Source organism: Cupressus sempervirens, chromosome 8, assembly GCF_028749045.1.
Source record: "Cupressus sempervirens isolate cs-2001-9-10 chromosome 8, ASM2874904v1, whole genome shotgun sequence".
NCBI classification, from domain to species: Eukaryota; Viridiplantae; Streptophyta; class Pinopsida; order Cupressales; family Cupressaceae; genus Cupressus; species Cupressus sempervirens.
The window spans coordinates 636,284,781-636,356,869 of NC_143125.1; the positions used below are offsets into that span (position 1 = coordinate 636,284,781).

The following is a 72,089-nucleotide window of genomic DNA, read 5'->3' on the forward strand; positions in this document are numbered from 1 at the left end:
TTTCCTGGTAACATCAATAGAATCATCATTGCTAAATAACTTATGTCATGTGGCCATGGGTGTACTAACTAGTCTTGAATCTTCCATTCCAAAAAGAATCAGTAATGTATTTTGATTGAGTAATGAAAATACCTTGCTTCATTGGATATACTTGTAAACCAAAAAAGAATTTGATCTCATCAAGCATAGAAATTTGAAATTGCTTCTTCATCTCATTTACAAATTATTTTAATAATGCTTCCTTTCCTCAAAATATAATATCATCAATAAAGATTTTAAATTTCACCATCTCATTGTTACTATCAATCTTCAAATATAAATTTCTATGGTCATTAGTTCTTGCAAATTCAATCTGTATCAAATAGTTATGTAGTCTCTCATAGCATGCTCTAGGGCTTGTTTTAAACCATATAAACCCTTGTACATCTTACATACCATGTTCTTGCTAGGGTCAACAAATCCCCTTGTCTACTTAATGCAAGCTTCTTCTTCTAGTATTCCACTTAGAAATGCTAATTTGATATTCATTTGGCATACCTTAAGTCCTTTATAAATATAATATGCAAGTATTGTTATAACTCCTAATCTTTCAACTAGAGAAAATGGTTCCCCATAGTCAATGCATTCTTCTTATGTATATCCTTTTCATACCTATCTTTCCTTGTTCTTACATACCCACTTTGTTTTGGAATAACATTTTTTTTTTCTCAATTTCTTCATTCATTGCCTAAATAATATTTAAACTCAAACTCATTGTTAGAGAATCTTTCATTTATGTAGGCTCAAACTCACAAAGTAAATAGATCTCACTTCAAATTCTTTCCTTGTCATAACTCCATATTCTTTATCTTTGATTATTTTCTGAGGTGCATGATGTCTTCTAACATATTTTTCCAATATAGGTTCTTTCCTTCTCTATTCTTTGATAGGTTCATCTTAAAAAATTATTTCAAAGTCATTATGGCTCTCTACTTTAGGTTCTAGTTAATGTTCTAAATTATTCACATTGTCTTCCTAATGTTTGGAACTTTCTGCATGTTACTCAACATCATTTTGTTGCTGGTTCACAACCATAGTCTGCTACTCAGCAATTTAATTTTGTAACTCAACATTCCCATCTTGTTGTTGATTTGTATATTTTTTCTCTTTCTCAGGTAGTGCACATGGAGAAATTTCATTGTCATATATGAATATACTATAATCTTCAAGTTATCTCTTGCATTGAACTTAATTCTTTTATGGTTATGAACATCAATTTTTACATTTGTACTTTCCAAATCCTTGTTAGTGTTGGAGTTAAAAAACTTGTACCATTTTCTCTTAGTGGAATAATCTAGGAATATGCATTTGTCATTTTTAGCATCAAGTTTTCCTTTTCTACTATCCCTAAGTATAGCTTGGAATGTAGAGTTTCTTTATAGCAACTCAAGTTGGATGTTTAGCAACAACTTTAGTTTTTATTATTTAAATAGGATAATTGTGTGTTTGTGAGGTTGCATAAAGAATAAGTGACTTTCTATGATTTTAAAGCCAAAGAAAGAAAGGAGAGTTTATTTCCTTGCTTGCTAAGTAAAGTAGTTAGGCTATATATATGTAAAGTTTCTATAGCATACTCTATTATATTTTAGAAGAGAAAGTTTGTTATTAGGCTCAATAGAAGATCCAATAGTTGTAGATTTTTCCCCAAGCTAGGGTTTCCCATGTATATCTATGTCATCATCTAAATGGTTTTGGTTTTTATTATTTCTCTTTTACAATTTAGTTCCAGTTAATTAACCCAAAGTATTAGTTGTTATAAATGAGACATAGTTTCTTTTTTTGAGTTTATTGTGCAATTGATCTATATCTAAGTTACAAGAAATTAACACAATATAGATGTTGGTTGCAATTGATTATATACTAAATTAAAAAATATTTATGTTTTTTTGAACTTTATAAATCAATATTTGTTCAAGAATTCATCTTAGAATCTTTTATTATTAAATTTAAATTTCACAAACAAAAAAGGGAAAATATTAAATACACCCAAGCTAAATTCTAATCAAACTTCTAATAAATATGTCAAATTAGTGCACCTAATGAAATAAAAACTTCCATAAGTGGTTTTGATTTTAAATCATTGGAATTGAATAAAAAACTAGTGATCTTCCTATCACAAAATAAACAAATGCACAAATGCTCCAAATTGCCTTAAAATTTTGAGAGGTGGGACATCCATTACACAAAAACATCAAAAGAAAGGTAAAATTGTGTAATTCCACTATAATAAAAATAGTAAAATTATAATATCGAATAGATGTAAATATCAACCATAAAACTACATATATATATATATATATATATATATATATATATATAATCATATATTTAATGTGATATTAAAATGTCAAGAAAGTTTACCCAAAGTCAAGAAAGGTTAGCCCAATGGACATTCCTAGTATCATTAATAAGTATATAAGATTAATTTTTGGACTTCACCATCTAACGTTCTTCTAGTACAAATCTTACCGTTGCCTCAAGTTCTAGAGAATTTGTTCCTAGTTTAGTTAGACCATCATATCTTCATAGTGATGAGATAATCCTTACAAAACATGCTTGGGATTATCATCATAAGTGTATCATTTAGATTTACTTTATTATGAAACATATTTATGTTTATTTATTGATTATGTTATGTACACTCAATATGGATAATATTAGAGCTTTCTTTGAATTTGAAATGAATAAGTCGAGTTAATAATTAAATAGTATTGTTTATAGATAAAGTGTGTGAAAAGTTTTTTATTGCATCCTAGTTTGAATAGAAATTAGAGAGCATATTGAATTAATCAAAGATATTTATTTTTATCTTATATCTATTGGTCCTCTACAAATACATTATAACACGGTGATACAATTATGTGTTACTATTTCAAAAAACTAAAATAGAACATTGTTTATTTCTCATGGTTAAAATAATCAATTAAATTTACTTAAATTTAAGAAACTAAGATGTTAGTATAGGGAGAGGTTTTAAAATAAAGAAAATAACATTTTTCTTATGAAAGCTTCACTAATAACTTGTATAAAAGGGATCAAAGAAAAATTAGATTTGGGTAATGTAATTTATTTTTTCTTTTGGACTAATTTGATGGAAAATTTCTTAACTATTATTAAAAAATTAAATATAAGCTTAGTACAATATTTATTGACATCTATATTCATAAATAAGAAGTCATTTCTAGAGCTAGTGGTATCTCCCTTAAAGACAAGAAATGATGAAACAAAACAAGAGTTTTAGATAAACCTATCTAAGAAGATTCTTTTGCCATGGTGAAGAGTCAATTTTTATTCATGGTGGTCTTGAAAGAGATGTCCTTCCCCTTTTGTGGTATGAGGTATGTTTTTGTGTCATGTGTTATTTCATTAGAAGGTTGGTTTCAAATTTTGTATTGCTACAATTTACATATATTAAATAACTTTAGGAATAGGGAGATCATCTCTTTCCACTACCTTTTGTTGCATTTTATGGAGGATAGTATTCTAAAAATTAGGAAGAAAAGTAAGGAGGTAAAGTCATATTCTATATTTCACAAATTTATTCATAGTTTTCCTATATAACTTTAATAGGGCTATCTTTCCCCCTAAATCCTTTAATGTTCCTATCCTATCTCCAAACCTTTCAAATTCTATTTCTACTCCTTAGATCTCTTCAAAGGCTTCATTAGCTGCTAATACAAAATACCTCAATCATGATCCCTCCTACATTCTTCAATAGATTTAAATGGAAAATTAGGTTAATATTATTGATTCTAATATGAATGTTAAAATTCTTAGGATAGGGTAACTTACACCTAGGATGGATTTGAAGAAGGGAAACCCTAAGGAGAAGTAGGAGTGCACCATTAGTTTGGAGTCTACATGAAGTGGAGAGAGTCAGTATGCAACTAAGAGGAAGAAGACAAAGGTGCATCATGGAAAGTATATAGATGATGAAAAGGATGAGAAGGTCCTTATATGGGGGTGATTATAGCCCTATGGATGGCCACTTAAGCCACATGTTCTCCCATATTTCTAACAATCTCAAAGATAAAACCCATACCATGGATGCTACAAATACTTAGGATAATCACAAGGACTTTGATACCATTACTTCACATGTCAGTCAATATGATAACTTGGCAAGAGAAATACTAAAGGATATGGGAGTAACCCTAAGGTGTCTCTTGGGAGTGGTGTTTAGGTGTGTTCTAAGGATAGGGTTGCGTTATGGGAGACTATTAGAAAAACTCATGAAAAGAAAGAAAAATCTAGATGAGAGGTTTAACAAGGTGGCCAGTTTTACTTTCAAAGTGATGCACTGGGTAACCACCACTCTTCATCTCCTTCATGCTGAAAAGGAGGTGTTTTGTTACCTTTGTCGATGTCACAGACACCAAAAACATCCTTCCCTCAATTCTTGATAGATGATTGGCTTTGTGCTCCAAGGAAGACCTAACAAAGAGAAGAAAGAGAGGTAGCTCTCTATATGTTAATTTATTTTTTGATGTATTGTATTTCCTATCCTCTAACTAGATGGACTTTTAGTATTATCATAGCTCAATTATGTAAGTTTATGGTTTTGAATTATATTAGGTTTATATAATTTTATATTTTTCAATATGTTAGTTAGCCTACAGGTTATAGTAGATGGAGAAATTGAAATACATTAATGTATGGGTTTTTGATATTAACAAAAGGGGTGGGATGATAATGTGTTGCAAATGACTTCTTACTATATTTTAGCATCTTGTTCTAAATTGGCCACCATTTTTGGCTGCTACTTAATATCAAAAACATCTTTATTCATAAAATGGTTAAATGAAAACTTAAGCAATATATAAGAAATTATAGAGATATATTAAACAATTATTATAGATCAATCATCAAACAAATCTAGATAATAAAGGGTAACAAGTAAACATATTTTTTACTAATGTATAATATAGAAGAAAATTGAACAAATAATCTGACCAACATTTTTATTATTATATAGATAAATAAATATTTTTAGATCATCATAAATAATTAAAAAAGAATGAGGAAAAACAAAAAAGAACTATAATTATTACTAATAATTTATTGATTAGTAAAAAGAGAAAGATGACAACTACTCAATTAGATTATCAACCACATTCTTCCACTGATGATAAAATCTCATTATTCTTGAAAAACCATTAAAATCTTATATGTTTCATTTATTCCAACCAATTGATGAGTTATGACATTTAGGGCCTGTTTGGTTGCAGGAATAGGAATACAAGAATAAGAATAGCTATTCTAGAATACTTATTCTAGAATAGAAAATGGGGGTACATATTCCTATTCTTTGTTTGGTTCAACTAGAATTTGATGGAAAATTTGTAGACATTATTACCACTCTATTGTTTTGAGACACTGGCAATATTATCATTAAGAATTTATATATAAATATGTATCTATATATATGCACACACACACACACATACATATATATGTATATATACATATACATATATATGTATATGTCTGTGTGTGTGTGTGTGTGTGTATATATATATATATGTATATTTATTATATATGTATATATATATATATACATATATACATATATATGTATATACATACATATATGTATATGTATATATATACATATATACATATATATGCATATATATACATATACATACATATCTATATATATATGTATATACATATATGTATGTATATTCATATTTATATATGTATATGTATATATGTATATACATATATGTATGTATATACATATATATATATGTGTATATATGTATGTATATACATATATACATACATATATGTATGTATATATACATATATATATATATACATATATATAAATATATATATACACACATATATATGTATATATATACATATAAATATACATATATTATATATCTATATATATACATATATGTATATATATATATATGTATATATATATATATATATATATATATATATATATATATATATATATATATATATATATGTAGTTAGTCATCATTTAAATATATTAGTAATACATTTTAATGTTTGATTTAAATGGGCTAACTTTTTATTATCATTGAAATGTTGCTTTAGTGGTTCTAGGAGCATAAAAAGGGGAGAAAGCATTTCTAAATGGGATTCAAGGCACAGGGTAGTATCTTAGTTCATTATTTGATTGTCAGGTATGACCTTGAGCTATCTTGATAAGGACTTAGCAACTTCACAATAGAGTACACCATTCAACTATCATTGGCTACTTGGTCAAACATATAAAAACAATATTTATTTAAAATTCTTGTTTAGAACTATTACCTTTCTGTTGTTTTGAGAAACTAGCAATCTTATCATTAAGAATACACACACACACACACACACACACACACACACACACACACACACACACACATGTATATATATAAGCATATATATACACGTGTGTGTGTGTGTGTGTGTGTGTGTGTGTGTGTGTGGACATAGACACATAGACACATGTGCATATATAAAGAGAATATGATGTTAGAAATAAATCATAATTCTCTAAACTAAAAATATATATAGATTTACATATATTTATAAGAGCAATTTTAGATATAAGAGATAGCATGTTCAAATCATATATTAAAAATTAAAATTATTGATATTTATATATATAGACATATAATATATTAAGAAAAAGAACTTATGGTAAATTTGAAACATATAATATAGTTGTAAGAGGTGGCTGTCTCCACTTGGCACCCTATTTTCAAATTCAGGAGTTTTTAAAACCAGTGATTATTTTTTTGAAACTGTCATCTTGAACCGAGTTGAGAGCTCAAGGCTACAGGTTGCAACGCTTGAGGTGATATATATTAAATTATTCATCTTGCATCAAAGTAGAACAATATACCTTCATGCAATCTATCTCATTCCTTCATCCTCACAATTCTACCTTGTTGAATTCTTCCCCTCAAAATCAATTCAAACATCATTCCATTCAAAGCCACATGACATAGATAGAGCCAAAAAATTTCCTTGACATTTACGTTCTATCAGGTTATGTTACTTTTACATTCCAAGTCTCTTTCACATGTTTTTCTATGAGATTTTGTTGAGAGTGAAATATAAACTAAACTTTGTAAGTATTTATAGTCATCCACTACTAAGGTTTGAGGTGTAGAGACCTTCTATATTATATTTATTTTCTTTCTTTTCAAAAACTGAAGTATCTCTCAAAGAGAGTTCTATAAAAATGCTTGATTATCAAAATATGATATAGAATTGTAGATGTTAGTTTTGATTGTATATCAGCTGTTGGAAGTCATTCCAAGATCACCATGTCATAAAATCTATGTTTGAAGTAATAGTTTCCTAGCACTCACCCTGGTTTAGTGAATACAATGAAAGAGGGTGGAGAGGAGAGGATTTGTGGAAGGGAAAAGTAACAAAAATTTAGAAATTTCATGTATGAACATTTAAATCTTTAAGAGGGTTACTAAAACATCCAAGTCAGCTCATGATTTTCCAATTAGTACTCTGTTTTAATGACAAGTAATGGTGATCACATATTAAAACTCATCTAAATCCTTGGCCAATTTTGATTAGAGGCACAGTTGCCTAATTGGATCACAAGATGTCGACAGTGCCAATTAATCTAGAATGCCTACCTATTACTATGCAACATTGCAATGCGTAGATGATTCGACTATAGTGCCCCAAGCCTAACCAATGATAGGGAGGGCCATTCTTATTAAATCATTATGTGGGGATTTATAAGAATCAAGGTTGGGAGGTTAAGCCTATGTTAATGCTCCTCCTCTTTACGAGATGTCAAGGCTTGAAAATAAACTTCAATTATTTCAGTTGTTTTTAGTATGTACTCTTTTTTTGTACTTGTAATTACATTTATAATTTGTAATATTAGCCATAGAAGATATTTGAAATGGTTATAAGTCCTTTTTGAGTTATCATATAATTCAGTTTAGTTAGTTATTTCAGTTTAGAAAGTTAATAAAGTTATCATTGTATGAAATGGTTTTTTTTAATGGTTGTTTAAGATGGATTTTTTTCATAACTACTTCATGCCTTTCCATTTAGTGTTCAATTATTGTTCTTAGAATAATTACTTAATTTCAGCTGAGGAAGTATCAAAGCGATGGGTTCAACACCGGGCCTCAAGCACATCACTTAACAATGTAGTAAACCTGAGAATCTTTAGATTTAAATATAGCAATATTTATAGATGGAAGACTCCTTGCAAGAAGGAATGGCATCCAATATTTTCCTACTTGACTAAGAATATGCTACAATATTATTGTACTCTTATTGTTCCATGCCTTGGAAAAATGAAACCTCAAAACAAGCATTGTAATGAATAAGGATAGGGTCATAAGAATCTCACCAAGAAGGCAACTTATAAAGACAAAATCATCCAAGCATGGAATGCCCACCATGATAACCCCCTTGCACTCTTCCATAGAACTTTGATGGTGTGAGATATGCACAAAAGTAAAACTAAGCAGGAACCCTAGAATAAGACATTGAAATGATCAAACTTGTAATTTTATCAGAAAATGGAATTTGGTAAATAAAACTTGTTGCAAATGTACCTAAGAAATTTTAAATATAGTACTCAAATTCCTAGTTTACTTGTTCTTTTCCTTATTTCTCTTCTTAAAGAAAAAACATAAATCAGAAAATTGACTCAAAAACTTGTATTTACTTTCAGGCCACATTAAATAGGAACTATGAACAACAATGAGAATGTCACACACCCTGAAATGGATAATGAGAACAATCACCCCTTCCCACAAATCTACTACCTTAGGTTTTACATGACATGCAAAAGAAGCTATAAAATGAGGAAAAAAGAATGAATGCTTTGGTAGCCCAAAATAAGTAACATCAAGAAAAAATGCAATCCTCACCCCCTCCTAGAAAAGAAATTAGAAATTCTGAACATAGAGAGAGAAACATTCAAGCCCCACTCACACGAATTGAGAACCAAAAGAAACTTGAAATAGTTAATGACTTATTCATGGATATTAAGAATATCAAACCTCCCAAATTGTCTAGCTCTAAATCTAGAGAGGATACAAAAGAATGGACATCAAAAGTGTAATAATATTTTGAGATTAGCAATTTCTCAGAAACCTCAAAGGTAGCTTGGGGAATGTATCATTTCTCAAGTTAAGTCACTACTTTGTTGGGTAACACCAAGGTAGAACTAAATATTAAGACAACTAAAATTACCTGGGCTAAGTTTATGATCATCTTCAAGAACTAATGGTTACCCCAAACCTTCTACAACCAAAAGCCATTGGACTTCCAAAACCTTAAGTAGGGGGATATGTGTATACAAAAATACTAGAAAAAATTCACTCATTTTCTGAAATATATACCTTTGTATTAGCAAGACCATAATCTAAAAGCTAGAAATTTTATCATGAGAATAAATAATAGGATTGAATGACAAGTTGATTTTCTTACTTCGTGAACCATGGGAGAAGCCCTAGAAAATGTTGTTCTTCAAGAACATAAAATAAAAAGAGATGACTCTATTTAGGATAATCAAAGGAAAACAAATTGGAAATTAGAGGGAAGAGACTCTAGATCCTAAAAGAAACAATTTAGGAACTACAAACCCCACAAACCAGAGCTGAGAGCAAGTGGTAACAAAGGATTCAAAGGTAGCTCCAATACAAATGGGAATAGTAAAGGAAATGAAACAAAAAGACCACCAATAGGACACTACAATTATGGTGGGGATCGCTATGCTAACAAATGCCTTGGAAAGAAAAACACCAACTGACCACCTTGACTTGCACTAGGACCACAACAACATGTCTATTAGTAGAGGATTCAAGTAGCACTAGACAACTAGTAGAAAGAATGATAGCTAGACCCAATTTAAAGTCTGGGTAAGATCTATGAAAACCATATCTCTATATTAATTGATATTGGAGCCTTAAAATGTTTTATATCCCCAAAGTTATTAAGTAGATTCCCAAAGAGTTCTAGTTACATGGAAAAACCATGCATAGTTGAGTATGTTCAAACTAGTCAAGGGCTAAGGTAGAGCAATAGTTGTTTGAGGTTTAGGTTGACTTAAAAAATTTCTCTATAGAATTAAATGTATATGTAGCACCTCTTGACTTCTATGACATCATTGTAGGTGTCAATTGGCTTAGTTTGTACAAGGCCAAGGTCAACTATCTTACTAAAATATTAGAATATTTTAATTATCAAGGTAATCATGTAAGTATGAAAAGAGTTGTACACGAAATCAAACCATGCCAAATATCCACCATGCCACCATAAATATGTGGAAGGAAAGGATGTGGTACCTTTCCAATTAAGATTGAAGATTTGGAAAAAAATAGAAGTGATTTTGAAGATGGAGAAATAAAGGAAAACTCAAGAAAATCATTTGAGGACAACTATCCATAGCTTAAGAAATTTCAATATGTGTTTTGAGAAGAACTTCATAGACTACCCGAATCAAAAATTTTTGATTTTATAATAGACTTAGTACCTAGGGTAGAACCTATATCCTGAGATCCTTATCGGGTGACCACCATTGAGTTGATGGAACTACAATTATGGTGGCAAGATATTCTAGCTATGAAACTTATTTGACCCAGTGTCTCACCCTAGGGAGGTTTAGTTTTGTTCATTAGAAAACATAATGAAACTATTAGACTATGCATAAACTATAGGATGCTCAATAAAGTCACCATCAAGAACCAATACCCACTTCCCATAATTGATGATATGTTTGATCAAATGAGAGGTGCTATAGTATTCTCAAAAATTGACTTAAGGTCAAGGTACCATCAAATCCACATCAAAAATGAAGACATTCACAAGATTGCATCGAGAAACTAGATATGGACATTGTGATTTTATGATACTACACTTTGGGCTAACAAATGCTCCAATAGTGTTCATGAACCTGATGAATATCATTTTTCAAGACTATTTGGATTAGTTTTTATTAGTCTTTATAGATGATATTTTGATCTACTCACAAAATGGAAGAGAACATACAAAACACTGAGAGATAGTTTTCCAGAGCTTAAGAGAGTATAAACTATATGGGAAGTTGTCTAAGTGTGTTTTTAATCAAAAGGAAATCTAGTATATGGGACAAAATATATAAGCTCAAGGGATAGTCATTGACCGTTTAAAGATTAAAGAAATCAAGGAATAGTGTATACCTAGGAATGTGACAGAGGTCAAGTTTCATGGGTCTAAAAAGTTTCTATACAATGTTTGTAAAGGATTTTTCTAAGATAGCTTACCCCATCACCTCACTTAAGAGAAAAGGGATGAAATTCATTTGGACTGAAAAATATCAAAAACCTTTGAATACCTAAAGGATAAGTTAACCACTGCACCAATACTTAGAGTACTAGACCCCCAAAAGGAATTTTTTGTTATAACTGATGCATCTAGGGAAGGATTAGGAGGTTTACTAATCCAAGAGGACCAAATTCTTGCATATGAGTCAATGAAGTTGAAAAATTATGAACAAAATTTTGTCCAACATGATTTAGAATTAGCTGACATTGTGCATGCCCTCCAAATATGCAGCTATTACATGATAGGGAATCCTTTTTGAAATTTGACCAGATCACCATGTCTTGAAGTATATTTTCACTCATCCCAACCTTAATGCCAAACAAAGGACAATAAGCTAGAAGATTCCTTAAGTCAGCGAAGGCATATCTCGAGTATGGCCATCATAAATATCAGATTAAAGGATCAAGTGTTACATCATTTAAAATAAGATGAAATTTTTATATTGATATCAATGATTCACTTCTGAAAGAGTCATTGGATCCTAGTTACAGAGATTTAAAAATAGAAGAGGATGGGCTATTGAGATATGAAGGTGCCAAGATTGTACATACCCAAAGTATTGAAAATTTGGAGAATGATTTGAAAAGAATTCCACTCAGCCCCCTATTCTAGACACCCTTTAGTGACCAAGATGATGGATAATATAAAATCCTTATATTTTTGGAAAGGGATCAAAAGAGAAATAATAGACTATGATGCGAGGTGTCTAGAGTGTCAAAGAGTCAAGGTAGAGCATCTCTACCCAACTAGCCTCCTACATCCAAACAAGGTACCATAATAAAAATGGCCAATAATCACCATGGATTTTGTACAATGTTAAAGAAAATACAACATGATTGTAGTAGTAGTAGATCGATTAACCAATGTAGCCCACTTCATACCTAGTAACTTGATTGATGGAGCACCATAAATTATACACAAATTCATGCAAGAATTTTTCAGACTTCATGGAATTTTGGAAAAGATTATATCTAACAAGGATGCTAGGATAACATCTAGATTTTGGCAAACACTATTCTTGGCCTTAGGAACTAAAATAAATATTACTTCTACTTATCATCTAGAGACCAATGGCCAGACATCGAGCGTAAACTAGGTTTTGGAAGAACTTCTATGATTTTATTGTATGGATTAGCAGTACTAATTGAAGATGTATCTACCTTTGGTGGAATTTGATTATAATAACTCCAACTAATCTACTATTAAGATGATAACCTTTGAGGCTCTATATGGTCATAAATGTAGAACCCCTATAAGCTAGAACCATGTTGAAGAAAGAATAGTCATTGGGCCAAAAAAGCTGAATTAGATGGAAGCAAATTTAACTCAAATCTGCTAGAGACATAAAGATGCAAATGATAGACATGAAAGTAACACAAATGTAAAAATGATATGTGGAGAATGCTTAGTGGGATAAAAGCTCCTATTAAAATTAAGACCCCAAAAAGATACTATTAAGTTCAGAAAGAATGCCAAATTGGCCCCAAGATATGTGGGACCCTTTGAGGAGTTGAAAGTTGTGAGCCTAGTAGCCTATAGATTCACACTACATCCAACCCTTGACAAGATGCATGACATCTTCCATGTGTATCTTCTTAGGAAAAATATTACTCATCATGAGAATATAATTTATTGAAACCTATTATAGGTAAAAGACCTAGGCTGGTGGAAATAGAACCACTCAAAATACTCAAGGTTCCATCATAGAGCTCTAACTACCTTGATAAGGATTTGATGACTTCAAAATAAAGTACATTGTTGGACTATCATGAGCTACTTGATCTAACATAGGAAAATAGACCTCTTTGTTGTTTTGAGACACCAACAATCTTATCATGAGAACACACACACACAAACATGTATGTTTGTGTGTGTGTGTGTGTGTGTGTGTGTGTGTGTGTGTGCGGGCACAAATATGAAATATCTTAAGAAAAGGAACTTAAGATAAATTTAAAACATATAAATTTTTTTATAAGAGGCAAAAACTCAACTTGGTGCCTTCCTTTTAAATTTGGAACCTTGTGAAACTGATGATATTATTTTGAAACTATCATCTTAATTTTCTTAAGATGATAGTTTGGCAACCCTAATTGTAATGGGTATATCTAGACCCTTGATCTTGGATAAATTTTAGCCCTTAATTGTAATTCAACAACTATAAAATGCAGAGGCCTTCTCATTTGTAATTCATTAGAGAGGAGATTAAGATTAGAGTAGAGTAGGAGGAGACATGTTGAAATTTTTGCCATAATGCTATCAAAGTTGGCCTTCATGGTGGATTACTTATGGTAGATTGGACTATTGCATTGTTTCTATGTTTGAGCGTTATAGGTTTGATCATTGTAGGTTTTATAAGTGATATCACATGATATGATTGAGTTTCCACACAATTAAAAATAAGCATGTGTCTTCTTAGGAGGTTGAAATCTTATGTAGATTAGATTTTTTAACATTCACAAAACTAATTTTCTTTAATTCATATTTCTAAATAATGAAATGTTATTGCAGATTGTCTTGGGAAATAGGGCTTGAATGTTAATTGCAAATGAAAAATCATCAAATGTTAATCCTTCTTCCACTTAATGATTAGTAATACTATATGTAATAGAAGTCTCAAATCCAAGATCTAGCCAATGAGAGGCTTTCAATTCAGCATTGTATTGTAGACCTTTACCTATCAAATAATATTTATTATAAATATTATATTTAAGGAAATATTTATTGTTAATAATATATTTAAGAAAATTTATTTTGATATTGAATATATTTTGGAAAATTCGAGGATACATATCAGTTACAATGTTGATTTGATTTATAGTTGTAATATAAAAACACATTAAACCATTCTATCATGAAATTGATATTGGAACCACTCTTTGTTAAGAGTGGATAAAATTTGCCTATAAAATAAACAAATATCGCTTACATAGAAATGATAAGTTCAAATTAATCTACTTTCATCAAATAAGTGATTTCTATGACCACACCATTCATATAAGGTCGTGCGGCTTTATCAGGATGAGCACACCTCGGGGCTATGTTTGCAGTAGCCAAGGCTTGTCCTAAACAGATATTGTCCCACCCATCCTGTTTGAGTTTAGCATCTACAGCTTCTTCAAAACGATTGTTCTCTATCATGTGCCTTACATAACCTGGAATATGAAACTGACTTGAACCACGCGTTTCATCAACATGCTTCTGCCCTGTTATCATTTCCAGCACAACAATCCCAAATCTGTAAAGATCATGTTTGTAAGAAATCTTGTTATTCCAGCAATACTCTCGAGCCCAATACCCTCTCGTATCAACTACCATAGCAGTTGACCTATGTGTGCCCTGCCGATCTACATGCTTGGAAAGCCCGAAATCAACAATCTTTGCCTTATTATCGTTACGATCCACCATAACATTCTGAGGTTTCATATCAACATGAATGATTTTATTACGGTGCAAGAATTCAATTCCCTTGGCTATACCCATCATCAGTTTAAGGCTCTGCTTCCAACTGCAAGCAAATCCTACACAATTTCTTCTCAAGTAGTCATCGAGAGAACATCCATCTATATACATGTAGGCCAAGTAAGATATGTTTTCTTCGATAAACCAAGAATACAGCTTGTTTATGTTTGTGTGCTCCTTTCCCACCATAAGATCAACTTCATTCTGCACCCATCTTTTTGTGTGAGGGGATCTATGTTGTATTTCTTTTATAGCCAAAACTGCACCATGGAAGATCATTTTGTAAACTCGTGCAAAGCTTCCTACCCTAACTGGATGAGAATCACTGCAATAGCTTTTAATATGAAGTATATCACGGGGTGAGAGGTTTTGTATAAACATCTAGTGTAGGTTCCGGGAATTGTAGCTGGTTGGAAGAGAGAACTGCATCTGCTATGATATAAGACTCCATTTCCATGTTTGAGGACGAACTTGAATGAACGTTATCTTGCGGTACAGCAGCTCTTGTTGAAGGTAAATAGGTAAATCGGTAGACGATTGTTAGTAGCACACCTAAGACACCTGCGCCTGCAACAACTGCAGCAAAGTAAAATTATAAATAGTAAAATCTAACACCATTGCCCATACCAAATGCTTCTGTGGCTCAACAATTCAGAATAGAATAGGGAGACTAGGCTTTATTGTTATATTACATTTGGAAAGTTATGATCACTTACTGGCTACAATAGTAATAATTTTTTTAACATGAGGTTTATTTCCAGAAGAAAACTAGCATGGATACGAATCCTGACCTGACTTTGTAAGGAAAGTAAAATCAGTAATCCATAAGGGGAAAAATTTAAAACTTAATTTCAGGCTTTCTTTAGGACTTTAAGATTTTAGCTTCCTCAAGAGGAGGCGTAGGATTCCAGCTGTTTGGCCCTTCACCTGAAAAGAAAACATCTCGTGCAGTAAGTTTTATTTATTGAATTTCAAGTATCATATAACTGATTAAATGTAGTATTTAAATTTGTTTGTATATGATCTGTAATAACAATTTGTCTCCAAAGTAAGAGCTTTTAGAAGAGCGGGTTTAGGATATTCGTACTATGGTGTTCTTCGAGGAGGAGAAAAATGAGATTATCCCTGTTTTGAGATCTATTAAAGAGTCTGACGACAAGCTGGGAGAGCAAATTAAAAATCTGGTGTCTTCGTGGAAAAGCGACTCAGAAAAGGATGGATATTTGTAGAATTTCAAATGTACCAGCAAGCAAATACAAAATAACATAGAAAATCACATAAACAAATTACTTAACAAAACTCTGTTTGAAAACAGAGAATACTCTAATTTTTTTAGCAGAATAATCCTTATTTTATTTCAGCATTCTAAAAATTGTATTTCGACCAAAAAGATAATGCTCATGCGGTTTTTAAAGCCTAGCATTACTGCTCGTAACAACAATCACTGGAATTTTCTTGTCTCCTTTTCTATGTTTTTGTCTTTATTTGTTTAAATTTATCTTCTTTGTATGAATTCTGTTTTACTAAGGTGCCACTTCTTGTGAACCTTTTTCCTTCTTTGTGTTGGATTTGTTATTAAATTTTTGTTAAGAATTCGTTTGATTGCAGACATAAGAATTAGGAATAGCAGATTTTATTTTTAAGACGATGATGCCACTACAGATAGTTTAAATACGAATTGCGAGAGATTCAATAGTTTGATAGTCATACGCTCAAATATGAGTATGTGAGTGGGCAGCTTATGTTGCTGCATAAACAACAATGCAATTGAAAGACCCAAAAATATAACAAAACAAAATAAAGTTCCTTCTGTGCATCTAAGCCAGTGTGAGGGCAAAACCTGCTAATCTCATTGTCTTTGTACTTCAATAGTTTTGGAGTCAGAGTCAGAGTCGTTGTTACTTAACGCAAACGTTTCACTAAGGTCAGCGCAAAATTCCAAACATGGGGCTCACATTCAGTCCAAGTGCACGTCACAGTAAAGAGTACGATGTGCACATATGCCTGTATTTATTTATTATTTTTTAATTTATGGATAATAATTTTTTCAATTGGTTAATAAATACAATCAAATATAAAAATATATCTTATGAACATCTCAAAGCAGTAGCATATATATAAATAAATATACTATAAATCTAATTTGAATAGGAATAAGTTTGGTCAATTTGTATTAAAATATTATTTGTAGCCCAGGAATACTTTGGAAAAATGAATTCAAAATTCACGTGTCCGAATTTGGAAAGGATAAACTCTTATTAAATTCGTGTTTGAAAATCGAAATTTGAATTAAAAATAAAGAAAAATCTGAAATCTTGCAGCAATTATTGAACATTCCAAGTAAACATTGGGAAGTTTCCAATATCGAAAGTAGAAATCGCAACAATTAATCGAAGTAATTGAGACTGGGCTCAAGAGAATTGCAGTCACTATTGCAATTGACATCTAAGAGAACCTTTGGAGCCACAAGAATTCTTTTGTAAAAACTAATCTACAAAGCAATAATTTATTTCATTAATGGTGAAATTGCACACACGAAACTCTAATTCTATGGGGCTGTGGAAACCCTAGTGTCAAGGCAGATGAAAATAGGTAGGCGCCCATGTTTGACAAGATTCTCAATTGTTATGCCGCGCTCATTGTTATGTCATAAATTTAGTGTAACCATAGTCTCTACATGCAGCGCTTCAAATGCCCATTAAAAATCTACCTCTTTTCATTGTCTATTAAAAATCTACCTCTTTTCATTGTCTTAAGTTCAAAAGAGGTGAAAAATATTAAAAAGATTGTTTGTAGATTAGACTTGAGTATGTGAATTTATTTTGCTGTGAATAATTTAAATTAGTTTAGTTTGAATATGACAATTAATGATGTGACATGAAAAAATCATATATATAATTTTTTATTAAGATTATATAAAGTAGTTTAATTTGAATATGACAGTTAATGATATGTGATATAATAAAAAATCATAAATGTAAACCAAAATAATAATTTAGAATTAGATATTGAAAATAAATAAATTATAATTTAAATATGTTTATTTTTTATATAGATTGTTAAATATAATTTTATGAATGATATAGTTTTTAATTTATAATGGGGAAGGGGGCCATAAATCATATTTAACTTAATTTACCACATACCACATTAACCTTAATCTTAATCATGCAACATCATGCAATAACTTGTAACATCTGATTTAACATCTAAAATCACATAAAGAAGTAATCAATACATGACACAAGATTTTAGAGCCTAGAAATGCTCCAAGATGAAGGTAAAATTGCAATGAGGATGACATCCACAAAATCTTCACTATTGTAGCAATAAAGTGTCTATGAGGGCTACAATATTAATCACTTCTAAAAATATGTAAGATTGTTAAGTCTACCTTTACAAAATGATTGTAACATCACAATTAACTAAGAACTCTATTAGGATATTTATGTTAGGCCTATTAGGACCACTCTATTTAGAAATTTACTTGATACACTTGTTAGAATGTAATAATACCTTGATCCTTCAGTTTACACTAACATGCTAATAACAGATCTTTTATATCCAAACTATTATCATCTCACTATGAATGATCTGTAATGAATTCTCACTGCATTGTTTGATCACCTTACTCCTTGCCAACTTGTTGATTCTTGTTCAGCTTCGCATACATGCATTCTTCTAACTTGTGACAATATTTTTTTTAATCTTAAAACCCTTCTTTATAGCCACCTCATAAAAATTTTAGATCATAATTAATGATTCACATTCATCCATTTTGCCACTTCACCTTTCAATTTTTTTAATTGTTCCACCATACTACATGGGAATTAATGATTCAAAATTGTTACCCAGACATTTTACAGAGTGTTTTAGAAAGAGACAGAGAGAGAGATTAGCCAAAAAAAAAAATTAATTAATTAAATTTTCTCTCTCCCCGTACTTTTCTCTCTCCACATACTAAAACGTGTAGAGAGAGGTATGGGGTTTGAGTTGGAGTTTCATTCCTCTCTTCCAATTCTCTCTCTCCACGTACTTTTCTCTCTCCATGTACTCCAACCTTTAGAGAGAAGTACAGGTTTTGGTTTTGGGTTTGGGTTTTCACTCTCTCTCTTCCAATTTTTCTCCCCACGTACCAAAATACTCTCTCTCCCCGTACTCCAACATTTTAACCTAATCCTAACCCGAACAATCCCAACCCAAACTCAACATTGAAACAATTGCTAGCTAAAAATGAAGTTCATAGATGTTTGAAGTAGTAACAGGTGCGTTGTTTCATTGGAGGTCTGTTTGAAAGCAAGCTCGAGTTATAGGAACACAAACTATGTTTTCAAAAGGCGTCAACCTTTGATAGGCTAGCTCAAAAATCCATGCTGCTCAGCTTCCTCAGCAGTTCGAATGTTTTGTAGAATACCAAAAGAAGGTGGCACAGATCGTTGGAAGTCATGAAGCGAGCAAACTTGTTGAGGAGGGTCTTGTTTCCATAATTCTTGGAGGAAATGATTATGTTAAATGGGCTAGAAGTTTCAGGCTAGTAGAACAATTGCAGTGCTGCTACCTCTGCTACTGTTGTCTCTGCTTTTGCATGGATCTCGATCTCGATCAGTCTCCGCCCATGCCTATGCTGATGCTGGTGCCTGCTGGAGGATCTGGAACTTTAAGGTATGCTTCGGGTGATGCTTCATTCCTTCTCTCCGGGATAGATGCGATAGCCCTACTGTTCTAAAGGCTTGTTCCCTCCCAGCTACCTAAATTCTTAGCGGGGTTCACCAAACAAATTGAGAAATGGAGAGAAGGTTCGATTTCCCTACTATCTATAGGCGAGATCTCACATTCATTTTGCATTTTCGTGTTTCTCGATCCACCTTGAGCCGTACTCTCTACTATAAATAACAATATTATTTGCTTCCAGTTTTATTGAGATCAGTGCAGATTATGAAGAGCTCATAGTCTCTTAATATGAGAAATATCTAAGGAGATGGTATGAGCTGGGAGCAAGAAGGGTGCCATTGACATCAACAGGGCTATTTGGGGTTGCTCCTGCAGAGCGCACAAGTAGGTATTGCAATGGGAAATACACAAATAATATGCGAGGGGCCACCAGAAGAATTTTATTATCATTGTAAGCGCAACATGGCTGCAAAAATAATGAAATGGAGGGAGTGTTCGATTTTCTTGATACTGCACCTGCAAAAACTCATAGCTTATAATCATTAGATGATGTTTGAACATGTATGTGTATCAAGTGTTGGAAGAAATTCCCATGTAAAGTGTGCCACACAGGAAAGCCCAAACCCACGGCTTGATGGACAAAGACCAGCACGTATACAGTCAAGGGTAATATCATACAGTTGGCGGATTGAACAAAGAACAGTTGCATGGTATAAATAGTTTGTTCTCTCTGCCATGATGGCACAAGGAAATGTGAAATAATACAGACAGTGGCATTCGATATCTTTGTTAAACGAGTTGTTTCTAGGCTGCTAACACAGACTTTAGAGCAGCACATAAATTGTTGAAGGCACGTGATCTATTTGACTAAGCCACTAGTATAAATCGTTGACACTTTGAGATGCAACTGACTGTTTGATACAATGCACAGAAAGCATTGGAATGGTGGGAGATTCTACATATGGAAGAGTTGCGCTAAATACCAAAGGGAAGTGATCGGTGAAGCGGCTCATGTCATGATACTTCCATAAAATAATTGACATGGAGTCGATTTCATTACAGGGCTGATCATGTTTCCATGTAAATGGGTGGATTTTGGGATATGCAATGTAAAACAAAATGAATGTAGATCCTTGATAAGAAAACATCACTAACGGTGTCGAATGAAATCCTTAAGGAATGGACTCGGCCAAATCTGCAGTTATATGTTTGACAAAATGAGCACTATGGATTTTGAATATGCACTCATTGAGCATCCAATGAAGTCAGGTAAATAAAAGATATTCAAGTGATATTGACTTAAAATGAAATGGGTATCATTGTAAAGCTGATGCTCTCCACAATTCCCAGTATACAACTTCTCAGTACCAGCCATATGCTCTGAAAAATTCAGTGATCATATATGCCCATACTCCAAGGATCGAAAATGACAAACACCCTTGCTTTACACATATATTAGGATGGGATCCTGAGAAAGCTTCCTCTTCCTCCTGGCATAGTTGGTGAATCTATCAGGTTTCTCTCATGTGATCAGTGTATATATGCTCTCACTCTTCAATCTATTGATCTGGATTATATGTACAAAATTGACATGCTTAATTTAGGAGGAGGAATTTTTAAGTGCCAGAATCTTTCTACATTGTCACTTGTAGGAGAGCACTTTTCCATTTCAAATGTAACCAGTGAGATTGGAAACTTTACAGATGACTATATATGGGTCCAATGTAATGAGTTTGACATAGAAAAAGTCATATATTTGAAAACAGGATAGAGAGTTATCATGGATGATGGAAATGATTGGTCTGCCCATATGCTGCGTGCAACACTGGATGGCCAATATAAGCACATTCCTCCTCATCTTGGTCCTCAGCCTGTAGAAAACTTTGGAAACACTCTTCCCCAATACCTTGACATATCCAGCATGGATAGGTTGAGACCGAGGCATCTCTATAAACTCTTTAGTGCCTATGAATATTCACTGAAGCTCAAAGATATGGATATCAAGCCGATAGTTGAGCCTGAATATCTCTTGGTATTTAAAGATGACCATGCTGAGTGTGACATAGGAGGAGTCCATTGTATTTGCAACATGGTCAATACAAATGGAAATATCAATCTTATCCTATACAGAAAAGACCTTCAAAAAGAAGAGACACTCGAGGGCAAGGAAGTTACTGAAGTTTTCAAGTCTTGGAGAAATTTTCTCTCAACTGGAGACTTTACCTTCAGAGGATATAAGTGCTATGAAATTCATAGAAGATTTATCACACAGGATGAATGGATGGCAAAGGTAGATGAGCTTGCCTTCAAACAAAAAAATGGCTTCTTGTTGAACAAAATGTCTACCATTAAATTGGCACAAAGAGGCTACCTCAACGAAATTAGAATCGTGGCCTTTTCTCTGCAGTATATTTTAAATATCTTATAGCGAAAAGTGACTTATGTCACTTATTGTAACTAGAGTTAAGATCTAGAGTTTTTATTCATATGAAGTTAGAGTCTGAGTTAGTTTTCAAATTGATTCCAATTTCAAAACTCTAACTTTTGAGGTAGTTACGAATCTGAAAGGTTAGTTATTTTAGAATAGCTATAAATTCCTGAAAATGAATGTAATAAGGGACTTTTTGGACATGGATATAGGGGAACACTTATGCTCTTACCATAAAACAATTTTTGGAAAGTGTGTACAATGGTTGTTTTTGTGTGATCAGTTATTTCTTTCTTTCTTAGTGCAAGAAATAAAAGGAAGTACATTTAGCGTTCTCTCTCCAAGGAATCTGGATTGTTAAAGTGTTGATTCATCGATGATTACTTTCATGGTATGATGTGAGTATTTGTGGATGGTTGAATTAGCATTGTGTTGGTGAAAGTTCTCAAGCGTAGTCCTTGATAGCTCTCATTAATATTTTACATCATTTTTATGAAAATGTTGAAGGCATGTGGTGCATTCGCTGTCAATGGTTTTGTTTCTTATTTCCTAAGTTCTTCTTATCTCTATTGAAAAATCTAAAATTTTATCTAACAAGGGAGCTGCCCCTCTAAACGTAGAGGAAGGTCAGATATCAAAGGCCTATCCAATTGTTGTGAATGGTTTTCCACACACTTCATTGGGCATATTCTACTATGACAAATCTGTTTACCAATAGATTTTTGGTGACTCCGCTGGGGAGACTGAACAAGAAAGATTGATAGTCGCCTATAATGAAGCACAATGGTGCTTCTGCATGAGAACATTTTTCCTGTTCTCCAACCGAACCTTGGCTTTCAAGACACCTAGGAAGATATCATCTTAGACTTGAGCACTCTAGCCTAGAGGTGTAGACGAAGTGCACAACAATATCATCAAGTGAATCAAGTTCTTGAAGAAGAAGAAGAGTTCGAAGAAATCTTGTGAAGAGCCCCTATTGGTTAGAACATTGTAGTTATTGAAAGAATAGTGGTCATTCCAAGAAGAAATAGACAAAATCTTGGTCATATTCAAGGGCAAATAAATAATAACCACTAAGCTGGCTGATAAACCCTACACTCGAGTTGATAGACAAAAGGGTTTGGTAGACAAAGATTTTGAAGCCCTTTGAAAGTTAGATTTTAAGCCAGTTACTCCTAAGAAGAAGAAAAAGGTCAAGTCTATTAGTAGGTCTTCTTCACCAACTAAGGCTACTGTGTCTCCTGCGGCCTTTCAAGCTTTGATTTTGCGAGGTACTCTTTTACCTTTAGCTATAAATTTGCAGCCCTTGAATATCATTCTTCCGACTATGGCACATCAAGCACCGTAGCCACCAGTCCCATGGGGAGCTACTATTGGTCCTCTAGATTTAGGGAACCAAGTACATGACATGCTCGTTGGTTCTCAAAAAATTCTTCCCAAGTTTTTTGATGACGAAAAAGTCACTACTAATCAGCATGTAAGTGCATTCTTTACAAAAAGCGGTGTTCTTGCAATTCAATAGTAAGATGTTTTTGTCCATCTTTTTGTTGAAACACTCACTTAAGCCGTAGCTGAATGGTTTGGAAAGCTACCAGCTGGATCAATTACTTCATGGGTAACCTTGATTCAAGCTTTCGAGAGGAGATTTAAGACTGCTAAAGATGAACATTTTCTCCTTTCCCAATTGACTTCAATGAAGAAAGAAATTCATGAGCCAATGCGAGAATTCATTGCTCATTTTAATAAGACAGTGAATCAAATTCCTGTCAACAAAAGACCCATTGAAGAAAATCAAATGACTTTCTTCATCATTGCTCAAGCTTCTGATGTAAGCTTTCAACTACGAAGGGTGAGACCTGCTAATCTAGTGGCCGCACAAACTTTGGCTATCGAGGTGGAAGATGACTTGGTTAGTTCAAGAAAATGGAGTTGTGATCTACAAAAGGGAAAAGGTCAGTAAGCTCTTGTCTCTGCCACTGATCCTTTATATCAAAAATTGGCTAATGATTTGTTACAACTCAAAAAGTAGTTGCCTTCTAATCCTCCACCTCTATATCAAAATATTCCAAGGAGGAATTATATGCCATATCAACAAAATAGACAAACTAAGTGGCTACCCCAATCAACACCAAGGTTATCCATCAAACATCCCTCATCATCTGGTAAATAGGCTGCTATGTATGATTTTCATCTAACAATAGATCATGATGGTGCAAGCTATCCTGAGATGGCTAGATTCATACAAATGCATTTAACAGCGGAGAAAGTAGAAGAATATGTAGCTCCTGAAGATGTAACAGAACCCACTGATGGGACCTCTTCTATAAACTTTCTAGAATATGAATCTAATGATGAGAAAGCTGAAGATATCAACAATCATTCTTGCAATGCGGCTACACCAACTTAGACACAAAGATTAGAAGAGAAGTGGACGAAAGAAGCAAAGGATAAAGCTTCTGATGAGACTACTAAGAAACTTCTATCTTGAAAGCATACTTCGGAAAAGCATTCACAAGAAAAGGAAGTAGATAAGTATAAAACCTCCCCCATTGTCGAAGAATCTTTTGATTTTATTAATCATTGTAAAAAGACCAAAGTGCAAATTTCTCAATTGGACTACCTTAAGGAAAACCCTCATCAATTAGAAAGGTTGATTCAATGCGTTGGTAAAGGAAAAGGTTAACCTAAGATCACTATCAACCATGAGTCAGAAGTCTCTCTAGAAGCAGAAGATAATTTGGAAGGTCCCATGACTGAGAAAGAATCTTTTGTGGTATCATCCTTGTCAGATAAACTTGATCCTTTCTATGTTTCTCTTTATATAGCTGGATGCAAGTTAAGTAATTGTATTATTGATTTTGGTGCATCTAATAATGCTATGCCTTCCAAAGTAGCCCATGCCTTAGGACTTTCTCTAAATAAACCATTTGTTAGATTGTGGTGACTGATCAGGAAAGTATTGTACATATTATGGCCGACATATGGCCGACATGTTATAACCCTAAAGCGGTTTAATACTTGTATAAAAAGGGCTTAGGGTTGGGTATTTTTTCATATGTGGTGATACAAAATTGGTTCTTGCGGCGGTATTGAGCTGTAAGGGATTACAGATTGTAATCAAGTTGTAATCACTGGATTGTAATAAGATCGGACTTGTTGTTTGGTGGACGTAGCCCAGGGATTGGGTGAACCACGTTAAATCTTGGTGCCTTGTGTTCATTTCTGTGTGTTCTATTATTTTTGTTATTGGTTATATTTGTATGTAGTTTTTTATTTCTGTCCGTGGTTTATCCTAACAAGTGGTATCAGAGCCTAGTTGTTTTTCAGTTATCCTCTGCAGGAAAGTCTCACGGTTAAGTGGGAGTCGCACGGTTGAGTGGGAGCAATGGAAGATGATGGTAAGCTGAGGGTTGATAGGTTTAATGGGCAGAACTTCCAGTTATGGAAGATGCAAATGGAAGACTATTTATATCAGAAGGATTTATGGAAGCCGTTGGAAGGAAAAGCCAAGAATCAGGGAACTATGTCAGAGGCTGAATGGGATCTTTTGGACAGAAAGGCACTCAGAAGCATTTGGTTATGCTTGGCACCATCGGTGGCATTTAATATTACAAAAGCAAAGACAACAGAAGATTTGATGAAAACCCTAGCGACACTGTATGAAAAGCCCTCCGCTTGAAATAAGGTATTTCTCATGAAGCGTTTATTTAATATGAAAATGGCAAAAGGTGGATCTGTTGCAGATCATTTAAATGAGTTTAATACTATTACTAGTCAATTATCTTCTATGGGTATCAATTTTGATGAAGAAATTAGGGCTCTCTTGACTTTGTGTTCTTTGCCTGAAAGCTGGAATGGCTTGGTAATGGCGGTGAGTAATTTTGTTCCTGGATCAAGTACCCTAAAATATGATGATGTGATCGGTGTTATTTTAAGTGAGGAAACTCGTAGAAAATCCTCAGGTGGATCTACATCAGGAAGTGCTTTAAATGCACAAAGCAGGGGCAGAACGACTGAAAGAGGAAGTAACTCTGGAAATCATGAGAAATCAAGAGGAAAGTCAAAGGGGAGGAGGTCTCAATCGAGAGGACCAAATGATTGCTGGTACTGTGGGAAACCAGGGCACAAAAAGAAAGATTGCTGGACTCGAAAGAAAAATGAAGGAGATAAATCAGATGGAGACAAAGAGGCAAATGTGGTAAGTAATAAATCTGAAGAGGATGCTTTGCTTCTATCTTTAGAGAGTGTTGATGATTCATGGGTTTTAGATTCTGGTGCTTCTTTTCATGCTACACCTCACAGAGGTTATTTCATTGATTATGTCCAAGGGGATTTTGGGCTTGTTTATTTGGGGGATAATGAACCCTGTCAGATTGTTGGAAAGGGAAAAATTAAGATTAAGTTGCAGAATGGAGATCATTGGCTACTACATGAGGTAAGACATGTTCCAAAGCTGAGTAGGAATTTAATTTCAGCAGGGCAACTCGGTGATGAGGGTTATGTAATTACTTTTAATGATAAAAATTGGAAGGTTTCAAAAGGTTCCCTTGTAGTAGCAAAAGGTGTGAAAGTAGGCACCTTATATCTTTGTACAGGTCATATTGTTCCTTCTACTTTGATTGTTTCAGAGAAAAATGAATATTTAGGAACAATTACTGCAGTTGAGCAGGGAGAACAAATAGCTGCTGTAGATTCTGATACAGCGCTGTGGCACAATAGACTTGGGCACATGAGTGAGAAAGGTATGAAAGTACTTCATTCAAGGAAAGTTTTACCAGGTCTAAAATGTGTGAATATGGATTTCTGTGAAAGTTTCGTGTATGGAAAACAAAAGAGAGTGAGTTTTGTAAAGACAGGGAAGGAAAACAAAAAGGAGAAATTAGAGCTTGTGCATACAAATGTATGGGGACCGACTCAGGTATCTTCCCTTGGTGGCTCTCATTATTATGTTACATTTATTGATGACGCAACTAGAAAAGTATGGGTTTATTTCCTTAGACAGAAATCTGATGTATTTCAAACTTTTAAGAAATGGAAATGCTTGGTTGAAAATGAGACTGGTAAGAAATTAAAATGTCTCAGATCTGATAATGGTGGTGAGTATTGCAGTCATGAATTTGAAGATTATTGCTCCACTAATGGTATTCGTAGACAAAAAACTGTTCCAAGGACTCCACAGGAAAATGGAGTGGCTGAACGCATGAACAGGACTATAATGGAGAGCGCAAGGAGCATGAGGTTGCATGCTAGGTTGCCCTTACACATGTGGGCAGAGGCTGTCAATACTGCAGTATATTTGATTAATATAGGTCCCTCTACTCCTTTGGGCTGTGGTATTCCAGAGGAAGCATGGACTGGTAAGAAGGTGAGTTATTCTTTTCTCAGGACCTTTGGTTGTGAAGCTTTTGCTCATATAGACTCTGAAAATAGAACCAAGCTAGAAGCTAAATCAAAGAAATGTGTCTTTGTTGGATATGGCATTAATGAATTTGGCTATAGGCTTTGGGATTTTGAAAATCATAAAATTATAAGAAGCCGAGATGTCATATTCAATGAAAAAGTGTTGTACAAAGATCTGTTGCAGCAACATGAGAAGAAAGAAGATGATTACGTAGTGCTGGATGATACTCCAAAAGCTGATGTTCCAGCCATTCCTCATGATGTGCAACAACTGCAACAACAAATACCACACGCACCAGTGAATGTTAGACAGTCAACAAGGCCAATTAGACCTCCACAAAGGTTTTCTCCCTCTTTGTATTCTATTTTACTTACTGATGCTGGTGAACCTGAAAGTTATGATGAAGCTGTGCAGGTGGATACTAAGATTCAGTGGGAGTCTTCAATGAAAGATGAAATGGACTCTTTGCTGAAAAATAAGACATGGGATTTGTGCAAGTTGCCTGCAGGTAAAAAGGCTTTACAGAATAAATGGGTTTACAGGTTGAAAGAAGAGGAAGGAGGTAAGAAAAGATTTAAGGCCAGGTTAGTTGTAAAAGGATTTGCACAGAAAAAGGGAATTGATTTTGATGAGATATTTTCTCCTGTTGTTAAAATGACTTCTATTCGTACTGTTTTAAGTCTTGTGGCTACTGAAGATTTGCATTTAGAGTAGATGGATGTTAAAACAACCTTTCTTCATGGTGATTTGGCTGAAGAAATATATATGGCTCAGCCACAGGGTTTTGAGGTCAAAGGTAAGGAGAACTTAGTGTGCAAATTGAAGAAAAGTTTATATGGCCTGAAGCAAGCACCTCGGCAATGGTATCTGAAATTTGACAGTTTTATGCATGAGCATCGATATAACAGGTGTCATTCAGATTACTGTGTTTATTTTAAGAGGTTGGATGATGATAGCTACATTATTTTATGTCTATATGTTGATGATATGCTTATAGCTGGGTCTAACATGCATCATATTAAGGGGCTAAAATGCCAGTTAGCACATGCATTTGCTATGAAGGATTTGGGGGCAGCAAAACAAATCCTTGGTATGAAGATTTACAGAGATAGGAAGAACAGAACATTGATGCTATCTCAAGCTGATTATGTTGAGAAGGTGTTGCAATGTTTCTCTATGGAGAATGCTAAAGCTGTCAGCACACCTTTACCTGGTCATTTGAAATTGACTAAGGAGATGTGTCCGAAGACACAGGAAGAGAAGGATAAGATGTCCAAGGTACCCTATGCTTCAGTTGTAGGAAGTTTGATGTATGCTATGGTATGCACTAGGCCAGATATTGCACATGCAGTGGGAGTCGTTAGCAGGTATATGAGTCATCCAGGTTTTGAGCATTGGAATGCTATCAAGTGGATTCTTAGATATTTGAGAGGAACATCCAATAAGTGTTTACACTTTGGGGGCTCTACTACTGATTTACAGGGCTATGTTGACTCAGATTTGGTTGGGGATATTGATACCAGGCGGAGTACTACAGGTTATGTCTTTACTGTTGGTGGGGCAGCCGTGAGCTGGGTTTCTAGGCTACAGAAGATTAATGCTCTCTCCACTACAGAGGTAGAGTATGTTGCTGCTACAGAGGCAGCCAAAGAGATGATATGGCTTCAGTTCTTCTTGGAAGAATTGGGACATCCTCAGAAGGATAATTATTTGTTCACAGATAGTCAGAGTGCCATTCATCTTGCTAAGAATTCAGCTCTGCATTCTAAGACCAAACACATACAGTTGCAGTACCATTTCATTCGGTCAGTTTTGGAGGATGGACAGTTAAAGCTGGAGAAGATACATACCAATGAAAATCTAGTAGATATGTTGACAAAGGTTGTCACAAGGGAGAAGTTGAACTCCTCTTCAGCTTCAGTTGGTCTTTTAGACTAAATGTGAATAAAAGAACAGCAGAGTCCAGGGTGGTTTGATCCAGTGGGAGCCCCATGCGGTAGTTGTATTTCTACAGGATCAGTCTCCAAGTGGGAGATTGTTGTTTAGTGTGGAGCCTGATCAGTCCCCAAGTGGGAGATTGTTAGATTGTGGTGACTGATCAGGAAAGTACTGTACATATTATGGCCGACATATGGCCGACATGTTATAACCCTAAAGCGGTTTAATACTTGTATAAAAAGGGCTTAGGGTTGGGTATTTTTTCATATGTGGTGATACGAAATTGGTTCTTGCAGCGGTATTGAGTTGTAAGGGATTACGGATTGTAATCAGGTTGTAATCACTGGATTGTAATAAGATCGGACTTGCTGTTTGGTGGACGTAGCCCAAGGATTGGGTGAAGCACGTTAAATCTTGGTGCCTTGTGTTCATTTCTGTGTGTTCTATTATTTTTTTTATTGGTTATATTTGCATGTAGTTTTTTATTTCTGTCCATGGTTTATCCTAACACCATTTGGAAAAGTGTATTCTATGGAGGTGAAACAAGTCCCACTAGTTAGCGAGTTAAAAGATGCTCAAGTAGCACTTGCAGCACATCCTGAGAAGAAGTTAAAGTTGAATATCTTGGTCACTGATATTTTGGCTAGTTACAGGATGCTTTTGAGTAGGAGTTTTATCAAAGACCTTGGTGGTGAGATCAAGATGGACATGTCTCATGTCCTTATCCCAATTGGAGATAAAATGGTTAAGCTTAATCTTAAATCTAAAGCCAAATATACAGTCCTGAAATTAGATGATCCAAGAGTGGAAATATTGTATGTTGATACTGGGCATGGAACGTATATGATGACATCTGCTAAAGAAGATGTAGCTGAGCTTCTTATGCCTCATATAACTAATGAATTATGGTCAATAGAGTTTGATGGAAGTTCTTCTTCTTCTAGTTCAGGTGCTAGGATAGTTTTGATATCACCGAAAGGAGAGAAATTCCTGAAAGCTTATAAGTTGGCTTTTGAAACCACCAATAATATTGCAGAATATGAAGCTCTCCTACTTGGTCTCGAGTATGCAAGAGAAAGAGGAATCAAAAAACTCAAGGTATCAGGAGATGCAGAATTAGTTGTCAACCAGGTACGTAGACAATATCAAAGAAAGAATGCAAAATTGAAGGCATATAGGAATAGAGTGTGGGATGAGATTGAGCATTTTGATGCTTTTTCTTTATTTGCTATTCCTTGTGAACAAAATTCCAAAGAAAATTGTCTTGCAGTCTCTACCTCTCTCCTTATTCCTCACCTTGAGTTCAACAGAGATGTTTACACAGTAGAGATGATTCATAGACCCAGTGTGCCTGATAACGATCAACACTAGCAAGTTTTTTATGATGATGGGCAAATCATTGCATTTCTTGAGGGAAGGTCTCCATTTTCAGACTTGAAATTTGAAGGATCGTGTAATCATAATGGAACACCAAGAGATGACCCTGAAGTTATTCAATTGGAAGGTAATATTATCTCGAGAGGATTAGTCACCCTAGAAAGTCTTTTTGATAAAGAAGATAAAAGGAAAGAAAAAGTTGAGGACACTAAACCTTCTAATTGTTTGGGTTATGAGAAAGTAAATATTGGTTCTGAGGAAAATCCAAAGATGATCCTAATAGGGAAAGGTTTGACATTAGAAGAGAAAGAAGCATTCATGAAATTATTGAGAGCCTACCAAGATGTTTTTTCTTGGGGTTATGAAGATCTAAAGGAATTCATGAACAAGAAATTTAAACATCAAATTCCTTTGAAACTTGGTTCAACTCCCTTCCGGCAAAAGAAAAGGAAATTCAATCCCAAGGTAGTTGATGATATTTTCAATGAAGTTGATAAGATGCTTAAAGAAAAAATTATCTATCCCATTCATCATTTGACATAGGTAGCTAATATTGTTCCCGTCAGGAAGAAGAATGGTGAGATAAGAATATTTGTAGACTTTCACAATTTGAATCAAGTGTCACTTAAGGATAATTACAGACTCCCTGTCATGGATCATATTATGCAGTTGGTATTTGGCTCAGAACTCATGTCAATGCTAGATGGCTTCTCCAGTTATAATTAGATCAGTGTCGCACCGAAAGACCAACACAAAACAACTTTTACCACTCCATGGGATATGTTTTCCTATAATCGTATGCCTTTTGGTATGATAAATGCCGATGCCACCTTTCAATGCGCAATGGATCATTCATTCAAAAATTTCAAGAATAAGATTATTGTGATGTACCTTGATGATCTAACAATGTTTTCAAAGCAGAGAAGAGATCATGTGCACCATCTGGAAGATATCTTGCACCAATGTCGAACTCATGGCATCTCACTAAATCCTAAGAAGTCTATATTTGGGGTGGCAGAAGGAAAACTATTAGGGCATATTGTCTCTAAAGAGGGTATTCGAATAGATCCTGAATGGATGAAAGCTATCCAACAGTTGTCACTTCCTATGAGTAAACCAAGAGTCAGATCTTTCTTTGGACAAATAAACTTCATAAGGAGGTTCATACTAGATTTCTCTGAGATTACCAAGTCAATTATGGATATGATGAAAGGGAATACTAATTTTAAGTGGACAAAAGAAGGTAAGGCTTCTTTTGAACAAATCAAGACTAAAATTACTAATGCCCCTACCCTTTCTTATCCAGATTTTTCTAAAGATTTTCATTTGTATTTTTATGCATCTGAGAACACTTTATCTGCTATACTTACCCAACCTGACAAAGACAATACTGAGGCCCCAATAGCATTCATGAGTATCCCTCTTAAGAAACATGAATTGAAATACTCTTCGATCGAGAAGAATGCTTATGCTTTAGTTAGAGCAGTTAAACAATTCAAGTTTTACATCTTGAACTCTCACTCCAAGGTGTTGTTCCTAATTCAACAGTGAAGACTATACTGACACAACAAGAAATTGGTGTGAACAAAAGGGCCTCTTGGATATCTAAAGTACACGAATATGATCTTGATATCAAACCTAAAAAGCTTGTCAGAGGAAAAGGTTTGTGTAAGGCAATTGTAGAAGGATCTTCTAAAGGTGTAGAAGAAACGGAGGAAGAAATGCCTTTAGTTTTATTCATTAGCAATGTTGATGACTGGTTTTCAAATATTGCCTATTTTTTGACATATGGGGAATGTCCTACTCATTTATCACCTAAAGAGAAGAGGACCTTGAAATTGAAATCCTCAAAGTATGTTCTCTGGGGTGATGCTTTATATAAGAAAGGGATAGATGGTACCTTTCTGAGGTGTGTAGATTCTAAACAAAGAAAGGAGATGCTTCAATTGTTTCATAATGAGGCATGTGGAGGTCATTACTCAGCATTAGCAACAACTTACAAAATTTTAAGGAATTTTTTTTACTAGCCCAAGATGTTCAAGGATGCAGAAGAATGGGTTAAGAAGTGTGATTCTTGTCAGTATTTCAAAGGAAGAGTTCAATTAGCAGCATTTCCCTTGAAGCCGGTAGTGATTGAAGAACCCTTTCAACAGTGGGGTTTAGATTTCATTGGTCCTATCCATCCTTCATCCACTGCTAGACACACTCACATTTTGATGGCAACCAACTATTTTACAAAGTGGGTCAAAGCTATCTCAGTCAAACAAACAACTTTAGAAGTGGTGTATAGTTTTATCAATCAAAATATTTTGGTTAGGTTTGGAGTTCCTAAAAAAATCGTTACTGACAATGCTACCAACTTCTCCTCCCAGGAGATCTCCTCCTTCTGCTATCAATATGGAATCATTCTCTCTCACTCCTCAGATTATTTTGCCCAAGGGAATGGTCAAGCAGAATCAAGTAATAAAAATATTATGACCATTGTGCAGAAATTGATAGATGTCAATAAGAGATCTTGGCATAAACATCTGTATGATGCACTTTGGGCAGATTGAACCACTAACAAGAGAGCAATAGGATTATCTCCCTTTGAGATACTATATGGAACTGAACCAACTCTTCCTCTTCCTCTAGAATTATCTACCTTGAAGTTACAAGATGCTATTGAGAATCATGAATTCAAAGATGCTCTTGAAAAATGAATATTGTATTTGACCAAGTTGGAAGAAGAGAGGGATCTGGTTGTGAATAGAATTCAAGAACATCAAGCCCGTGTTAAGAAGTTCTTTGATAAGAAAGCTAAGCAGAGGGTGTTTCAAGAAGGTGATCTTGTCTTGCTTTGGGATAAACGCCGAGAACCAAAGGGCTTACATGGAAAATTTGACTCCTTATGGAGAGGCCCTTTCCAGATTAATGAGGTATGCAAAAAGAACTCTTTTTTTTTGTCATACTTAAGTGACACTCAAATGCCCTTGCCTTATAATGGGAAACATTTGAAACATTATCATTAGTAAGGTGTCCTGTCTACCACCTTGTACATATCTTAGCTAGGAGTTTTTGTTGTGCTCTCTTTTCTTTTCAGTTTAGTTGTTTCATTGGAGGTCAGTTTGAAAGCAAGCTCGAGTTATAGGAACACAAACTATGTTTTCAAAAGGCATCAACCTTTGATAGGCTAGCTCAGAAATCCATGTTGCTCAGCTTCCTTAGCAGTGCAAATATTTTGTAGAATTGAATATTTTGTAGACTACCAAAAGAAGGTGTCACAGATCGTTGGAAGTCATGAAGCGAGCATAATTGTTAAGGAGGGTCTTGTTTCCATAATTCTTGGAGGAAATGATTATGTTAATGGGGCTAGAAGTTTCGGGCTAGTACAACAATTGCGATGCTGCTACCTTTGCTACTATTGTCTTTGCTTCTGCATGGATCTCCATCTTGATCAGTCTCCGCCCATGCTTATGCCGATGCTAGTGCCTGCTAGAGGATCTGGAACTTTAAGGTATGCTACAGATGATGCTTCATTCCTTCTCTCTGGGATAGATGCGATAGCCCTACTATTCTAAAGGCTCGTTCCCTCCCAGCTACCCAAATTCTTAGCGGGGTTCACCCAACGAATTGAGAAATGGAGAGAAGGTTTGATTGCCCTACTATCTATAGGCGAGATCTCGCGTTCATTTTGCATTTTTTTTGCTTCCCAATCCACCTTGAGCCTTACTCTCTGCTATAAATAACAATATTATTTGCCTCCAGTTTCATTGAAATCAGTGCAGATTACGCAAAGCTCATAGTCTCTTAATATGAGAAATATCTAAGGAGATGGTACGAGCTGGGAGCAAGGAGGGTGCCAATGACATCAATAGGGCTATTTGGGGGTGCTCCTATAGAGCGCACAAGCAGGTCTCACGATGGAAAATACACAAATAATATGCGAGGGGCCACCAGAAGAATCTTATTGTCATTGTAAGCACAGCATGGCTGCAAAAATAATGAAATGGAGGGAGTGTGAGATTTGCTTGATACTGCACCTGCAAAAACTCATAGCTCATAATCATTAGATGACGTTTGAACATGTATGTGTATCAAGTGTTGGAAGAAATTCCCATGTAAAGTGTGTCACGCAGGAAAGCCCAAACCCACGGCTTGATGGACAATGACCAACATGTATATAGCCAAGGGTAATATCATACAATTGGCAGATTGAACAAAGAACAGTTGCATGGTATAAATAGTTTGTTCTCTCTGCCACGATGGCACAAGGAAATGTGAAATAATACCGATAGTGGCATTTGATGTCTTGGTTAAACCAGTTGTTTCTAGGCTGCTAACATAGACTTTAAAGCAGCACATAAGTTGTTGAAGGCACGTAATCTGTTTGACTAAGCCACTAGTATAAACCGTTGACCCTCCAAGATGTAGCTAATTGTTTGATACAATGCACAAAAAGCATTGGAATGATGGGAGATTCTACATATGGAAGAGTTGCGCTAAATAACAAAGGGAAGTCACCGGTGAAGTGGCTCATGTCATGATACTTCCATAAAATAATTGACATGGAGTCGATTTCATTATAGGGTCGATCATGTTTCCATGTGAATGGGTGGATTTTGGGATATGCAATGTAAAACAAAATGAATGGAGATCCTTGATAAGAAAACATCGCTAACAGTGTCAAATGAAATCCTTAAGGAATGGACTCAGCTAGATCTATAGTTATATATTTGAAAAAATGAGCACTGTGGATTTTGAATATGCACTCATTGAGCATCCAATGAAGTCGGGTAGATAAAATATATTCAAGTGATATTGACTCAAAATGAAATGGGTATGATTGTAAAGCTGATGCTCTCCACAATTCCAAGTATACAACTTATCAGTACTAGCCATATGCTCTGAAAAATTCAGTGATCATATATGCCCATACTCCAAGGATGGAAAATGACAAACACCCTTGCTCTGCACATATATCAGGATGGTATCCTGAGAAAGCTTCCTCTTCTAGCTGGCATGGTGGGTGAATCTGTTAGGTTTCTCTCAAGTGATTAGTGTATATATGCTCTCACCCTTCAGTCTATTGATCTCGATTATATGTACAAAATTGACATGCTTAATTTAGGAGGAGGAATATTTAAGTGGCAGAATCTTTCTACATTGTCACTTGTAGGAGAGCACTTTTCCATTTCAAATGTAACTAGTGAGATTGGAAACTTTACAGATGACTATATATGAGTCCAATGTAATGAGTTTCACATAGAAAAAGTCATATATTTGAAAATAGGACAGAGAGTTATCATGGATGATGGAAATGGTTGGTTTGCCCATATGCTGCGCACAACACCAGATGGCCAATATAAGCACATTCCTCCTCATCTTGGTCCTTAGCCTGTAGAAAACTTTGGAAACACTCTTACCCAATACCTTGACATATCCAGCACGGATAGGTTGAGACCGAGGCATCTCTATAAACTCTTTAGTGCCTATGAATATTCACTGAAGCTCATAAATATGGATATCAAGCCAATAGCTGAGCTTGAATTTCTCTTGTTATTTAAAGATGACCATGCTGAGTGTGACATAAGAGGAGTCCATTTTATTTGCAACATGGTCAATACAGATGGAAATATCAATCTTATCCTATACAAAAAAGACCTTCAAAATGAATAGACACTCGAGGGCAAGGAAGTTGCTAAAGTTTTTCAAGTCTTGGAGAAACTTTCCCTCAACTGGAGACTTTACCTTCAGAGGATATAAGTGCTATGAAATTCATAGCAGATTTATCACATAGGATGAATGGATGGCAGAGGTAGGTGAGCTTGCCTTTTAAAAAAAAATGGCTTCTTGTTGAACAAAAAGTCTACCATTAATTTGGCACAAAGAGGCTACCTCAACAAAATCAGAATCGTGGCCTTTTCTCTATAGTACATTTTAATTATCTTATAGTGAAAAGTGACTTATGTCACTTATTGTAACTAGAGTTAAGATCTAGAGTTTTTACTCATATGAAGTTAGAGGTAGAGTCAGTTTTCAAATTGATTCCAATTTAAAAACTCTAACTTTTGAGGTAGTTACAAACCTAAAAGGTTAGTTATTTTAGAATAGCTATAAATTCCTAAAAATGAATGTAATAAGGGATTTTTTGGACATGGATATAGGGGAACACTTATGCTTTGATCATAAAACAATTTTTGGAAAGTGTGTACAATGGTTGTTTTTGTGTAATCAGTTATTTCTTTCTTTCTTGGTGCAAAAAATAAAAGGAAGTACATTTAGCATTCTCTCTCCAAGGAATCTGGCTTGTTAAAGTGTTGATTCATCTATGCTTAGTTTCATGGTATGATGTGTGTATTTGTGGATGGTTGAATTAGCATTGTGTTGATGAAAGTTCTCAAGCATAGTCCTTGATAGCTCTCATTAATAGTTTACATCATTTTTATGAAAATGTTGAAGGCATGTGGTGCATTTGCTGTCAATGATTTTCTTTCCTATTTCCTAATTTCTTCTTATCTTTATTGAAAAATCTAAAATTTTATCTTATGAGGGAGTTGCCCCTCTAAATGCAGATGAAGGCCAGATATTAAAGGCCTATCCAACTGTTGTGAACGGTTTGCCACACACTCCATTGGGCATATTCTACTGTGACAAATTTGTTTACCAACAAAAATTAAATGCTTAATTTTCTCCTTTTTGTTCACCTAAACTGTAGAAGCATATTTCATGCTTGGAAAAATAGTTTACATAGGATTTTATGCCTTTCCAAACTCATATACTCAAACTTTATAACTCGACACAATAGAGTCTAATTCTCAAGCATGCTTGTTTCTTGATCCTATCCCTTAGCACATACTATGCTTGGCTTAAACTACATTAACCTCTAAGCTGCTTGGCTCATGTAGTACTCACCAAAATTTGAAATTCTTAGTAATTTTTGATGTGATCAACAACTATATCTTCTTTAGAACACACTAAACTTGTATAATTATGCTCTATGTAACTCAACCTTCATTGTATCTTAGTCACAATGTTGAACAATGAACTCTTCCTTGTAAATGATTAAGTGTATTGCATTAATACACAACACTGAGATTTCCTTTATGGTCAACAAACTCCATTATGTTTAAACTAAATTATGTTTAATTTATAGTGCTCTAAGACTCAGCTATTTTTTGTGATTATCAACAATGTTTTGACTAATAATCTAGACTCTACAATTAGTAGTTATAAATCTATTATTTTATTAAGTTTTATTTTGTTGTGAATCTCTAATAGTTGTGTTAGTGATGGCCTTTTTTGTGGCTTTTCTGATAATCTCAATAATTTTAAAACACAATTTTAACACTCTTATTCTTAAACTGAATTATGTTAATTCACACTACTTTTAGACTCTATTACCTTTTTGTGATTATCAACAACATTTGGCTGATAAGTTAGAATCTAGCATTAGTAGTTAATCCTCTTCTTTTTTATTAAGTTGAGTTTGGTGGTGAATCTCTAATAGTTTGTATTAGTGATGGTCTTTTCTAGGACTTGTCTATAATGGCCCACTAAAAAAATGTTCTTAGGTCTTTTTGCTCCTCGAGTCTAGGACCATTTTCCTACCTCCTTTAAAAAAAATCAATCTCCCTTTTTGTCATTAGTGAAAAAAATACTTATCATGCCAAAAATCTAACATAACAAAACTCTAAAATATTTACTCCCCCTTATGGTGTACTCCATACTTGTAGCTTAGTCTACATGTAATATGTTGTTACATTTGCAAAATATTTTTCAAAAGTGTTTTTGTTCAACATCATAAACTCTATCTTCATATTACTCCAATGCATTTTCCCTTGTATATCTCAATCAAAATATCCATACTATTTACACTTCAAAATCTTCATACATATCCCCATTCATACTCATACTTGATCATATAAACATTTCCCCCTTGTTTTTATCACTTATGCCAAGTAGTGACATTTAATTATGGCCAAGGGATTATACCAAATTAATTCAAAAAAGGGTGGTACAATCTCCTCAAAATATCCATAGCTTTATCCCAATTATTCTTGAGTGTCTCAAGAACTTGTCTTTTAATCTCCAATTTGGTTGTGAGCTCCATCATGTTATCTACTATAGATAATTGTTGACTTTGCATAAGATCCTTAACAACTTGTATATGCCTTTGTGTGACTTGTAAATGAACTAATAATATTGCTTATATCTATGTGATAAAATTTGTTTTATTGCACTCCTTGTGAAACAACTCTAACTCCTTGCCTTGCAAAAATCCAATCTTTGAAAAATTCATGTTAAATTGGAAGTAGGATCTAGGTTCAGATTTGACCCACATTCATGTAAATCTGCATCAATTTTATCCATTTTCTCACAAGTATTTCTTTTGTAAATCCTAGGACATTGCATATTTTGGAAATGAATGTATTGACACTAGTAACTGATTGCTCCAAATCAATAATTAGAGTGGGGATCTCAACCTTGTTAATTGTAATCTTGGTTGCGACCTTCTCTAATAATCTATTTTTTAATTATCAATGTGACCACTACATGAATTTCTCTGGAGCATTTATATCAAGCTCATTTAGATTCTCAATGATCTTGATCAACTATTCAACAATGGGGGATTTCTCATCTAAATTATCAATACAAATAGTATCAAGAAATATATCTATTATGTCATATAATATCTATTTTTGTTGATGCTCCTTTCTCATATCCTTTTCCTTATCCTTCCTATCTAGGAAGTTACTAAGTTTCCTTATTTTTTCAACACTCAACTTAGACATGTCCTAGTTAAAAATCACAAAGTTTTCATCAAGAGTAATAGACCTACCCTTCATGGCTTATGATGACTGCTTCATCTTCTTCTCCAATCTCTTCCCTTTTGAATTAGGTGTGTTGGAGCTTGGCACTGTATGATGTTCTTCTTGTGTGGGGACTTCCAAACTTGGCCTTTGTGTCTCCTTGGCCTTCTTAGGCTCCACATATGACTTTTTGAAGATTTCATCTTAGAATCTTTTATTATTAAATTAAAATGTCAGAAACAATAAAAGGGAAAAGATTATATACACCCAAGGTAATTTCTAATGAAACTTCTAATAAATATGTCAAATTAGTGCATTAATGGTTCCACTATAATCAAAATAGTAAAATTATAATATTGAATAGATGTAACTATCAACTATAAAACACACACACACACACACACACACACACACACACACACACACACACACACACACACACACATATATATATGTATGTATGTATACATATATACATATGTATATATATATATATATATATATACATATATATATATATATATATATATATATATATATATGTATATATATATATGTATATATATATATCTATATATGTATATATATATATATGTATATACATATATATACATATTTATATATATACATATATATATATATATACATATGTATATATGTATACATATATATATATATATACATACATATATATATACATACATATATATATATGTATACATATATACATATGTATATATATATATGTATATATACATATATATATATGTATGTATATATATATGTATGTATATATATATATATGTATACATATATACATATGTATATATATATATATATGTATATATATAAATATGTATATATATGTATATACATATATATATATATATATACATATACATATATATATATATATACATATATATATATATGTCTATACATATATGTATATATATATATATACATATATATATATGTATGCATCGATACTCTGCATGCATAATCAATTTGTTTTCTAAAGCAGGGCTATTTTTCCCCCTATGTCCTTTAACGTTCATGCCCCCTCTCCAAACCTTTCAACTTCCATTTCCACTCCTTAGATCTCTTTAGAGGTTTTGTTAGTGGCTAATACAAAATACCTCAATCATGCCCCCTCCCACATTGTTCAATATATTTAAACAAAAAATTAGGTTAATGTTATTGATTCTAATATGAAGATTAAAATGCTTAGGATAGGGTACCTTACACCTAGGATGGATTTGAAGAAGGGAACCCCTAACGAGAAGTAGGAGTGCATCATTAATTTGGAGTCTACAAGAAGTGGAGAGAGTGTGAATACTACTAAGACAAAGAAGAGGAAGGTGCATTGTGGAAAGTATATAGATAGTGATAAGGAGGAGAAGGTCCTTATATGGGGGTGATAATATCCCTATGGATAGCAACTTGAGCCCCATGCTCTCCCATATTTCTGACAATCTCAAAGACAAAACTCACACCTTGGAAGCTATAAATACTCAAGATAATTGCAAGGACCCTAATACCATTTCTTTACATGTTTGTTAATACAATAACATGGAAAGATAAATAATAAAGGAGGAGGGAATAATTATAAGGTTTTTCTATGGATTAGTGTTTAGGTGTGTTTTGAGGATAAGGTTGCACTACAAGAGACTATTAAAAAAAATCATGAAAGTATAGAAAACCTCGATGAGAGGTTTGACAAGGTGGCCTATTTTACTTTCAAAGTGATGCACTAGGTGACCACCACTCTTCATCTTCTTCATGCTAAGAAGGACATGTTTGTTATCTGTATTGGTGTGACAGACAACACAAACATCCTTCTCTCAATTCTTGATAGGTGATTGGCTTCGTGCTCCTAGAAAGACCTGACAAAGAGAAGAAAGAGAGGTAGCTCTCTATATGTTAATTAATTTTTTTTATGTATTGTATTTGCTATGTTCTACCTAGATGGCCTTTTAGTATTATCATAGCTAAATTATGTAAGTTTACAGTTTTGAACTCTATTATGTCTATATAATTTTATATTTTTTAGTATGTTAGTTAGCCTAGATATTATAGTAGATGGAGAAATTGGGATACATTAATGTATGGTTTTTTGTGTTGGAAATAGAGATGGAATAACTGAGAGGGGAGGGGTGAATCAGTTACCACAAAAATAAATCCACAGATCCTTAGATGTCTTAAAATATAGTTGTTGCTGATAGTCGGTAACCATACAAATAAATGCTGAAACTTGATAGATGTTCTGTTAACTTATTAAGCATTTAAAGTGATTAACACGCATGCATAAAGGAAATAACATGAACACAAGAGATGCCAGATTTAACGTGGAAACCCAATTTGGGAAAAACCACCAAGTAACTAGTTACCAATTTTCACTCTTCTAAAGTGAGCTCTGTTAGGAGCCAACCCTATTAAAGGTTACAAAACACACTATTAGGTGTGACCCTGTTACAGGATTTAATCACCTTGTAAGGAGTGGCCTTGTTGGAGGTCTTAAGAACAATTCAATTGAATTGTCACCTTCTTAGAGGATTTACAAAATGGTTGTTAAAGAAACTCTGTTAAGAGATTTGAATCACTATTACAATGATTAGAAAGAAACAATGAAGTGATCTAAAATATATGCAACTTATCTTTGCTGAACACAAATCTCTGTTCTGCTTCACTAGATCCTCACTGATCGAATGCAACTTTGTAGCTCCTTAAGGATATCTAATCCTTTCAAAACATTCTCTCATATCTATAATATTCGCTTATTCCATTTACATTCATACATTTTCACTCTTATGCATCCACACTCTTACATTTTTTGAATTCACAACTTGACCTTTCATATATACCTTGCAGATTGTCAAGTCGGCTCAATTACAAGTTACAACAACTGAAAATATTAAATCAGTTGACTACAAACATTGCACAAAATAATTAAACTTAATTTTTTAGAATAATAAAATTCTTTGCTACCCGACCTAGCTCGGTGACTGCTACTCTAGAATTGTTTCCCTAGTGTTAACCAAGTGAAGCTCGATAAACACTACAAACCTTGCAACTTCCTTCGGAGACGGAGTTAACTCAGTAAACACTGACCTTCCTTCGCTTATCAAGTGAGCTTGGTAAAAGCTAACTTTCTCTTCAATGATCGAGTGAACTCAGTAGATATTGACATTCCCTTTGTTAACCTTGGGAGCTCGGTTAACATTAACTTTCTACTACAAAATCCTTTGATGCCCGAGTGAGCTCAGTAAGAGCTAACTTACTGTGTAATGTTTAGAAACGCTCGGTAGTCACTATAAATTGCTTTTCTAACCATTTGAGCTTAGTAGACTTTGTCTAATGGCTGATATGACATTTGTATAACATCAAAGATAATAGAAAATTAATAATTGTATCCAACAATCTCCCTCTTTGGCATTGATGGCAACACAACATGTCATATCAAAATAAAATTTGAAAAAAAGTCTTTCTCTTATATGATGACACAATATGTCAACATAACAATTCTCCCTCTAAGATAAAAAATTCTCCCTCTTACAATAATCTACCTCTATGAAGGAATTACATAGCAAACTTTTTATCTTAAACAAATTTCAGAGAGATATGACAGTAAAACTCTCCTTCTTTGACAACACATGCTAAAGATAACTCAACTCAAATGAATTTTAGTGTACCTTTAGTACTGATTCATATGCAATATTTCATGATTATGCTACATCAACTGATAGATCTTCAACTTGGTATGAGTTGATGCTTCACTAAAACTTCATTTTAGTGAACTTCAGATAGGGGAGTGACCCCTAACTTACCTCTTAGATACAAGAATGCATCCTTAGGTAATGGTTTTGTAAATATTTCAGCAATTTGTTCCTTTGTATGAACATATTCCAATCTGATCTCCTTATCTTGCACCAATTCTTTGACAAAATGATATTTTATTGCAATGTGCTTGGTTTTGGAATGCATCATTGGATTCTTAGATATGTTGATTGCACTTGTATTATCACAGAACATAACAACTGGTTCTTTGATTTCCACCTTCATGCCTTCCAACAGTTGTTTAAACCAAATAATATTAGAACAGTTTACTGCTGCAACAACATACTCTGCGTCTACTGTAGATTGGGATGTACAATTCTACTTTTTGCTTGTCCAAAAAACCAACCTCTTTCCAAGAAAGAATGCACCTCCACTTGTACTTTTTCTGTCATCAAGGTTTCTTTCCCAATCAACATTAGTAAACACTTTCAAATCTAGATTACCTCCATATTTGTACCATAAACCATACTCTTCAGTTCCTTTCAAATATCTCATTATTCTTTTGATTGCCATAATGTGATTTTCTCTTGGTTTTGCTGAAAATCTTGCTACAATACCAACTGCAAGGGCAAAATTTGGCCTAGTATGAACTACATACTATAACTTTTCAATCATGGATCTATACAATGTTTGATCTACTTCTTTTGATTCATCTTCCTTGGTAAGTTTTAATCTAGTACACATAGGAGTCCCAACTGGTTTACAATCTTCCATTCCAAACATTTTTAATATCTCCTTGATGTATTTTGATTGAGTGATGTAGATACCATTTTTATTCTATTGAATTTGAAGACCAACAAAGAATTTGATCTCTCCAAACATAGACATTTCAAATTTCTTGTTCATTTGTTTGGAGAATTTTTCGCAAAGATCATGATTCCCTATGAAAATAGTATCATCTACAAATATTTCTGCCAAGAAAATCTTATTATTTGGTCCTTCCTTTATATACAAGCTACTGTTATCATTAGTTCTTTGAAAACTAATCTGAATAAGATAGTTATGCAATCTTTCATACCATGCTCTAGGGGCTTGTTTCAGACCATACAATGTCTTGTGTAATTTGCAAACCATGTTCTTCTTATCTAGATCAACAAAACCTTTAGGTTGTTCAATGTAAGCTTCTTCATCTAGTATACCATTGAGGAATGCTGACTTGACATCCATCTAATAAGCTTTTTATCCTTTGAATGCAGCATATGCAAGTAAGGTTCTGACTCCTTCCAATCTTGCAACAGGAGCAAAAGTTTCTCCATAGTCTATTCCTTCTTCTTGAGCATATCCTTTGCATACTAGTCTAGCTTTATTTCTTGATAACTTACCATCTTCATCCAACTTGTTTCTGAATACCCACTTAGTTTCAATCACATTTTTATCTTTAGGTCTAGGTACAAGAGTCCATGTCTTGTTTTTTTCTATCTGCACTATCTCTTCATTCATAGCCTCAATCCAACTATCATTTCCCCTGCATCTTTGATATTTCTAGGTTCAAAATCAGCAAGCAAACAAGTACCTTTCAACTTATTTCTTTTCATGGTTCCTTCAGATTTATCTCCAATGATCTGATCTGCTGAATGATGTCTCCAGACATACTTAGCTAATACAGTTTCCTTGCCTTTTGAATGAATTTCATTATTATCCTCTTGCATTTCAACTTCAGGTTTTTTCTGTTCTAGCTTGGTAGATATTTGCTCGGTAGATGTTGGCTCGAGTCCTTCAGACTCAGTAGACACTTGCTCAGTAGACATTGAATTTAACTCGATTTGTTGTGGCTCAGTTTGAACTTCCTGTAACTTGGTTACAAATGACTCGGGAGTAGAAGATTCCTAACTCTCTAATGTAACTAGTACTGTATCAGGTTCAATAAAGACAAACCTTTTATAATCTTTTGGTTCCCTTTTGCTTTCTTCTTTAGTCCTTTCTGTAAACTCATCAACTTTCACATGTGCACTTTCTATGACTTTGTGAGTAGACAAGTTCAAACATCTATATGCCTTACTTTTGCATGAGTATCCAAAGAATATACCTTCATCACCTTTCACATCAAATTTTCATTTTCTAAATTCTTTCAAAATGTAACATTTACTTCCAAATACTTTAAGGTAACTTACCTTAGGTTTATAGCCATACCATAAGTCATAGGGAGTTTTGAATGAGTCTTTCTTTAGCTGTACTCAGTTCAGGGTATGAACTGTAGTGCTGATAGCTTCCTTCTAGTATTTTATAGCAATGTTCTTTTCAATCATTAAAGTTCTTGCACAATCCATGATGGATCTGTTCCTTCTTTCAGCTATTCCATTTTTCTGGGGCATTCCAGGGGCTGATACCTATCTTTTGATTCCTCTTTCAATGCAAAAGTTATTAAACTCATGTGAAATGAATTCTCCACCTTTGTCTGACCTCAAGCATTTTAATCTTTTCCCTGTTTCCTTTTCTACTCTAGCCAAATACCATTTGAACTTTTCAAATGCTTCTGATTTGTTTCTTAGATACATGACTATCATCATTCTTGAGTAATCATCAACAAAAAGAATGAAGAACTTTTCTCTAGTATAGCTTTCAATTCCAATGGGTCCACATAAATTAGTATGCACAATTTCTAATATATCTTAAGACTGATAGTTTCTACTTTTAAAACTAGTTTTTCCCATTTTACCAATTTGACAATTTTTACATAGACCAACCTCAGGTTTCTTTATATTAGGAATGCCTCTTACTTTCTTGAATTTTTTCATCTTTACCAAATTATCAAAATTTCAAGATAGAACAAGTTACCTTTAGTTTGAGTACCTAATCCAATCAGCTTTCTTTTGCCATCTAATAGTCTTGCTTTACCATGCATTAATTCTACTTGGAATCTATTATTGAGTAGTTGTGCCACACTTAACAAATTATGCTTTAGTCCTTCTACCCAATAGGCATTATCACATATAAGTTCTTTGGTTAGAGAGATTTTCCCTCTTCCTTTTATATAACAAGGTTCATTGTTACCAAATCTTACACTGCCACCATCATAGTCTTCAAAGTATTCAAACTTAATATTTTCACGAGTCATGTGATGAGAACAACCACTATCTATGATCCATGTATCATTTTTGCTCATATGAGAAATGAGTGCCATTTCCTCATCATTATCAGATTCATCTTTCACAACAATGTAGACAATTTCATCTTCTTCTTCATCACTAGAATCATTAGAATCTTTAGCCATAAAATATGTTTTCTTACCTTTATCTTTGAATGATATAAAGTCTTTCTTTCCATTGAACTTGTATCCTTTCTTCTCATCTTTATTTTGCTTGTTTGGACACCTAGCAGCAATATGACCAACTTCTTCACATGAAAAATAGATTAGAGGTACTTTACCTTTGTATTTTCCTCTGTCTCTAGAGTATTTCCTTGCTAGAAGGGCTTCTATTACTTCAAGATCACTGTCTAAACTTTGGTCTGATTCATCTTCACTATTTGACTCAGATTCATTTTTCCTTTTGCCTTTCTCCTTGAGCGAAAGCTTGGCTTCAAATGCTAATTCAATTTTCTTGGAAGCTGGAACATAGTTATCAAAGTTGTCTAGTTCAAATGTAGTCAATCTTCCATTTATAGCCTCTAGATTTATCTTATGATTTGCTTCACATCTTCTTTCTTGAATTGCAGAAACTCTAATTGCATAAATGGGAAGTAGAGTTCTGAGAACTGTACTTATAACTGTCTCTTCCATGATATCTCCTCCAGATGCTTTGATTGCACTAACACATGCTTTGACTATTTCAACATATTTTGCAATGTTTTCATCCTCTCTCATCCTCATTTGATCAAATTGTCCTCTCAGACTTTCTGCTTTGGCTCTTCTAACATTATCATCTCCTCCATAGATCTCTTTCAGCTTTTTGCACATTTCAAAAGCAGATTTGTAGTCCTTGATATCATCAAATTCTTCATAACTTGAAGAAAATGCTATATCTATCATCATAATGTTGTGGGTCTTCTTTTCAGCAATATCATTGATAGATAGTGTACGAGCTAGTTCTGCATATTTTTCATCAAGGTATTTTAGTCATGTATCTCCAATAGAAGCTAGATGAAGTCTCATCAACCCTTTCCATGCTGAGAAGTTGTCCCTATTAAGTCTTTGAATTTCCCTCTTATAAGACATCCTGATTTTTAGCTTAGATCCTTGAAATATTATCCTACAAGCACCAAAAGCTCTGATACCAATTGTTAGAAATAGAGATGCAGTAATTGAGAGGGGAGGGGTGAATTAGTTACCACAAAAATAAATCCACAGATCCTTAGAAGTTTTAAAATATAGTTGTTTTTGATACTCGATAACCATAAAAATAAATGCTAAAACTTGATAGATATTCTATTAACTTATTTAGCATTTAAAGTGATTAACATGCATGCATAAAGGATATAACATGAACACAAGAGACACCGGATTTAACATGGAAACCCAATTTGGGAAAAACCACCAAGTAACTAGTTACCAATTTTCACTCTTCTGAAGTGAGCCCTGTTAGGAGCCAACCTTGTTAAAGGTTACAAAACACACTATTAGGTGTGACCCTGTTAGAGGATTTAATCATCCTGTAAGGAGTGGCCTTGTTGGAGGTCTTAAGAACAATTCAACTGAACTGTCACCTTGTTAGAGGATTTACAAAATGGCTGTTAAACCAACTCTGTTAAGAGATTTGAATCATTGTTACAATGATTAGAAAGCAACAATGAAGTGATCTAAAATATATGCAACTTATCTTTGCTAAATACAGATATATGTTCTACTTCACTAGATCCTCACTGGTCGAACACAACTTTGCAGCTCCTTAAGGATATCTAATCCTTTCACAACATTCACTCATATCTTCAATAGTCACTTATTCCTTTTACATTCATACATTCACACTCTTATGCATCCACACTCTTACATTTTTTGAATTCACAACTTGACCTTTCATATATACCTTGTAGATTGTCAAGTTGGCTCAATTACAAGTTACAACAACTGAAAATAATAAATCAGTCGGCTGCAAACATTACACAAAACAATTAAACTTAATTTTTTAGAATAATAAAATTCTTTGCTGCCTGACCCAGCTCGGTGATCGCTACTCTAGAATGGTTTCCCCAGTGTTAACCAAGTGAAGCTCGGTAAACACTACAAACCTTGCAACTTCCTTTGGAGACCGAGTTAACTCGGTAAACATTGAGCTTCCTTCGCTTACTGAGTGAGCTCAGTAAAAGCTAACTTTCTCTTCAATGACTGAGTGAACTCAATAGATATTGACTTTCCCTTTGTTAATCTCGGGAGTTTAGTTAACATTAACTTTTTGCTACAAGATCCTTTGATGCCCAAGTGAGCTCGGTAAGAGCTAACTTACTGTGTAATGTTCAGGAACGCTTGGTAGTCACTATAAATTGCTTTGCTAAGCATCTGAGCTCGGTAGACTCTATCTAATGGCTGATATGACATTTTTGTAACATCAAAAATAATACACAATTAACAATTGTATCCAACATTTTTGATATTAAGAAAAGAGGTATGATGATAGTTCCAAATGACTTCTTACTATATTTTAGCTTCTTGTTCTAAATCAACTCCCATTTTTGGCTGCTACTTAATATCAAAAATATCTTTATTCATAAAATGGTTTAATGAACATTTAAGTAATATATAAGAAAATATAAAGATATACTAAAAATTTTATTATTGATCAATCATCAAACAAATATAGATAATAAAAGGTAGGAAGTAAACATTTCTTTTACTAATATATAATATAGAAGCAAATTCTGAAAATAATCTGACCAACATGTTTATTATTATATAGGTAAATAATATTTTGAGATCATATAAAATAATTAAAAAAGAATGAGGAAAAACAAAAAAAAACTATAACTATTACTAATAATTTATTCATGGGTAAAAGGGAAAGATGACAACTACTCAATTTAGATTATCAACCACATTCTTCTACTGATGGTAAAATCTTATTATCCTTGTAAATAATTAAAATATTATATTTTTCCTTTATTCCATCCAATTAATAAGTAATGACATTTACTTATTATTTTATCAGATTGATTCAAATTTTTTGACAATTCTGCTACATCTACAATGGGCAGATTCCTAAAAACTTTCAACAATTTTGTAAACTCATCTATAATAATTACTATTGTAAATGGTAAGCAATTTGCAACTTTCCAAATTTACTTTTCCTCATTGAAAGCATTTGACAAAAATGTTATTTCATTATTTGTATTTTCCTATCATATAGTTGTTACAATTGTGCTATTGTTTATAATCGGCATCATCTACAAGATAAACTACAAACCTAGGCAAAAATGGGATGAGACAACTTGTTAATTTAGGAGATAGATTGAAAATATAAAAAATAGAGACAAGAGATAGGATATATTGTGGTTCACCACAACTGTGGCTATGTCCACACTATGAGTAGAACAAATATATTATTTTTTGATTGCAACTTACAATTTACATACATAGGGCTTTGCCCTTATATTTATGCAACAATCTTTAACATAAGATGAAGAGACAAATAAGAGGAATATGAAATGAGAAAACATGACAATTGGACTTCACATCCAATAATCTCCCACTTGAAGTTCAACTTATACTACAACATCACATCTAAACAACCTCCCACTTCAACTCTACTTGCCCTTACCAATAGTATGGTAATCAATTGCCAGACAACAATATTCATAGCCAAAACAACAGTCGTAGCTAATTGCTAATCACATCCAACTACCTATACATACATCAATAGATTTATAACCACATAACCAGCCCATACAATAACTCACCAACTATACCATCTTTCAAAAAAAACACAACAAATCCATTGACATGCAAAAACTAGAAGACGATTATAGAGAAATTTAAATTGCATGAGTAATGTCAACTATAAGCTAACCCAATCTACCAATCAACACATAGACAAAATGACAGCTTCCAACATACTGTAAAATGACATCTTCCAAGTCCTCATGAAAATACCAAGTATTGTTATTATAAAATAGTGAAGTTCAACAATATGTGGTATTTCCATGAGGACTTGAAAGATGTCATTTTGTAGTAGGTTGGTTTTAGTTTGGAGATCATCTGAAGTTAATGACATGCCTTCTATGGGTTGATTGGTAGATTGAGTCAACTTATAGTTGACATTGCTCATGCAATTTAAATTCCTCTATGATGGTCTTCTAGTTTTTGCACATTAATGGATTTTTGGAATATTTTTCTGGAAGATGCTATATTTGGTTAGTTATCGTATCAGCTACTTATGTGGTTATAAATCAACTGATGTTGTATGGATAGTTGGATGTGATTAGATACTGGCTATGGTTGCTATTCTAGCTATGAAGATTGTCTTTTGACAATTTCTTACCATGGGATTTGGTAAGGGAAAGCAAAGTTTAAGTGGGAGGATATTCAGATATGAGGTTGTAGGATGAGTTGACCTTCAAGTGGGAGATTGTTGGATGTGAAGTCTAACTGCCATGATTGTTTATTTCACATTCTTCTTATTTGTCTCTTTGTCTTCTCTTGAAGACTAATGTATAAATATAGGTGCAAAACCCTGTGTATGTTATGCTGCAATCTGCAATGACTGAATAATATATTTTCTCTACTCTCATGTGGATGTAGCAAGAATTGTGGTGAACCATGATACATCATGTCTCTTATCTCTATTTTGTGTATTCTTAGTTTATTTCTTAAATTAACAATTGGTATCAAATCATGTAATATCCTTGAGAGAAGAGCCAACTTTAAGAGGTCAAGACAAGTAGAATCCTATTAAAATGGAATCTACTATAGAGGAAGAGTTGGATTTACCATAGGAATAGAAAACCCCTATTCAAGATCCATTGCATGTGCTTTAAAAAAAAGAGGTATTAGATGAAAAAGAGAGAAGTTCAACCAAAGGATGTGGTTATCATATATGAATAAGGGGTAAAAAAGATTGGTCTATTTGGAAAATTTACCTCCTTATGCATTTGGAGATGTTTGAGCAACTTGGATACCATATGTCAAACTCATTCCCTTAGTACTTTCTAAACCATTCTTACATGCTAAAATTTTACAATATTCTACTAAAAAAAAATGGTGTATGCTGACATACTCAAGATGGAAATGAATTTGTACATGCATTTCAAAAAATTTCAGAACATTATCTACCATTTTTCTTTCTTCTATAATTGTTGGTGTAAATAAGTATTTACTTATTACACTTACTTAAGGTTACTTAGGTTAATGCATTATTTAATTATTTTGTATTATTTTATTTGTGAGACACTTAGGAGTATTTGCACTCTTGTGAGATGTCATGATGACATCACAAGGGGTCCACACCTCTTTTAAGCACATGTTGTCTACAACACAAGAATCATCTCTACACATATGAAACTTAGTCATTCTTATCCATTCATCTAGAATGTTGGATAAGGCACTTAGTTGTCTTATCTTTTGGTTGTTTCTAGAGACATTCTAGGTGCTTCCTGAGAGGCCTTTATATACAGGCACTCTTAGTGTATTTCAACATCACATTCTGAATAGAGCAATGTATTTGGACATACTCTGATTAATTGATCATATCCATTTTTGGTCTACTATGTGCTTGCATTTGAGTTCTTAGTTCCTGGGTGAATTTTTCCCTTAGGAAAATTCTTACATGGTATCAGAGCAACTTGAAGACTTTCTCATCACATTGTCGTTTCAAGACCACACATGCTTCACCACCTCGGCCTGAATCTAGAGTGCTGCAAAAATTGGGAGTGTCTAGAGCCAAATCTGACCTCACCATTGCATTCAGAACACTAATTCGGTGAAAATCGGCTACAAAGCTTCCTACCTTAGGCCAAAGTCGATTGTGAGGCAATTTTTTTTTGCAAACCAACACTCGAAGGACCGATTTGCAAAATTGGTGAAGATTGAAGCTTGTTGGTGCAAATCTGATATTTGCATCACATTCAGAAGGTCCAAAAACCCTAGATCAGATTTTGTTTCATCCAAATCAAACATTTGAGGAAAAATCTAGAGTCATTTTTTTTTTGGAGGTGCGATGGTGATTCAAAAAGAAAAACAACAGCAACAATTTTCAAAAAGTGATATCTTCCTGATACAGACTCCTTTTTGTAAGCAATTTTTTTTGTTTTAGGGTAGGATTTCATGATCTACACATTGGTGCAGGTGGTTTGAGATCTCTATTTTTGAATTTTTCTGCAACTCAAAAATCTCAAATTTTGCCACTTAAAATGCTTGGTACAAGCTCATCTAGACTCCAAATCAGTTTCCATTTTTTTTTGAAAGTTCATATTTTTTGTCTACTTTCAAGATCTATAATCACGTTAGAGGTTTTGTAGACAAAAATACTACTTTTAGAAATAGGCTCTAAATTGGCAAGTGGCTTTCAAGTGCCAATAGCATCTTTTTCAAGGGGGGTTCTTTGATTCTTTGGGGGTTCATTGATTGATCTCATGGAGTCTTGTCAGATTTTTCAGTTTGGTATTAGACCATAGTTGACAACAAGGAACTATTACAAATGGAGGACTTTGATAATTGACCATCTAAGAGAACATCCAGGATTGCTTCCTTATCTCTATTCAATGCCACCACATTTTGATTGGACATATATTATTAACCTTAATAAATTTTTACATAAAAGTATGAGTAGGGAATCTTTTGGTCCTCTTAGATTGGCACATTTTCCTTGTGATATTTGGTGGTCTATTTGGGAAGCATATAGAGATCCATGTGATACTCCATCTCTAGTGGACTTTCTACATCCAGTCATTCCAACTATGGTTTCTTCAACCTCAAATAAGATCACACCTCCAGCTCTTGTTGCTCCTACTGATCCAGTTCCAGCCACAGATGCTTTGGATTTAGTGCAGCAGGATACTTTATGTCTTCTTACCCTACCTTCATTCGAAGGCTTCCTTTCAAACATTGCACAATTGTTCGTGGAGTCTGACATTGAAGATGTGGGAGACATTATTGATGACATTCATCTTCTTTTTGAGGTGAATATTGCATCCTTTTCCGTAGTGACAGATTCATGTACTTCAACATTGTAGGGTACACATGGTCTTCCAAGTGATGATTTCTTGCCAAACATTTTAGCTCTATTCTTGGAGTCAAACACAATAGATATGGGAGACTTTTATGATGATTTCTCACTTCTCTTTGCTGAGGAGTCTTCTACAATTGTTGTGAGGGCCCACTTTGACCCTCAACTCCATGGTCTACATGATCAAACCTTCCAGATTGCCGTGATTGTGGATTCTTCTTTACAACATTTGCAAGAGGTCTCTTCATTAGTTGAGAAGACTGTTGGTTTCCTAAGGCAAGTTCTACCTCCTTCTTTGTGCGATCTGCTCTTCTCTTTAGTAGTTTTGGAGGAAGCCATCATTAGTATTGACACAGGGACTTTTGAATAGGTTTTAGAGATACCAGTCATCATTGAGATTCCTTCTCCATCCAGCGGACATATCTTGTAGGTATCCTTGCTCTTGTTTCTTCTAAAGGGGAGGAACATCATCCAAAAGTCATGGATTAGCTTCTACATAGGAGCATTTCTCACTGATCGGCACACTACTTTTAAGGTGGGAGGACTACCTTGTCTCCTCCTTTTTGGGGGGGACTTTTTCCTCATAGGAGGTTTTGTCCTTCCTTATTCTTTCTTGTATATACATTGATGTATGTCATAATGGGGAGGTCTTGATTAATCCATCCATTGATGCATCCTTATTCATCTCTCTTTTTGGGGGAGGGTTTTTCCCATGAGGTTTTTCCTCTTTTCTCACTTTATGAGAGATTGCATCTTCATTATGTACATGGGTACCTAACATGGCCTAGTAGTCGGGACCCATTATGCATCTTCACCCTAGTTCGTAAGCTTAAGGGCATTCCCCCAAGTTACACTTAAGAGGGGGTGTTGGTGTAAATAAGTATTTACTTATTACACTTACTTAAGTTTACTTAGGTTAATGCATTATTTAATTATTTTGCATTATTTTATTTGTGAGACACTTAGGAGTGTGTGTACTCTTGTGAGATGTCATGATGACATCACAGGGGGTTTGCACCTCTTTTAAGCACATGTTGTCTACAACACAAGAATCTTCTACACACATATGACACTTAGTCATTCTTATCCATTCATCCAAAATGTTGGATAAGGTGCTTAGTTGTCTTATCTTCTGGTTGTTTCTAGAGACATTCTAGGTGCTTCCTAAGAGGCTTTTATATACAGACACTCTTAGTGTGTTTCAACATCACATTCTGAATAGAGCAATGTATTTGGACATACTCTGATTAATTGATCATATCCATTTTTTGTCTATTGTGTGCTTGTGTTTGAGTTCTTAGTTCTTGGGTGAATTTTTCCCTTAGAAAAGTTCTTACAATAGTCTTCTTTTCAATGGGCTTCTTCATGTCTTGGGATCCTACGCTCTACTCTTCTCTCTAGTATCTTGCATGCTTTAGTACCAATTGTTAATTTAAGAGATAAATTGTGAATACACAAAATAGAGACAAGAGATAGGATATATTGTGGCTCACTACAATTGTGTCTATGTCCACACTAAGAGTAGATAGAATATATTATTTAGTCATTATAGCTTACAACTTAGATACACAAGGCTTTTCCCTTTTATTTATGCAACAATCTTCAATAGAAAATGAAGAGGCAAACAAAAGGAATATGAAATGAATAGACATGATAGTGGACTTCACATCCAACACAGTTCCCCTTTACCTTCATCATAAGTAAATATGAAGGAGTAAGTTGATGTTCAACAAAATCTGGTTCCCTCAAGTTTATCTTCCAATTTGCAAATGGTAGCTACTATGAGAACAACTACTCCTCACTACACAATTGAAACAAGTAGGATTAGAGAAAGAGAAAGAATTATACATGACGTGCATGCAGGTTTCTCCTCTGATAAAAAATTGTCACTTGTACCTACAAATATTTATTCAAACCTCACAATTTATTAGATTTCTTATATCAAAAGATGTTGCCATGAGTCTCTTAAAGTTGAGGAAATAAGTTTTGCATGAGTTTACAAGTAGGCCTTCCAAAGTAGAGATTTGGCTATAAAGGAAATACAACACAAATCCCCTTACACCAAAATGTGGGTGGATAATGAATTTGAACTACTAAAGGGATTGGATCAAATCAACATAAACAATCTATATGATTGGTGTATAGAGGCAAACATATCCTACTTAGTCTACATGTATATAGATGGGTGTTCTCTAGATGATTATTTGAGAGGAAATTGTAGAAACTTTACATATAGTTGGAAGCAAAGCTTAAGAATGAGAATGGGTATAGCCAAGGGAATTGAATTCTTAAATAGGAATAAAATCATTCATATTGATATCAAGCCTTAGAATATCATGGTCAATCTTAAGGATTATGAACCAAGGCAAGTTGATTTTTGGTTTTCTAGGCACATAGATTGGGAGGGGATAGATAGGTCTTCTAATAAAATAATAAGCACAAAAGGATATTGGGGTCTAGAGTATTTTTGGAATAACAAGCTCTCTTATAAAAATAATGTTTATAGATTTAGGATTGTTGTGTTGGAGATGTTAACGTAATAGAGGCACGTTGACCAAGCACAAGTTTCAAGTCATTTTTGTATTCTAGGGTATGTAAGGTACATGATAAAGAACAACCATTTTGAAGAAGTTGTGGACTCTAAACTTAAAAAGGATGGGTGGGACATCTTTTATGTAGAAGAAGCCTTCGTTGTTGCAAACAATGCACTCACATGTGCTCACCATAATATGGTAGAATGACATGATATGGATCTTGTTCTCACAAAACTTACTTCACTAATGAAAAATCTATATAGCCATATTATCTTGGCATGGGAAGAAGAAGAAGAAATTGCATTTGTAGCTTCCCAGTGAAAAACTAGAACATGTTATGGCTAACATTGGGACTGCTATTTAGTGTTTTAAGTCAAAAAGTTGAGTTAATAATTGGAATTGTCAAATAGTGATTTTTATTATTATTTTATTTCAAATTTTGAATCAAATATTGTAATATATATGGTTTTCTTAAAAAATATGAAGTATTATTATGCTAATTAGTTTTTGAATTAGATTGTGTTAAAGCTTCTGCAATCAATATTCCAAATCATTTGTGATAAGGACACTAAGGATGAAGGTGATTAGGTGCATGTTAAGCAGAGTATGAAAGGGGATTTTGATAGAAATTCCAAGAAGAAATGAAAAAGGAAAGGGGAATGAGTTAGATTAGGATAGTGACTATGAGGAGGAAATGAGGAAGGGTTCTTAGAAGAGAGGAATTGTAGGGAAGGGCTCAGGTAATAAGGGTTTGAATGTGGATAGGGTCTCAGTTCCCTCTAATGATGAACCATTAATTAAAAGGATGGAAAGAAAAAGAAAACTGGTGTCAACTCAAAATGAGGGTAAGAAGAATGTCCCAAATGAGCTGGATTTAGGCAAAAGAAGACAAGGGAAGTAGGAACACCATTTTGACCATAATAGGGAGGAGGTTGAGAAGGCATTTCTAAAGAGAATCATGGGTAACCCAGGGTTAATTTTGAAGGAGATTGGGACCCTTAAATAGTAAATGCAGTAATTTCAAAGGATTTTGGGGTATGTACACCAAGTTGTGCCAAAAATATGACACAAAGTTTTTTTTAATTTTCAAAAGCACGTGCACACTATAGCACATACATGCTTTTGAAAAGTAATTTTTTTTATAAATGGGCTGCAAACCTCAATAGCCCATTTTAATCTATTTTCATTTCTCCTCAATAGCATGCACATGGATTGAAGAAATTGAATAATTTTGTCATCTGCCTCCTCAAAATGCCTCCTTATTGTTGAATATCAAGATCAAGATCACATAGTATGTTTTCTATGCTTTCTTTTGCATTGCTTTATATGCTTTTGCATTGTTTTGTAAGTTTTTACATTATTTTGTAGGCTTTTTTCAATTTTTTCCTTAAATTTGTTTATTTATTTAGATTTCAATTGGGTTTTTATCAGGAAATGTGAATAATAAACTACCAAATCTCCAGCTAGATCAATAAAATTAAAACAAAACCCTCCACAACAAGAGCAAGAAATTCAACAACCTGGACTAGTTGTAAGACCTACTCCTAGCACCCAAGACAATATAATGATTTAAATAGAAAGAGGGAAAAATGAATTAGAAACACTCATTGGTAGGTTGAAAACTTGTGGACAAACCAATCCGATGGGAGCATAATTGACATCCTCCCTTGAGTCCATTATGACCCATGTAGCTTCTATTAGTGGTCAGTTGGATATTTGGCATGTTAAGAAGGATGAAAAAAGAAGATATTATGCAAACAAATTATCATATCAAGATGTAAAAAAAAGAAGAAATAGCAAGATGTAGGATTTGTGCATTTTTTAAAAAGCCTAGAGAACAAGATACTATTAAACATACAACTAAAAGGTTCCCCATCCATTGGTGAATACACGATGGTTTTAGAAATACATTTTGGGATAGATGGTGGATGTTCTTTAATGCCCCTTCCTACAATAATTATGAGGTTCCAATGTATTTCTTAAAGAAATTGTATTGTGAATTTGTCCTTGTGGAGATTCTCAATTATTTTGATAAATTAGAATCTCAAGTTAGAGGTGGGTGGTTGTCATTTGAGAGGCTGGAGGCACATCATGGCCCTAATGTAGTTAGGGCACTTGTTGTTAAACCATAGGGTGAACGTTTGGTTATTCCTTTAGTTGTGAAGCAACATGTAGACACCAACACTCTAGGGACTATCAATGCTTTCACCTAGACCTTCATTCATTGCATGAGTCTAGTAGTTGAGGAGGAGCCTTATGTGCATCATGGTCACATGTGCACATCATATGGATCTTTATGCACATTTGGCAGTCATGTTGGAGACAGTATGGATGATGGGCTAATCATTGGTGAGTTCTTGAGTGACACATTTGGCACTAACACATAGGTAAATTACAATTATAATAAACTAATTCGATCAGATTTTGTATGTATAGTGAATGACTAATTAATTAGAATGTATTGACATTGTTCAAAATTTAGGGTAAGAGTGTTGCTAGCCCTAGTATAGATTCACTGACCCCATTTTTTATCCCATCAACAAGTTGAGAGGTATGTATCAATCTAATTATTTAAATAAATACACATATTTATTAAGTAATCATCTGAGGGATTGACAAAAAGAATTTATGCATGTGCATTAGTTCTCTACTACACCATCAACATTCACAAGGGATTCTAAACCTAGGCATGATATGAGCTTTGTAGAGTTATATTTGTTTCATGTTTCATGTTACATGTAAATTGTATTATATGATATGCAACTGTTGACATCTGAGACTCCTCATCTTTGCTAGTCCATTGATCATGGAGTTGCTATAGCAATGGCTACTTCAGAGCCATTGACTGAGGTATGAAAGAATTTTCTTGGTTTTATTTGCTATTTATAATAGTTAGTATCAAAAATTTTAATGTTATTTATAAGTGATTATATTGATTGAATTGTTGTAGGGCTTTATTACACCTAATCATCAACAATCCTTTAAGGTGGATGTATACAATGATTATTTCATGGTGGTAAAAAATTAATAATTTTGTGTCTACATATATTTGATTTCTATGTATAATAATTATTGATTCATATCTACTTTGTTTGTATCATCTCAAGTTAGAGAAGAGCCTAGACAAGAGGATGAGCGAACATGTGTGGAAGACCCCATCATCCCCATTATCTCCCTCCACATGATGACTGAAGACCTCTAGGAATTTTTTTCCTTCCCCTCATGGGAAGGAGAAGATATAGTTTATAGACACACATGTATAGGTATTAGTGGACATATATGCTGGATTTTATTTTAGTGGACATATTTGATATACATTTGATGTATATATGACATTTTATATTTGATGTATGGCATATATTTTATGCATGACATTATTAGACTTATGAAATTATTGGTTAATATATGATATGTTTGTTTATATATGACATTATTGGTTATCATAATATATTATATGTTTGCTAATGTATGACATTATTTGTTATCATAATATATTATATGTTTGTTTATGTATAAAATTATTGGTTTTCATAATATATTATATTTTCATTCATGTATGACATTATTAGTTATCATAATATATTATATGTTTGTTTATGTATGATATTATTGGTTATCATAATATATATCTTATTTTTCTTATTTAAATTTTAAGTACACTTCATGTATTTCATTTTAATATGAATTGCATCCAAAATGATTTAGAGTGCTCACACCAAAAGCTAGTGGATTCCTAGCAAGAATACTTTTAAGGAAAACTATCTTTCACACATTTGTAAGTGTCTTCAAAGACTCTTTTCAACTTGGTTACAACATTGAACAACCTTCTACTCAAATTCAAAAAACTACTTCATTACTTTCCCTATTCAATATGTGGGAAGCAATAAGGGAAAAATGAGAAAATTTGAGAAATTGATCATAATCAACTTCTTGCTTCAAACTAACATCTTAGACACTTCAAGGAACAACTAATAACTATCTCACAAACTTCAGTCTATCATCTATTCCATCTTTCCAAGAGATTCTTCAACATCTCATGAGTAAAAACAATGTTCCAACATCCTATGACTGTATTTTCTTCACAACAACATGCAATTTTTTGATTTTTGGACAACTCTTCACAAAGGGATGTCATTATGTTTCAAACCCATGAATGGCTATTAAGACAACCAGGAAGATCATTAACATCTTTCACTAACTCCATTCAATGATAACATGCAACTAAAGTGGTGTTTCATTCTGACAAAGTATGAGTTTTTTGTGTCAAATAGAAAGTAATTATATTTGACAATAACTCAATGATCCTATACACAAGTTTACCATCAGCAGTGATTCCTTGCCATACAAAAAATACTGAATAATCAAGAACACCTTATGCCTCCTCTAAATTCATAGACTATATTTTCATCATTTTATATCCATTCCAATTGATTACCACTTGGTTTGATTGGTTATAAGGTTAATTTCAAGGTTTTCCAAAGAATTGTTAAAATTGCCAAAAACTTGTCAACAACTTTTATTACAAAATGCAATTTTTGTACTAACTCTTTCTAGAACTTAACTAAGTCATATTTTGTAACACATAGAACCTATATAAGGTGTAATGACTCTCAAAACACTGTTGAGTCAAATTATTTTAAAAAACAACAAAAAAATGAAAAATCATTAGGACTAAGGCAACTTGGGTTTATAGGTGAACTCAAGTTCCTTGACCTTACAAACAAGGATTACCTTATTACCATAGAAAAAAATAACATATTCAAAATGAGGTGTATGATCACCCCTTTACCTTCTATCATGAGTCTCCATCATTGGATGAGACGACATATCCAGTTGCCACAGTCAAAGATCACTACCCTATGGCATTTAGTGACCCTTAGGGATGATTCAGTTTAGTGTGCCCAAGAACATTCAAGTGCTCAATAGGATGGGAGGAGTTTGGGGCTAGTTTTTACCCAACCACCTAGAGCTAAAAAAATAGACAGTTTGATCCCACAATGAAAGGTGAGAGAGATTTAGCAGTTGACAACTTTTTACTAGCCAACACTACAAATTTCAACATCACTCGAGATGGTATTGCAAAAACAAAATGGAATAAGATCTCCAAAAAGAGAGAGGTTATTATAGGTCTCTACAATATGGTCTTATAACACCTAGAATCACATCCATACCTTGCACGAGTTCCAAGATATGCCCCATCAAAGATCAATACCCTATGGCATTTAATGACTAGTCTTAGGGACAATTTACTTCAATGTGCCCAAGAATGTTTGATCAATCAACAAGATGAGAGAAGCTTGGGGCTAGTGTTAACCCAACCACCTAGAGCTAATGGAATACATAATTAAATCCCATGATGAATGGTGAGGGAGATTCGGCAGTTGGCAATTTTGTACTACAAGTTTTAGCATCACCCAAGATGGAATCACAAAATTAAAAAAGAATAATGAAGGGAAGTGAGAGCACCCCAGAAATTACCATCTGAGATCAGTATGCACATCCTGTATGCAAAAGTTTCTTTTACAACTTCTAATCAGCAAATACAAGTGCATACTACTATGCCATAAAAGCGGAAATAGACATAGTTGATTTCCCACAATTAAAACCTTAAAGGAAAGTGATTTCAATTTACCAATCTAAATAAAATTCAGCAGCATTATGACATACAGATTATTACTCTACAATCATAGAACTAGAAGAATTAGACAGAATAGAGAACACAGATATACGTGGGGAAAACCTTTCCAGGTAAAAAACCCCGCCCTCCAAACCTTTAAGGTAATGTATTATTCAGTAACAAGTTACAATACATTTTCAACCTTCACATGAAGATTTACATCTTGCTCCATTCTAGAGAAAATCTAGCAGCATAACCCTGTGCAAATAACTTCTCATCTCTCACTCGCACACTACTATTGCACTGTTGCATTACAACATGCAATACCCATTTTATGAACATCTTAAGACCCAACAAAATGCCCATAAAAGAGTTGGGCATTTTCATGGCTCAACCACCAAGAAACATGCACAATGCCACATGTACATACAATACCAAGAAAAGGGCATCCATCCCTTGAATAGGCAATGACAACTTGTCATAGAATCCGCCAAAAATAGAGGTCACAAGAGAAGTGTAAGGGAGTCCGTCATACCAACCTATTTTTGGCATATTCTCTTACACACAACAACCACTCATTCTTGGGCGCCCAAATAGGCCTCATGTCATAAGATGCTCTTACACCTGTCATAGCGTATTCCTTAAATAGCTCTTACGCGTCATAGGAATCTGTCATAACCATTTTAGCCATGATCTCCTTCACACACTTCAAGATGCCGACACATGTAAGTGATCAACATGCCAACTAGACATGTACACTCATATTTACATATTATTTTCAAAAATACATTTACAAAATAAATAATAATAAGAATAGGAATTATACAAGGTTGAGACACCTTATTCCTAACAAATAAGATCTCCAAAGAGAGAGAGAGATATTATTGTAGGTGTCTATAACATGGTCATATAGCACTTGGAATTTTTTCCATACCTTGCATGAGCTCCGAGATATGCCCCATCAAAGATCATTGCCCTATGGAATTTAGCGACTGTTAGGGATGATTCAATTTCGCATGCTCGAGAATGTTCAAGCTCTCAACAGGATGGGAGCAGCTTGGGGCTATTGTTTAGTTAGCCACCCAAAGCTAATGGAATATATAGTTTGATCCCAGAATGAAAGGTGAGAGAGATTTGGTAATTAGAAACTTTGTATTGGCCAAAACTACAAGTTTTAGTATCACCTAAGATGACATCACAAAATCAAAATGGAATAATATCTCCAAATAGAGAGAGAGGTTATTGCAGGTCTCTTGGACATGGTTCTATAGTACCCAAAAATCATATTCATACTGCACATGAGCTCCAAGATATGCCCTATCAAAGATTGTTGCCCTATAACATTTAGTGACTCTTAGGGATGTTTTGGTTCAACATGCCCAAGAATTTTTAAGCACTCATCAGGATGGGATGAACTTGGGGCTAGGGTTTACCTAACTACCTCGAGCTAATGGAACAGATAGATTGATCCCATGACAAACGATCAGGGAGATTTAATAGTTGGGAAATTTGTATTGGCCAACACTAAAAGTTTTAGCATCACCCAAGATAGGATCACAAAATAAAAAAATAGAATAAGAACTCTAAAAAGAAAGAGAGTTTATTGTAGGTCTCTACAACAAGGTCCTATATCACCTAGAATTATATCCATACCTCACACAAGCTACAAGATATACCCCATCAAAGATCGCTGCCCTATGGCACTTAGTGACTCTTAGGGATGATGTGGTTTGGTGTGATAGAGAATGTTTGAGTGCTCAACAAGATGGGAGGAGCTTGGGGCTAGGGTTCACCCAAAAATCTAGAGCTAATAGAATAGACAGTTTGATCCCACTATGAATATTGAGGGAGATTCGACAATCGTCAACTTTGTACTAGCCAACACTACAAGCTTCAACATCACATGAGATGGGGTCACAAAATCAAAATAGAATAAGATCTCCAAAAAAAGAGAGAGGTTATTGTAGGTCTCCATAATATGGTCCTATAGTAGCTAGAATCACATCCATACCTTGCACAAGCTCTGAGATATTCCCAATCAAAGATCACAACCTTATGGTATTTAGTGACTCTTAGGGTTATTTTGGTTCAACGTGCTTGAGAACGTTCAATCGCTGAATAGGATAGGACAAGTTTGGGGCTAGGGTTTACATGGCCACATGGAGCTAATGAAATAGATAGTTTGATCCCATGATGAATAGTGAAGGAGATTCAATAGTTGGCATCTTTGTACTCTCCCATACTAAAAGTTTCAACATTACCCGAGATGGTGTTGCAAAATCAAAATAGAATAACATCTCCAAAAAATGAGAGAGGTTACTATAGGTCTCTACAACATGGTCTTATAGCACTTAGAATCACATTAATACCTCGCATGAGCTCCAAGATAAGCTTTGTCAAAGATCACTACCCTATGACATTTAGTGACTCTTAGGAATGTTTCAGTTTGGCATGCCTGAGAATGTTTGAGTGTTCAATGGGATGGGACAAGCTTGGGGCTTGGGTTTACCTAGCTATCTAGAGGTAGCAGAATAGTCAATTCAATCCCATGATGAATGGTGAGGAAGATTTAATAGTTGGCAACTTTATATACTGTTTAGCACTACAAATTTTAACATCACCTGAGATGGGGTCGCAAAATAAAAATAGAATAAGATCTCTAAAGAGAGAGAGAGAGAGAGAGAGAGAGAGAGAGAGAGTGAGAGAGAGAGAGAGGGGGGCGGGGGGGGGGGGGGGGGGGAGGTTATTGTAGTTCTCTACAACATAGTCCTATAGCACCTAGAATTGCATCCATACCTTGCATGAGCTTTGAGATATGCCCTATCAAAGCTTTCCACCCTATGACATTTAGTGACTCTTAGGGACATTTTGGTTCGGCGTCCTCAAGAACATTTGAGCACTCAATGGGATAGGATGAGCTTGGGGCCAGGGTTTACCCAACCACTCAAAGCTAATGGAATATACAGTTTGATCACACAATGAATAGTATGAGCAAAAGTTGCTAATTAAACAAAATTGGGTCTTTTAGAGTATTTGGTCAAGATAACCTAGGATTAGTTGTTTCTAATTATTTTTTAATAGTTTGGAACCTTTTCCAAGTTTTTGAAGTGAAATTTAATGAACTTTAAAAAATTTGCAAAGGTTGTAAAAATTACTTAAAAATGCAAATCTGACTGGAAACCTTCTAACCTTTGAGAACATGTTTCTCATGCTCATATACCCAAGCATGGATAATTACAACTTCCCAAAGTTCTATTTGTAACTTTTTTGCAAAAATTGCAAAAGTTTCTCTAGCATGTTTTTGAGTAATTTTTGCTCTTTACATATTTAGGTCAAATGGGTCCATCTAGGACTATTCTAGGACCCTCGTTAAGATTACTAGGATCTATTACGTAACCAAATACCTTAGTTTCCCATGACTATTGAAAGGAAATGAATAAGCAATTGGCTACTAGCTACAGATATTTCAAAGACACTAATATATATATATATATATATATATATATATATATATATATATATATATATATATATATATATATATATATATATATATATATATATATATATATAATATATATATATATAATTCTTTCAAGAAAAATGAGGTACCGATTCTGAAAATAAATTTGAAATGATTCCCATGAGTGACATGGCCAAGAACTACCTTTTTAATAAAATGACCAATGGTTGGCCTCACTTCTCATTCCTTCTCATTCATATAGAGGAAAGCTTAATATACAAAGGAATATATACAGAGGAATTGCAGCTACAACTATTAAATATACAAAGGAAGATATAGAAAACCTACTTAATAGAGAGATTAATTTGAGAGAAAAGGACATTTTAGAAGAAAATGGTTATCTTAGTGCCATCTAAGGTATGCTAATTACTTAGGATTAATAGATGAAACCTACAACAAGTGGGAAAGAGTGCACATGTACAGAGACACAAAATTTTCAAATAGAGAAGTAACAAGTGCTATAGAATTGTCCATGGAGCAATGTGAAGTGAAGCCTCAGATTGGCTCATGAGTAGGCAAAGAATCTAGTCACACACTTCATTCTAGCACCACAAATTTTTGAATTAGAAATTCCTATTCTTCAATGGCCTTGCATTTATAGGACTTGGGAAGCCAGGATACTCAAGTTGGGCATGATCCCTCAAACTTCTCATTGAAATATATTAATGATCTTAACAAAAAAACAAAAAGGTCATTTCCATCTTTAAATGGAGATTTTTAGCTCCCAAACATGTCCCATTTAAGTAGACGACTGGTCCAGGAGTACCCATTCTAGACTCATCAAAGAAGGCACCTAAGGATCCTAGATAGTTCAGTTAGGATAGGTTGTGATGCAGTAGTACATGGTGGAAGCTTTTGAAAGGCAATCCACTAGGCAATTATACAAGGTTGGAATCCTTCAAATTTTGCAAAAAGAGGGTTGAGTGCTAGGACAAGTTAACACAACCCAAACAATGTAGGGAACCTAATCACTAGGTTTTCCTAAGTTCAAAAGCACCAAAACATAAGGATTCTCCACAAGCCTAATAAGGGAACATACCCCAAAACATGAATGAAAAGATAATAATGATCATGGAATGGGATGCAAACATGCCTTAGAACTATTAAGGTCTATATATAGTAGATAAACTGATTCTCTTGTGTCCAAACAACACCAATATATAGTTACAATAGTTTGCCATTGAAAAGGCTAGTAGCCCTTCAAACTATAAATTGAACATAATATGAAAAAAACCCACATGAAGACATAGTTTAAAGTGAGATTCAAATACCCTTTTAGGACATATAAAACATATATAAAAACCACAAACTGGAAGAGATTAGAAGCCACTATTGTAACAACATTTGGAAAGTGTTGATGGGCCTAATTAGGCTGTAGTTACACTATAGGTACCCTTTCACACATCCCAATCTGCAAAATTAATATTGGATTATCTAGGGGTATATAAAATAAATCCAAATCTAAAGTTACAAACCTTGGATCACTCTAAAAAAAAAGTTATAGTGATTATGGTGAAATGTTGAATGGTGCATGTATAGAGCCATACACCTAGGGTATGGTTGCAAAATTCATTCCTTGTTTGGCTATCTATAAAACCTAAAAAATAATGAAGTAAACTAATAGGGTTTGCATTTGAACAAGGGGTTGTTGGATACAATTGTTAGTTGTGTATTGTCTTTGATGTTACACAAATGTCATATCAGTCATTAGAGAGAGTCTACTGAGCTTAGATGACCAACAAAGCAATTTACAGTGTCTACCAAACATTGTTGAACATTACACAGTAAAGTCAATGTCTATCGAGATCACTTGGGCATCAAAGGATTTTGTAGCAGAAAGTTAGTATTAACCAAGCTCCCAAGGTTAACAAAGAAAAGTCAATGTCTACCGAGCTCACTCGGGCATAAAAGGATTTTGTAGCAGAAAGTTAGTATTAATCGAGCTCCCAAGGTTAATGAAGAAAAGTCAATGTCTACTGAGCTCACTCGTGCATCAAAATATTTTGTAGTAGAAAGTTAGTATTAACCGAGGTCCCAAGGTTAACGAAGAAAAGTCAATGTATACCGAGCTCACTCGGTCATCAAAGATAATGTTGTAGAAAGTTAGCTTCTACCAAGCTCAGAAGGTCAGCAAAGGAAGGTCAGTGTTAACCAAGTTCACTTGGTCTCCAGAAGATTTTTGCAAGATTTGCAGTGTTTACCAAGCTTCACTTGGTTAACACTAGAAAACCATTCTGAGTAGTGGTTATCGAGCTAGGTCGGCTAGTGAAGGATTTTATTGTTTTGATAATAAGTTCATTTGTTTCATGCAATAAGTGTAGGTGACTGATGTAATGATTTTTTTAGTTGTTGTAACTTATATTTGAGCTGACTTGATAATCTGAAAGGTATATATATAGATGTTCAAGTTGTGAATTGAAGGGTGTATAGATATATGAATGAAGATGGAATAAGTGAATATTGAGAAAATTTTGATGAAGGATTAGATATCCTAGAGGAGCTATAAAGTTGTATTCAATCAGTAAGGATCCAGTAAAGTAGAACAGAGATCTGTAATCAGCAAAAGATAAGTTGCATATCATTCAGGTCACTTCATTGTTACTTTCTAATCAGTGTAACGATGAATCCAGAATCTCTTTACAGAGTTGGTTTAACAGCCATTTTGTAAATCCTCTAATAAGATGATAGTTCAGTTGAATTGTTTTAAAGACCTCTAACCAGGCCACTCCTAATAGGGTGGTTAAATCCTCTAACAAGGTCACACCTAACAGTGTGTATTGTAACCTTTAACAGGGTTGGCTTCTAACATGGCTCACTTCAAAAGAGTGAAAATTGGTGACTAGTTACTTGCTAGTTTTTCCCATATTGGGTTTCCATGTTAAATCTAGTGTCTCTTATGTTCATTTATTTAACCTTTACATGCATATTAATAACTATGAATGCTAGATGATTAATAATTAGTTAACTTACTGAGTTATAGTATTCCTACACTATTTACCGAGTATCAGCAGTAAGTAAGAATTATAGAAATCTAAGGGATTTTTAGAATTGTTTTTGTGGTAACTAATTCACCCCTCCCCTCCCAGTTACTTCATCTATATTTCCAACAATTGGTATTAGAGCTTTTGGTGCTTATAGGATAAGATTTGAAGGATCTAAGCCAAAGATCAGGATGTCTTATAAGAGGGAAATTCCAACACTTAACAGGGACAACTTCTCAGCATGGAAAGGGTTGATGAGACTTCATCTAGCTTCTATTAGAGATACATGACTAAAATACCTTGATGAAAAATATGGTGAACTATTTGGTACACTATCTATCAATTATATTGCTAAAAAGAAGACCCACAACATTATGATGATAGATATAGCATCTGCTCTAAGTTATGAAGAATTTGATGACATCAAGGACTACAAATCTACCTTTGAAATGTGAGAAAAGCTAAAATAAATCTATGGAGGAGATGATAATGTAAGAAGAGCCAAAGCAGAAAGTATAAGAGGACAATTTGATCAAATGAGGATGAAAACATTGCAAAATATGTTGAAAGATTCAAAACATGTGTCAGTGCAATCAAAGCATCTAGAGGAGATATCAATGAGGAGACAGTTATAAGTAAAGTTCTTAGAACCCTACTTTCCATTTATGCAATTAGAGTTTTTGCAATTCAAGAAAGAAGATGTGAAGCAAATCATAAGATAAATCTAGAGGCCATAGTTGGAAGATTAACTACATTTGAACTAGACAACTTTGACAACTATGTTCCAGCTTCCAAGAACATTGAATGAATCTTTAAAACCAAGCTTTCACTCAAAGAGAAAAAGAAAAAGAAAAAGGAATCTCAGTCAGGAAGTGAAGATGAATTAGACCAAAGTTCAGATAGTGATCTTGAGGTGATTGAAGCTCTACTAGCAAGAAAATATTCTAGAGACAGAGGAAAATATAAAGGTAGAGTTCGTCTAATCTGTTTTTAATGTGAAGAAGTTGGTCATATTGCTGCTAGGTGCCCAAACAAGAAGAACAAAGATGAGAAGAAAGGTTACAAGTACAATGGCAAGGAAGACTTCAAATCATTCAAGGATAAAGGTAAGAAAACATGTTTTATGCCTAAAAATTCTAATGATTCTAATGATGACGAAGAAGATGAAATTGTCTACATTGCTATGAAAGATGAGTCTGATAATGATGAGGAAATGACACTCATTTCCCATATGAGCAAAAATGATACATGGATCATAGATAGTGGTTTTTCTCATCATATGACTAGTGATACAACTAAGTTTGAATACTTTGACTATGGTGGTGGCAGTGTAAGATTTGATAACAATGAACCTTGTTGTATAAAAGGAAGAGGAAGAATCTCTCTTATCAAAGAACTTATATGTGATAATGCCTATTGGGTAGAAGAAATAAAGCATAATTTTGTGAGTGTGGCATAGCTACTCAATAATAGATTCAAAGTAGAATTCATGCATGGAAAAGCAAGACTGCTGGATGGCAAAGGAAAGTTGATTGGATCAGGAACTCAAACTAAAGGTAACTTGTTCTATCTTGAACTAGGTGAAAGTTTATGTTTTGTTGCTGAAATTGAAGAAATTTGGTTATAGCATAAAAAGTTGTTTCATGTCAATTTTGATAATTTGGTGAAGATAAAAAAATTCAAGAAAGTAAGAGGCTTTCCTAACATAAAGAAACCTAAGGTCGGTCTATGCAAGAATTGTCAAATTGGTAAAATAGAAAAGACTAGTTTTAAAAGTAAAAACTATCAGTTTGAAGATATATTAGAAATTGTGCATACTAATTTATGTGGACCCATTGGAATTGAAAGCTATACTCGGGAAAAGTTCTTCATTCTTTTTTTTGATGATTACTCAAGAATGATGACTGTCATGTACCTAAGGAACAAATCAAAAGCATTTGAGAAATTAAAATGTTATTTGGCTAGAGTAGAAAAGGAAATAGGGAAAAGATTGAAATGCTTGAGGTCAGACAGAGGTGGAGAATTCATTTCACATGAGTTCAATAACTTTTGCATTGAAAGAAGAATCAAAAGATAGGTATCAGCCCCTGGAACTCCTGAGCAAAATGGAATAGCCGAAAGGAGGAATAGATCTATCATGGATTGTGCAAGAACCTTAATGATTGAAAAGAGCATTGCTATCAAATATTGGAAGGAAGCTATCAACACTGTAGTTCATACCTTAAACCGAGTACAGCTAAAAAAGGACTCACTCAAAACTCTCTATGAGCTATGGTATGGCTATAAACCTAATGTAAGTTATTTAAAAGTATTTGGAAGTAAATGTTACAAATTGAAAGAATTTAGAAAAATAAAATTTGATGTGAAAAGTGATGAAGAAATATTGTTGGGATACTCTTGCAAAAGTAAAGCATATATATGTTTGAACTTGTCTACTTACAAAGTCATCGAAAGTGCACATGTGAAAGTTGATGAGTTTGTAGAAAGGATCGGAGAAGAAAGCAAAAGGGAACTAGAAGATTATAGAAGGTTTGTTTTTATTGAACTTGATACAGTACCAGTCAATCAGGAATCTTCTACTCCTGAGTCATCAGTAACCGAGTTATGGGAAATTCAAACTGAGCTATAGCAACACGAGTTACATTTAGATGCTACCATGCAAGTATCTACTGAGTCTGAAGGACTCGAGCCAATATCTACCAAGATAGAATAGAAATAACTTAAAGTTGAAGTGTAAGAGGATAACAATGAAATTCATTCAAAAGGCAAGGAACCTATATTAGCAAAATATGTTAGGAGACATCATTCAATAGATCAGATCATTAGAGACAAATCTGAAGGAACCATGACAAGAAGTAAGTTGAAAGGTACTTGTTTACTTGCTGATTTTGAACCTAGAAATATCAAAGATGCATTTGGAAATGATAGTTGGATTGAGGCCATGAATGAAGAAATAGAGTAGATAGAGAAAAACAAGACATGGACTCTTGTACCCAGGCCTAAAGATAAAAATGTGATTGGAATTAAGTGGATATTTAGAAACAAGTTGACTGAAGATGGTAAGGTATCAAGAAACAAAGCTAGAATAGTATGTAAAGGATATGCTCAAGAAGAAGGAATAGACTATGGAAAAACTTTTGCTCCTGTTGCATGATTGGAAGGAGTCAAAACTTTACCTGCATATGCTGCTCATAAAGGATTCAACCTTTATCAGATGGATGTCAAGTCAACATTCCTCAATGGCATCCTGGATGAAGAAGTTTACATTGAACAACCTGAAGGTTTTGTTGATCCAGATAAGAAGAACATGGTTTGCAAATCACACAAGGCATTGTATAGTCTGAAACAAGCCCCTAGAGCATGGTATGAAAGATTCCATGACTATCTTATTTAGATTGGTTTTCAAAGAACTAATGATAATAGTAGCTTGTATATAAAGGAAGGACCATATAATAAGATTGTCTTTGCAGAAATATTTGTAGATGATAATGTTTTCATTGGGAATGATGATCTTTGCAAAGATTTTTTAGAGCAAATGAACAAAAATTTTGAAATGTCTATATTTGGTGAAATCAAATTTTTTGTTGGTCTTTAAAATTAGTAGAATAAAAATGGTATCTACATCACTCAATCGAAATACATCAAGGAGATATTGAAAAATTTTGGTATGGAAGATTGTAAAATAGTTGGGACTCCTATGTGTACTAGATTAAAATTTACAAAGGAAGATGAATCAAAAGAAGTAGATCAAACATTGTATAGATCTATAATTGGGAAGTTGTAGTATGTGGTTCATACTAGGCCAAATATTGCCCTTGCAGTTGGTATTGTAGCAAGATTTTTAGCAAAACTAAGAGAAAATCACATGATGGCAATCAAAAGAATAATGAGATATTTGAATGGAACTAAAGATTATGGTTTATGGTACAAATTTGGAGGTAATCTGAATTTGAAAGTATTTACTAATGTTGATTGGGCAGGAAACCTTGATGATAGAAAAACTACAAGTGGAGGAGCATTCTTTCTTGGAAAGAGGTTGGTTTCTTGGACAAGCAAAAAGCAGAATTGTTCAT

General features: G+C 33.9%; 2 pseudogenes; one reads left to right on the plus strand and one right to left on the minus strand.

The window, feature by feature from the left end:
• Positions 1–14,316: 14,316 nt before the first annotated feature.
• Positions 14,317–15,286, minus strand: LOC149544039 (cysteine-rich receptor-like protein kinase 25; annotated as a pseudogene).
• Positions 15,287–29,798: 14,512 nt separating this feature from the next.
• On the plus strand, positions 29,799–56,216 carry LOC149544040 (uncharacterized; annotated as a pseudogene).
• The last annotated feature ends 15,873 nt before the right edge of the window (positions 56,217–72,089 follow it).